Here is a 72,089-nt window from a genome sequence, read left to right as displayed (position 1 = left end):
CTTTTACCTTAAACTGTGTCTATTAATGCAGATTGACTTTCATGCTTACTACTTTGAATAAAAGCTAAAGGATGGATAAAAATTTGTTTTACAAACATGTATGTTACATCAGTCATTCATGTTAGTGCCGGGCTTACGTATGCACCATTATTGATACAGTTCCCACATGTGCATTGCAATAGAGTATACACATCAGTTTCTTTATAGACATACACTTGTTAATGCTAATGGTGAGGAATTACAGATACAATGTCTCATATTGTACCTCAAAATGAGTAGCGGGTGGAATAACTAGTTTTTTTCATCATCGGACTCACGCTCAGATTGATATGGTAAAATGAATGTCATTGTTAATGTCTTAACAGTGTGAACAATTGCTGAGGACTGAGGAAGCTTCCTCTTCCTTGCTTCCTTTAGCTCAGTTATGGTAATGACTGTTTGGCACATAACAGTTAGTCTAAAATAAGTAAGGCCTATATTTAATTATATTAATTTATTGTATTAATATATTGTATGTAACATTACATGAATTATACATTTTGGTGTAGTTAACAACAAAATGTCTTTATAATGGGTTTCATTAATAATAATATCCTCCTCTATAGCTGGTCTGTACTTACTGTAATAAGAAAAGACCAGCAGTACTTAAAAGCATTCATGTTTTTACATGACATAATAATTTTGGTTTTTAATCCATCCCTTTTGAAAAGTGATTCCAATTTGGGTTTTGAGGAGGCATCCTCATCTTACCACTGGTTGTGGTTTTATCCCTGAAAGTTAGTGTAGGCCTATATGCCTTCTATCTGTGGGTGAAGGTTCACTTTTCTATAAAATCATTAGATTTAGTATTGACATTTGGTTACGCATCAGAGGTCATACAATGAAATTGCTACAGTGTTATATTTGGAATTATTAGACATTTCTGTTTGCATAACTGTCTGAAATAGGAAGTATATTCATATACATGCTTTATTTATAGGGACCAATATTTGATATCATGGATAGGAAAGAGAATTTTCCTACAAATGAAATGGCCTAAAGGGATAGTTCACCCCAAAATAAAAATGTTATGTTCATCTGCTTACCCCCAGGGCATCCAAGGTGTAGGTGTGTTTTTTTTCTTCAGTAGAACAAAAATTAAGATTTTTAACTCCAACTCCAAACGTTGCTCATATAATGCATGTCAATGGGTATTTCTATGACAGTCACTATGAGAGTAAAAAAACACATAGATATAAAAACCGAACAGTATGTGTGTTATTTTTTTTACCTCATATTAGACGAATCTCATTTAGTATTCCCAATGCCATTACTTCCGTCAAGTAAGGTCAAAAACCTGGCATGAGCATAGATATATGCAGTGAGAACGGAAAATATACCGACCCCTTTACATTTTTCACTCTGTTATATTGCAGTCATTTGCTAAAATCATTTAAGTAATTTTCTAAAATGTATCATTCATGTACACACAGCACCCCATATTGACAGAAAATCACAGAATTGTTGACATTTTTGCTGATTTATTAAACAAGAAAAACTGAAATATCGATTCTAACCAGTCATCCTGTCCCCACAGCATGATGCTGCCACCACCATGCTTCAGTGTTGGGACTGTATTGGACAGGTGATGTGCGGTGGCTGGTTTTCTCCACACATACAGCTTAGAATTAAGGCCAAAAAGTTCTATCTTGGTCTCATCAGACCAGAGAATCTTATTTCTCAATAAGTCCTTCAGGTGTTTTTTTTTTTTTTTTTTAACAAACTCCATGCAGGCTTTCATCTCATCTCCAGACTGCATCTCTGGAGCTCAGCCACAGTGATCTTTGGGTTCTTCTTTACCTCTCTCACCAAGGCTCTTCTCCCTCGATAGCTCGGTTTGGCTGGACGTCCAGCTCTAAGGGTTCTGGTCATCCCAAACGTCTTGCATTTAAGGATTATGGAGGCCACTGTGCTCTTAGGAACCTTAAGTGCAGCGGAATTATTTTGTAACCTTGGACAGATCTGTGCCTTGCCACAATTCTGTCTCTGAGCTCTTCAGGTTCCTTTGACCACATGATTCTCATTTGCTCTGACATGCACTGTGAGCTGTAAGGTCTTATATAGACAGGTGTGTGGCTTTCCTAATCAAGTCCAATCAATATAATCAAGACGACGCATATCCCTGCATCATGTCTTAAAGGGGCAGTAGCCTTTACTGCTGTCTGTTTAATGGCAAACAAAAGACAAGGACATCACTTACTGCTCTTGACTGAAAAGCTTTTGTAAGTTTAATAAGGATTAAACGGTCAAATATGCAGTTATTTTTCATTTGATTACTTTATTCAATTTCTGTACCTTTCTGCAGGCCTGTACATTATTATTTAATGTACACATGAGTGAGGTCAAGTTAAACATTTTAGTTTGAATTTTATTTTATACGGTGCATTGTTGCAATGTGCTAAATAAATATTTGCATAATTTGTAATAGATTTATTATTTGAAACTTTAATATTAATTTATGCAATTACAGTGCCTTGATTTTTAGTAAAGTTGCACAGTCATAGCCATAAATGCATTAGTACTAATGATTGGCATTATTTCTTTTGGTGTTTCGGTTTTTGGCCTTGGTTTCTTCTTAGTTTCAGGCAATAATTTTTATTTCGGTGCATCCCTACTGACAACGTTGTGCTCGGTATGTCGTCAACACGCTTCAGAAGATGCCATAACTAATAGTTTCATTTTTGGGACTAAAAACCTAAAACTGGAAGCCATAAAAGACCACAAATCACCCAAATGCCACATCCAGGTGAAAAAGAGCGCACCGAGCACAGAGCCCTACTCATTTAATGAAATGTATATCAGTTCATGGTTTGTGTGTGTATAAGAGAGAAAAATAAATTTAGAGAGAAAAACAGTATTTCTGACTTGAGATTAAATAAACCGCTTAAGTAGGGGGTTAAGCAGATAGACATCAAATTTTCATTTTTGGGTGAACTATCCCTTTAATGAGTGTTCTGCCCAAGTCATTTTTAAATTGCAAAATAAAATGGAATATGTACCATATCCAATTTACTCTCTATCCAAAATATTCTTTTGCTGTTTTGTTTGTTGTGGTTTCCATTCTTTCTCTTCCCATACATGTGTTCCAGTCAGTTTCTTAGTATGTCATGGATTGATATTCCTATTACAACATTTGTATTAGGCTACATAATTGCATAAGTTGGCATAAGCAAACAAAATGTAGTAGGTGGGCTATTTGGAGAGAGTCATCTTACAGCGGCATTTTATTGCCATTGTTTTCATTCAACCATCATTTATGTAACCAGACAAGCACTTAAACTGTTTGGTTTGTTGTCCAACTCCTGAATAGCTCTTTATTCTTTTCAATTTTCATTCCAAATGTGGTAAATATTGTTGGATGTCTGTATTCGCACAAAACTTGAGTATCTCTAATTACGTTTCGTATTATCCTTCCCTCAAAAACAATAACTTCAGTCGTGAGAAATTAGTCATGGTCAATAGAATATGTGGAAAAAGTGTCACTAAGGGTGATGAATACAGAAAAGCAAAGAGTTAATATGTACATTTAAGTCCAAGTACATTTTGCGCTTAAAGAATAAAACCTCCAAAAAAAAAAAAAAAAAAAAAAAAACATGTTTAATTGTTCGTTTACAATTAACCCTTAATTCAAAACTATGAATAATTTTGTCTGCTGTTTCTACGGATCCCCGATAACAACAGCAGCAAGCAGTTCCATTTTATTATGCTTGGCATTTCTCAAAGTGTTTGTTCTGGTTTCTCAACATAAAAATTATTGAACTGTGGCTTTTTTTGGCTGGCAGACTCTTGCGAAAACAATTATTGCTTTGTAAAATACAACAAAGAGCACAGTGTATCAATTACTAAACAGGAAAAGGGAGAGAAAGAGAAAAAGAGATGGAGCATTTAGAATCATTGGAGAGAGTATTTAGCCCTAATATTGTGCAGGGTAATTGTGACAGGGAATCCTGCAGTTGGCCACGTGCTGCTGATGACTGTGGAGAAAGACAGAGACTGAGTGGAACCCTTCACTATTACCTTGGTTGTTTGCGGTGGTCCCTTTGGCATCTCGCTTTTCCACAAACAGATGGTAATCTCTATCGCCTGCCAACTATTTAGTGAAAGGAGGAGCCACAATATGCTCCCTGCACCAATATTTTAGCATCAATCTCTTGTACAGACACCACGGCATCACTAACAATCCACATTGATGCCGAAGATGCCGTGGTGTCTGTACAAGAGATTGATGCTAGATTGATTGCTTTCACTTTATTTTAATGGTCCCTTAAAGGGGACATTTTATGCTAAATGTACTTTTATTAGGTGTTTGAACAGCCTATAATGGTAAAAATCCATCCAATATTTTTTTTAAAAATATATTTATAATCCACATCAGTCATAATCAATCTCTTGTAGAAAGCTGTTCCAGATCCACCCTACTGCTACGTAAAAGTAGGGAAACCCTGTTTAAATCAAATGACTGTTAATGATCTTCCCTTTGAGCATATACACACCCCTGAGTGATAAGCACAGAGCCCATCATTTCTGTTTACTCGGTGTTATCTGCTAGCTAGAGTATTCCAATGTCTGCGCCCAAAAACATACAAATATTCGGTTGTTAGATCTACCAACGAGTATCCATAGACTCCTGGCATCCGGGCCACTGAGGATGCAATGGTTAAATTTCATTTTATGAAATGTAATAAATATTTATGCAAATCATTTCACACATGACTGCTCCCCCAAGAGGGTCAATGCCAATGCTTCATGCTCTAACTTCATATCCAGAACAAGTAAGATTTCCAAATTTCCTTTCTGAATGAGCTGTATGGCTATTGTTACCATACTCTCTGACTGTTTTCACAGAGACTAGAGCTATGTTGTTAGTTTTATCCCAAAAACGCTCACCACCTGCGTATTTCATAAACCCACATTTACTATGCATTGCATTGTCAGGTGACAAACATGTTACATTCCCACATGAGCACCTATACAACAATTAATAGATTGAAATGACGGTACATGCTAGTTGAATCAATGTCAACAACATCTAAAGTTACATAAATGTATCCATTAACCATTCACAAACATCCAGGTGCAGTCTACGGATGTGTTCACACTTGTCATGTTTGATTCGATTAAAACGAACCCAGGGACTACTGCTCGTTTAGTGCGGTTCATTTGAACATATGTGAACGCTGCCACCCTGGTGCGCACCAAACGAGCGGACCGATACCGCTAAAAAGATGGGTCTCAGTCCACTTCCAAACGAAGTCTGGTGCGGTTCGATTGATATATGAACGCAACACGGACCAAAGACATGTAAACGAACCAAAAACTGGACGTAATGTCATAAGATGCGACGCACAGTCAGCCGATTTGACTACGCGGAAAAATCGGTGTATCCAAAATGAATAACGTTAACGTTAGAGGGCAAACGTAGAGCAACGAAGTGCCTCATCAATATTTGGTCTGACGAGCATGTTTCGAAAATGCTAGAAAAAAACGCACAAAAAGCATACCTGTTTCTTCTCATCAAAGGACCTGTTGCCCATTTGACGGTACAGACGACAGAAATCTGTCTCTTTTCTGCAAACAACGGAGAAAATCCTGGTGCTGTTTTGGATGTTTTGAACATTTTATAAGCTCTTCATGAGCTCTCAGCAGGTAAAAATAATGCCATATGTACACGCATAAAATGATCGCGTTTAATCCAGCACACAGCATTGTTTTGAATGTTCGGTAAGCAAGCTCCTACGTCATATAAGCAGACCAATCAGGTTGTGACCGTCTCCCTATGCCTTTGATTCGGTAACTTTAGGTTGGCTGTTAAAGATGCCAGTGTGAACGCCATGTTTTGTCTTTGTTTTTTGGTTTGGACCAAACAAACCAAACTAACCGATCTGAGATTCGTTTTGTTGTTTATGTTGTATCCAAAGCTTACATAAAGAAGCCAATGGAAGGGGGGCAGGGAGCAGCATCTCATTTGCATTTAAAGGGACACACAAAAACAGCATATTTTTTTCTCATACCTAAATATGGGCAAATTTGACAAGCCATAATAAATTATCTGGGGGGTATTTTTAGCTAAAACTTCAGACACATTCTGGGGACATCAGAGCTTTATATTAGTAGGTTGGAAACTGTATGTATGTATTAATTAATTGAAAGAGGGCGGGAAAGGACACCCTTGTAGAATTGTGTATTATTCATAAATTTAGGTGCCTTCAAAATTAATTTATTGATGGTTAAATTCCCTTTTACCTTTGTTGTGGGTGAAGAAAATGTGTTGCTGTTATTATTGTCTCCTGTAGAGGGCATTTAATGCTACTGAATTAAGGTACTGCACTGGGTGATTCAGAGTTAATTAAACTTTGCTGGAGCTTGCAGCCAGTACTCCGGTCTCACAGTGTTTCTTTTATTATTCTACAGTGCCGGCAATAGTTGTTCATTTAACTTACCCATTGAGGCTTCACAGCCCTGATGCAAGTACCATCCCCGAGGAAAGTTCCTGAGGTGGAAATGCAGCTACAGTCAGTATATGTCTATTGGGGTACTATCAACAGTTAGCAGATATTAAAGGTGTTGTTTAAGGACAGCTAATGGTTGAAATTGGTACTGCAGTCCAAAGGAAAAATATAGTTTGCTATGCTGTATGAAAGTTTTTGACTGTACTATAGCATACAAATATATTTTTGCATATATTTAGGAAACATGCAGAGTTCACATGCTCATTTCCCTGAAAAATATAATTTTTATTTTAAATGTGCGGTCCTTGTCGGAATGTATGTTTTTGCTGACCCAGTCTGACCTAGTTTGTTTGCTGGCTTCCATGGTAGCAATGCACTGTGTTTTCCGCCACCTGGCAACATGTTGTGTGGAAATACTATTGGTAAACTGGCAGCATGCAGTACTGCACAGACCAAAACAAAAACAGACATTCCGACACGAAATGCACATTTTCAAAATAAAATAATTGGCTTTAGCTTTGTTTTTCAGAGAAACAAGTATGTGAACTCAGCATGTTTCCTAATTATCTGCAAACATAAGATGGTATGTTTATGCTTTAATTCAGTCAAAAAACTTACAAACAGCACCTTTAAGCAGACATTCCACTACTTCTCTAATGAGAGTTGGTTGACATGTATTTGCAAAGGGCACATGGCTATTAACTAATTCAGAATTAATTCAATAACCACAATTACATATTACTTAATAAGTTAGTTAATAGTCATGTGCCCCAACAAGTAGTCATAACAAAATGATACCTTTATAAATCATTAGCTAACGATTAATTAAAGCAGACAACCAGAAGTTGAAATGCATGGCTTTGACCCCTTGAGGTAATTAACACATTAATTTACAATATTAGTTAATATAATAAGTTATTAAGGAATTAATAGATTATGACATGTTTGACTAATAACTATTTAATGATTACTTAATCTGTTAATCATGTAGAATCTTCATTAGTTGCTGATGCAGTAATCATTAAAAAAATGGGTTAGTTCACCATTAGTAATACATTAACTCATGATTATCTGTGCATTAATTAAGCATGAATTAATGCATATTAGTGCACCCTTATTGTAAAGTGTTACCCTTTATTTTCTAAAGCACCTTGAAAGTTGCTTTTCAATGTTTCAATATTTCCTATAGCACATTAAAAGTTGCTTTTCAATGTGCTTTACAAGAATAAGTGAAGAAAAAATACAACCATATAAAAGAATTGCATTCATGAAGTAGTAAGTAATGAACAAGTAAATCAAAAGTACAGAATAAAACAATTACAAAGTAATCAAATAAAAACTACACTGAGTTTTATGGGAAGATTTAAAAACACTAAGAAATTGCGCTTGCCTAGTCCCAGAGGGCAGAGAGTCCCATAGTTTTGGAGCTACAATAAAGAGAATGCCCTATCACACAAAGATCTTAAACAAGTTGGCAGAACAGTTGAAAGGCCAGTCTCTGAGGAGCAGAGATCATGTGTTAGGGTGGAAGAGGTTAAAAGCTCTGACAAATATTGAAGAGCCAAACCATGAAAAGCCTTAGGTAAGCATGATAATTTTAAAATCAACACGAAACCTGACCGGGAGCCAGCAAGGATTTCAAGATAGAAGTGATGTGATCCCCCGTCCTGGTCCAAGTCAGGATTCTAGTGGCTGAATTTTGCACAAACTGTAATTTATTTAGGGTAACCTTTGAAACCCCAGCAAGTATTGCAATAAATCAATGTGGGGAAAAAACAAAAGTGTTAATCAACTTTTCAGAAAGACAACATGGGATGTAATCTGGCAATGTTTCTAAAAAGATTTTTTTTTTTTTTAAATAAATCGACAAGCTGATTCAAAAATGTGGGGTTGGTAAGAAGTCTCTTATGCTCACCAAGGCTACATTTATTTAATCAACAATGCAGTAAAACAGTGTGTGTGTGTGTGTGTGTGTGTGCGTGCGTGCGTGCGTGCGTGCTTGCGTGCGTGCGTGTTGGTAATCCCTTCACTGTAAATTTGTTTGATTGTTTTTGTCGGTTTAACTTAAAAAAGTAAGTAACCTGGTTACCTTAAAATTTTGAGTTTATTGAAATTAAAAATTTGAGTTGATACAATGAAGGAAATTTGTTTAATAAATAGAAACTCAAAATATTATTGTATCTGAACCACAATGTTTTTTTTTTTTGTTTTTTTTTTTTGAAAAATCATGAAAATAGCACTATTTGGCATGTTTCACTGCGTCATCAGAAAAAAAACACACACAATTACCCAATATGCTTACAATGTCACGCCCTCACAGCCATCAGACACTGCCACACCCACTCGTTCCCCATCAACGGCATTCTGATCACCTGTGCACCATCACCAGTCATCACTACTTAAGCACTCCTCACCTTCATACTCACTGACTGGTCTTGCACAGATCCACCCGTGACTACCTGTCCTTCATCGAAGCCTTCACCTGTAACATCTTCGTCTTCATCATCATCGTCCTCTTTGTCATCTTCGTCTTCCCCACCATCCTTGTCTTCACCTCCATCGTCCTTCGTCTGAGTGTCACCATCCATCTAAGTATCACCTGTGTCCATTACTTCTGATAATAAACTTTGCACTTGCACTAATTCATCTGTGTCCTCGTCTGTTTCTGACAGAAGACCAGACCAAATGTCTGGACAGTCATTATGGGAAGAGAATGCCCCAGTCATCCACTCAACCATCACCTTCTGCACTCATCTAAAAGAGGTATTTGGTCAACAAACTGCCGAATTATCTGTCCATGATCAACTGTTTTCTATTCGCCAAGGCAAAAGAGAGGCAATAAGTTCCTATGCATTGCATTTCCGCACGCTGGCCTGTATGAGCGGATGGAATGAATCAGCCCTCATCACTGCCTTTCGCCACAGCTTCCTCGCTGACGTCAAGCAAATTATTGTGGTCTACGAGGACCTGTCGCACCTCCAGCACCTGAACCCATGCAGATCGACTCATACCATCTCACCACCAACGCCAACGCAGGATATCACAACATCTGTGCCTGTATTGTGGGGGAGATGGACATGGCATTACGACCTGCCCCGTGCGACCCACTCGGCCAGCGGTGAGTACCATCCAATTACCTCCTTTAACGGCAAGCCTTACCAAGACGCCAGTATTCGTTTGTAATTCTCACTCATCTGTTGCAGCACAAGCCCTCATCGACTCTTCATCAGTCAGCAAACCCTTGAAAAGTTAACCGCCCAACGTCAATGTTGTCCCGTCGACATTTCTCCCCCACACTTACACTACGCGTTGGTCATCTGCATGAGGAAACAATTACGTTCATGGTGCTGGAGGAGTCAACCACGAACATCATCCTGGGACGCCCCTGGCTTATCTTACATCAGCCGCATATCCACTGGTCCACCGGAGAGATCCTGCAATGGGGTGAGAACTGCTTTGATCGTTGCATTCATCGTCCTCGCCGAAAAGGTCCATCATCATCGTCAGTTTCTTCATCATTACCTGTCCAGTCCACCTCAGTAGAGAGTCCCGAAACTCAAGTCAACGTGGCCATTCCTCCAGCTTACCGGGCGTTCCAGGATGTCTTCAGTAAGCGGTTGGCGACCAAACTACCACCCCATCGGCCATGGGACTGCGCCATCGACCTCCTGCCTGGGGGTACCTCTTCCCAAGGACCGCGTCTACCCTCTGATCATCCCGGAACAGAAGGCCATGGAGGAGTACGTGCACGAAGTGCTACAACAAGGGTTCATTCGTCCATCGAGCTTCAAGCTCCTGCACCTTCAAGCTTTTTCTTCGTGGCCAAGAAGGACGGAGGCTTGCGGCCGTGTATCGACTACCGTCACCTTAAATCTCAGACTTTCAAGTTTAGTTATCCTCTTCCTCTGGTCCCATCCGCCGTAGAACAGCTCCGTGGGGCCACCATCTTCTCTAAACTCGATCTCAGAAGTCCCTACAACCTCATTCGCATTTGCAAGGGAGACGAGTGGAAGACAACCTTCATCACTCTCTCAGGTCACTAAGAATATCGGGTGATGCCGTATGGGCTGGCAAACTAACCCTCAGTCTTCCAAAATTACATGAATGAGGATTTCGTGAATTCTTAAACAAGTTTGTCATCATCTATATCGACGATATCTTCATCTATTCTAGTGACCTGAGGGAGCATGAAGAGCATGTCTGTCAAGTCCTGCAGAAGCTCCGAGACCATCATCTTTATCTCAAGCTCGAGAAGTGTGAGTTCCACGTCTCCACTGTCCAGTTTCTCTGGTTTCTTGGGTACATCATAGACAACCATGGAGTCAAGATGGACCAGAGGAAGGTGGACACCATCACCCATTGGCCTTAGCCCACCACCATCAAAGAGCTGCAGCACATCTGGGATTCGCCAACTTATACCGCCGCTTCATAAAGAATTACAGCCCGCTCCGCTCATCACTCACCTCCCTGCTCCAGAACCGGCCTAAGTCTCTGTCCTGGACTCCATCGGACACTGCCACACCCACTCGTTCCCCTTTCACCGCCATTCTGATCACCTGTGCACCATCACCAGTCATCACTACTTAAGCACTCCTCACCTTCACACTCACTGTTGGTCTTGCACTGATCCACCCGTGACTACCTGTCCTTCATCGAAGCCTTCACCTGTACCATCTTCATCCTCTTCGTCTTCACCATCATCCTCGTCTTCACCTCCATCGTCTTTCGTCTGAGTGTCACCATCCATCTAAGTATCACCTGTGTCCGTTACCTCTGATAATATACTTTGCATTTGTACTAATCCATCTGTGTCCTCGTCTGTATCTGACATACAAAATCTTTGATTATAATTGTAATAAAGGTTGTCGACTCTCAAAAAATGTTCATTGTATTAACTTAAAATTTTAATTTCAATGAACTCAAAATTTTAAGGCAAACAGGTAACTTTTTTCTAAATATTTTTTTACTGTGTACGTTATGGGACATGGCACATGTTCTGCTTGTGTGGGATAAGAGAGGGAAGGGAAGTGGAGGTAAAGCAGAACGACTGATTCTTGCGTCTGTTAAATCAGTGTTATGAAAGGGGGGGGAGAGAGAGAGAGAGAGAGAGAGAGAGAGAGAGAGAGAGAGAGAGAGAGAGAGAGAGAGAGAGAGAGAGAGAGAGAGAGAGAGAGAGAGAGAGAGAGAGAGATTTAGTGCAAGAATAGCACATTCCAGGCACATGCTTTGGAATTTTTTTTTTTTAAATCCACTGGGATGCATTTCAAACATAAGCTAGTTGGCACAGAAACAGTTGTTTAGATGGGATTACATGACAGCAATGGGACTCTGTGACAAATATGGGATATCCACAATATCACAACGGGCCACATCAAACAGTTCAATCTCTGACCATGGCTCACGCTGAAAGAACGTGTTTGTCAACATGAACCGACCGTGAACTGTTTATGTAAAAGTCATCATGGTTCAACTGTCACCCTGATCCTTGTATGCCTTACAGATGTGCTTGACAATCCGTCATTGTGAGCAGAATCAAACAAAGACACGAGGGCGAGAGGGTGCTGAGGCCATTCAGATCATATCACTGGGGTTTTGAAGATTTCCATGCTTCCCAATTATTATTTTTTAAATTAGCAGTGGCTAGTTACCTCCAGTTGTGTGCAGAATCTAAATGTCTTCCATGAGGAAAACTAAACAGCCTACTGGTAAATCAAACCATGCGTGTCCACAAATCATTCCGGCACATGTGGATGTCATAAATAACGCTGTTGTTGGGTTGAGAGCAGAGAAGACACTGAAGGGAAAAAAAGAAGAAAAGGAAAAAATGTTGAAGTGTAATAAAATTATACCAGTGGCCTCTTCGTTTTCTAAGAGAGGTAACCACCACTTTAATAAACTGTATGAGGTTATATACAACAAGGATGTTACAATCCCCAAACCTCCATCCAAATGACATCCTTTCTTCACCACAAGGGGCAAGAGAATTTGTTCCAGATAATTTCGTTTTTATTATGATTGGGTTTTTTATTATTAACTGAGACATGACATAATATTACCAAAAGAATGTGTCAGGACAAGTTTGTTTGTGTGTGTATAAATGAATATGCAAGTGACAGCCAGTAGGATTTCAGAACAATAAGTATTGGTTTGTTTTATTCTCCATATCTTTTTAGATAACTGGTATCAAACACAGGTTTGTTAAATAGTTTGCCAGGTCTACTTGGGTAAATGGTAACCCTGCTTACAGAGGTTGTACCACATTACAAATCACAGTTCTCATACAATATGGAGAGGAAGAAAGATCTTTCTGAAGATGAAAAGAATACAATGGTCAAATTTATACAAAAGGCATGAAAACAACTAATATTCTGTGAAAAATGAATGGAGATTTTCAAACTTTAATAAGATTTGTGAGTAATTTACACACTGTAAACCTAAATAAGTAGGCAATTTTATAATTAGTATAGTGCAGCAATATAAACCATTTAACATACTTGCTCTTAAAGGGTTAGTTCACCCAAAATCGAAAATTTGCCCATGATTTACTCACCCTCAAGTCATCCTAGGTGTATATGACATTCTTCCTTCAGATGAATACAATCAGAGATATTTAAAAATTCCTGGCTAATATAATGGCAGGGATTGTTGCTCTGTTTTTGAAGTCCATATGCACTATATTTGCATATATCTGTCAAATATAGTGCTCCACATGGCTCTGAGAGGTTAAAAAGGCCTTCTGAACCAAATAGTTGAGTTTGTGAAAAAAAAAAAAAAATCCATATTTAAAACTTTTTTATTAAAGTTCCGGCTGATCACCTTCCATAGAAAAGTGTTGAAAGTGCCTTCTCAGAGTTCAAGATGCGTATGCAACTTCTGACAAGTGTACCTGGTAGCATAAGCCTTTGAACCGCAGAGGCACTTTCAACACTTTTTCCATAATCTAAATACGGATAGATGTATTTTTATGGACTTCAAAAACAGAGCAACAGTCCCTGCCATTATAAAGCTTGGATTAGCCAGGACTTATTTAATATAACTCAACTTTTATTCGTCTGAAAGCAGAATGTCATATCCACCTAGGTTGACTTGAGGGTGAATAAATCATAGGCTAATTTTCATTTTTTGGGTGAACTAAAACTCTCCAAAAACCCACTTAAACAGAAACTCTTCAACATTAGCATAACAAAACATTATTAACTGCTAAATCTCCCAATTAACATAAAACAACTAACACTTAATTTTAGAATGTACTCCCCATTTTGAGTGCCATGGAAAAAGCAGTTAAGCTTAAATTAATCTAAGTTAAAAGAAATCATTTCATAACACTCAAAACAACGAAACAGTTCAGATTGCTTAAAATACTCAGTTCTGTGAACTTGAGAGAAAATAAAAGTGCTAAATACTCATAAAAGTAAATTTGACTGAACTAATTTGTTTCATTTAAGTTTGTCCTACTCAAACCAATTGAGTATTTTGAGTGTTAGGGTCTACACTGTAAAAAGTAATTCAGGGTGTTGTCTGTAGGAATTTATTTTAAAAAGTATATTTATTCCAATAAATTGATTTTCTTTTCTTTTTGAATTAATTTAAGTTTTACATAAGTAAAAAGTGTGAATGTTTTTGCAACTTATTATTACCTATCAAAAAAATGATTTCCCTGACCTTCACAATAAATTGTTTCTACAAAACTCTATTTAAGTGTTTATATCTGAAGTAAAACGTCACGACACGCCCACATGCTGCAGCAGAACAACGAACGAGATCGTTGCGCGTTGTCACCTGGCTGTACCGGACCAGTTTCGGGTTTCTGTGGAGTTTTTGAGGATCTTACAACGTACAACCGATGTAAGTATAGCTATTTACATTGCAAGTTAGGTTTTAGCCGAATGAGCACGCATTTTTTAACTAAAATGTAAAAGCGTCGCCTGTTTCAGACAGCATTAAGTTTGTCAGTTTTGCTGGCGCCGCATGAGGCCTACCGAAGGTCGTGAAATTAACAATAAAAGTTACGTTAACTGTTAGGTTTGTAGTTACTGTTATCCCCGCATGGCTGAAAAATATGAGGACATGACATAATATATTCCTGGTGTCTCTCTGCAACGTGGTATCATGAAAATTCGTAAATGTGTTGTTGTGTTGCAAAGCAGCTGTTTATGGACCTAACGTTAGTCCGCTTCAACATTGTTTAATCAGTTTTTAAATGCTTTAACTTAATCTGTTGATATATTTGTCTGAAATATTTTGAAACCATTTGATCTAGTAAAAAGATTATATATTTATTTTGCGTTGCATTAACATCAATGATCCTGATATTTTCCTAAATAAACTTTTGTTTCATCTGTGTTGCTTCTTTAGAAGACCATCAAATCTATTGGGAGGAAAAGTTCATGGAGTAGGTAAGCTTTTTAGTAGGTTGAATTGAGATAAATGTTTCAGAGGTTTATTGTTATCTGTCATTTAAAGGAATTAAGGTAACCAAAAGTCAGTTATTGAGTGTCAGGAAAAAAGGAACGGAAAAAAAAGTATCATCCCTTTCTGATTTTTGGATTGCATTAAAATGAAAGGTTGTCAATTCTTGTGTTCCAAATAACAGTTAAACAATTGATGTATTACAGGTAAATGAAGAATTCCGAAGGTGTGCTGCAGTTCCACTAGAATCAGTGTTTATGTCCCAGCTGGACAAGTACTCCAAAACTTCTCGACCTGTTTAGTGCGAAGGGTGGAGCGGTTGGTCAACGCATCAATAACTTGTTAATGGAACTGATACAGGTGAGGCGAAAGTGGTAACAATGTTGCAGGGGCATATTCATACAATACGTACTTTATTCTCTTGTCTTGCCTATAGATGAATATTGCAAAAAACATTTTTGTTTACAGCTGCTAATTAATTTTAAATATAAAAGAAAGAAATATGCCGGTAAGCTCTGTTAAATAGGTAGTACAGACCCACACTGATAATTGCATTGTAGTCATATTGCCTGCAAGATTCAGTTTTTCATTATTCATTTGCCAACTATAGGATCCAAGTACCTCTGTGGTGAATGAGAGACTCTGAGATGTGAAAACATGGGAGAGAGTGGGCAAGAGCTCATCTCTGACTACTATGTAAGTATTGTTTAAAAAGCATAGTTTTAATTTTTTTTGGGGGGGAAGCATTTATTCCTCAGATATCAATCTTATGTCTGTCTGAGTTTAATACGGAGCTGGAGTTGAGGATTGGTTAGCTTGTCTAAGAACAAATACTATAATTGGGTGGAAATGGCTTGTCTGATGGCTCAGTCAAAAGTTCAAAAACACACCTACAAACAACCAAATGTCTGCACAGGAACCAGTTATCAAAATTAATCTTTTGGTCTTCCAGTGGCTAGTAAACTTGATTTAAAATATACTGTCATATTTTTCAACTGCAGCTTCACAGAAGTAAAATCCTTGTTTACATGAATGCAGGAGTCATTATTTATCTGCTGATATAACTGTAAGAGTGGCATTTTCAGATACTTTTACTTAACCACACCTATGTGTTACCAGCTGAACCCCTCTCCCCTTTAAGGATTTAGGCCTTGGAGGTGACTTGTGTATGTGATTTAGTCTCGCAGGTTTGTTGTGTCAAGTGAGACTGTACTGAAAGTTGTACTATGAAGCCAGTTCAACAGGCCAGGCTTACTGTGCAGGAGCTGGCTCGTCCAAACTTAAAACCTTTTGTGAACTTTTAATGTGTGATTTTATTGAAGGCTTTTGAAGATTGTTCTCTGTTGCCATTTATTGTTCTGTTTATGTCTCATACAGGGAAAAACAGAGAGCAGTGTGCACAAGGACTTGCGCAATATGCAGATATATGTCTGTCGTGAACCAGATGCAGTGGGCATCATCGTTGAGGGAATCCTAGGGCATGTTGCCTGCTTCTGGGTATGACATATGCTCTGAACCTGCAGTATCCACCACAACTCTGCAAAACATCTGAGATGTTCCAAAGACTTTTTGTGGGACTTGACACACTGCGCCCAAAACCTTCCTCTTGATTCATTACATTAAAAAACAAACTTCTGATTTAGTTGGTCAAATGCCAGCCTCACACTCATAAATGGCAATCTTGTGTTTTTCAGAAGATTGTTCTGAATGTTTAATTGTTAATTGGCTAGTAGAATATGGCACAGATTGTACTTAAAATGTGTTCTTGTATTAATTTATTATGTTTTAATAAATATGAAAAGGTAATGTACTGTACATTTTATGTATCGCTCAGGTGAAGAGTCACTGTATTTTAATGTCAGTGTTAAGAGTACACAGATTGAACTTTGAAGGTGTTCAATGCTGCACTTAAAGATGAGGTCAGAAGTTTCTGTAATTTTTTATGTTACAAATGTTTACATTACCATTATTGTTACATTAAAATTGATTACAGAAAATGTACCCAATTGTTTATGACAGCTGTTATAGAGCAATAAACGTTGGAAACGAATACATCGCTTTCCTTATTTATTAAAGTTATGGCAATGGTAACTAATTATTTAAAGTGGATTAAGAAATAATTTGTCTAAATTAATAATAATAATAATAAATTAATTAATTTGAGTAAATTAATTAATTAAAATAAAAACAATTTTTATTTTAAATTTTACTTATTTTAACTAAGTATGATTTGGTAAATTAATTAATTAAAATAAAAACAATTTTTATTTTAAATTTTACTTATTTTAACTAAGTATGATTTGGTCGATATGCTGCTCATTAACACAATGGTTAAACTCAAATGTTTTACTTTATCTTGTAGACTCTACTTAATTTTTTAGCATACAGTAAAATAGATAATACTGATTTTTACCAACTCAAAAAACCAAGAAGTTCACTAAACTTACAAAAAGTAGTTGGAAAATGTTGCCTTAATTTTTTTGAGTTTTATTTAAGTAACAGTTTTTACAGTGTACAGTGCAGCACAAGATAACTCGGTTAGATAAAGGCTAGTTAAGGAAAGTTTGTCAAAATAAAAATGTGTTAAAAAGATAAACAGGCATTTCGTGCTGCAGGTTCCTCTGGAGTCTCAAGAAACTCTCCAGGCTGGCAGTTGTGCATAGAGTTGGATTTCAGCCATGTCTAAACAAAGCTCACAAAGAGAAACAACGTCACGACTATACAAGTCAAACATACTAGATCTTGTTCAGAAATGCTTATATCAACCCAGTTTTAAAACAAATTCATTTTCCAGGACTGCCAAAACACTGACCCCTTGTAGCTGAACATATGGCTATACACTGGTATGCAAAAATGTATATACGCAAACGTCTTGTTATAATGTTCACCGGTTATAATGGTCACCATGCCTTCAAATTCAATGCTTTCAAATCATGTAAATCACACTGCTAAATCACAGCTAATGTGTGGGGGCATGAGTGTGTGCACATGTGCCATACACGGAGACAGCTAGACGTAGACTTGTGTTGTTCACAAGATATCCAAACCAAGAAAAGGAAGTGTCAGCATCAAAGGAGGGAAATGTAGTGAAATTCCTTTCACCTCCAATAGCTGCCATTATGAATTCTACCTGGCACATGTCTAAGACTCCTTTGTCCTTGAGCTGAAAGGCATCATTGTTTTGTAAGAAGAAATGAGGAGCAGAGTGAAATGCTTGTGAAGAAGTTAGTGCGAGAACAGAGCTGGTGTTTTCTGAAACTCAACACGAACATCTTCTCATATCAACTCAACGTGCCTCAACCTGAACGCTATTCACAAAACTAAGAGGGTCTCAGTTTTTCTTGCAAAGGCGGATATCTAGTTCCTGTTTGTCGATTACATGCACTGTGTGAGATTTATAGAGTGACTTTCACGGAGGTAGCCTTTTTAAAAGCGTTTTTGTGTAGGAATTTTTACTACGCAGTCTCTTCAGCAAACGCCATCTAAACAATTTTCCGAACAGAACATTTAAACTATTGTTGCTATGTTATCACCTCAAGCGAATGCAAAGCTTTTTCACAATTATGTATGTATGACTAAATGAGCTGTCACAATAGCAGGCAAAAAAAGTAAGAATCAAGAATCACTGCTCATACTGATGCAAAGTCCCTTTAAAGCAAGTCATTTCACTCGGCGGCCATCTTTGTCAGTCATGCAAGTACAGCTCTCTGAATAGAGAAACATCAAATTCTCCAAAGCTGTTCACTAAACTTATGATTAAATTTCATATTTGAAATCATCAATGAAATATATATTTTTAATATATATTATATATATTTATTTTCACCTGTGCAGTCACAAGCACACAACTCAGTTACACTGGTGCTGCATCACAATTTGCCTATACATTATGAAGAAAAAGTACATATTTATAGAAAGCAAGTTTTGGGATATACTACTTTGTCAGGTTTAACAGAGAGCTCTGGTTCTTAGTTACATGCATCCTGTCATCGTTTAAAGTGTCCTGTCAATCATCTTGTCACAGATAAAAATCCTCCACATTCAATTTAATTTAATTTCCTATACCGCATCAGAGAGAAATGTAGTAGTATGTTAATCGTGGGTCTTTCATGCGGAGAACTCTCATGTGTTTGCAATTTGAATATGATGCATTTAAAAGTCAATGGCCAACGTATCATTAAAAAAGTTCACACTGCTGTTGCAGATGAAATATAATGTGGATAACATTGAAAAATATATTTTGTCTGGTAAGATACTAATTATTAATCGCTCAAACCCCTCACCTAAACCTCTCTACTTAACCATCCACCGTTTGAAGTTTGTGCTAATCCAATCCTCATCTAACTCAGGCCCCCGTCCACACGGAGACGCATTTAGCTGTATACGTATAAATTTTGTACCATATCAGCTTTTCGTCCACACGGATCCGGCGTTTTAGAAGCATGCATCCAATATTTTTCGAAACCGGGTCCCAAAGCGGATAAATCTGAAAACGATCATCTTCCGTTTTCGTGTGTACAGCGAATCCGTATATTTTCTGAAACGGAGATGTCATCACACTACGTCCAGCACGGTGAAAGAGTTAAGGGATACAACTACGGGCACTGGGCATGCGCACATCAATATCGCGTCATTTAACTACCGTATCTGCATACCTGTAAGGGTATGTTTTGGGTTGGGGTAGGTGTAGGCATTAATAAAACACATCTGTTAAGTAGCAAATGTATTTATTGTTATTTAATCATGAGATTTTGCCTCACCTCCGACCACTGCTATACCCCTGCTAGCCACAACTCTTCTTCTCCGTTTTTAGTGTATTTCTGTGGCAGAATTACAGCGCCACACACTGGCCTGGCATGCAAACTACATCGTTTTAGTCCGTTTTAGTAATCTCGTGTGGACGCAGATATTTCTTGAAACGAGGGGGGAAAAAAGATCGGATTGGGAAAGCGCTGGCTTCGTGTGGACAGGGCCTCAGAATGGGTTATGGGCAATATAGCCATTAAAGAGTTAGTTCACCCAAAAATGAAATTGATATCATTAATGACTCACCCTTATGTTGTTCCTCACCCGTAAGACCTCCGTTCATCTTCGGAGGTCATCAAGATATTTTATATTTAGTCCGAGAGTGTATTCAAGTGTATGCACACTGTACTGTCCATGTTCAGAAAATGAATAAAAGCATCATCAAAGCAGTCCATATGTGACATCAGTTGGTTGATTAGAATCTCTTGAAGCATCGAAAATACATTTTGGTCCAAAAATATCAAAAACTACGACTTTATTCAGCACTGTTAGATCGCGTGTCAAATTGCCAAACTGCTGAAATCACGTGACATTGGCGATCCGAATCATTGATCGATTCACTGATTCATGACCGTTTTAATTTTTGATTTCAGGAAACCGGAAGAGAAGACAATGCTGAATAAACTTTTTGTTATTTTTGGACCAAAATGTATTTTCAATGCGTCAAGAGATTCTAATCAACCAACTGATGTCACATATGGACTACTTCGAAATTTTGATGATGCTTTTATTAGCTTTCTGGACATGAACAGAACAGTGTGCATAGACTGCATTTGCTCTGGGACTAAAATACAAAAATATCTTAAACTGTGTTCCAAAGATGAACGAAGATCTTAGGGGTGTGTAACGACATTAGGGTGAGTCATTAATGAAATCTATTTATTTTGGGTGAACTAACCCTTTAAGGTGGTGAAACACTGGGCAACTTTTTGAGCAATGTTGCCATCAACAGGCAACCAGGTGAGACACAGGGCTCATCACCGATCTAAAATATCCAGAAAGAAATTTGTTGCCTATTCTAAATGGGTAAGTGACCAAGCAATCTCGCTCAAAAAAGTTGTCCACTGCATGCACCTTTAGAGTGTGCACGGATCTAAGGCCCAATATACTTACACCAAAGTTCTTTTTCGTTGTTCATTTAGGGAGAAAATGAAGTTTGAAATGCTTGACCAGTGATATATTGCGATATAACTTCCGACACCCCCTCAGTTTGCTGAGAGTAGATTTAGATGAATAAGTAAATATGTGCTGCATGCTGTCCTTTCAAAAACAAAACAAACAAACATCAAAATTGAGAAAACAAAAATCATTTTAAAGCGGTGATGAATTGAGAAATCAACTTTCCCTTGAGCTTTTGATTTATAAAAGGTCATGATAATATAAGAATATCCTGTAAGTTTCAGAGCTGAAAACGTCCTTGTTAGTCAAAGAAAAGCTTTTAGACACCAGGCCCAGAAAACGATCATGTGCGCATCAGTACGTCATTGCGCGACGAAACACGCAGAATAATAAGCACGTGTAATTCAGTAGCCCCGCCCACCGACTCATGGAGCTGTTCATATTGCGCTAGCCAGCAGCAATAAACGTGGAGAGGATATCAGGATATTACGCTATTCCTGGTTGTGAAAGAACACAGTCACAGTATAAGCTTCCTTCGGATCCTAATATTAGGAATGTGTGATACGTCATTTATTTTTAATGAAGTTCCACCTCACGTGGGGAAGACAATGTTCACGTGTTCGCTTTATTTCACTGCGGAATTGTTTGTAAACAAGTCTCAGATGCTGGATTTGCAGACATATTGAGATTAAAACACAATACTGTACACAAAATAGCCAGTGAATTTCAAATAGTGAAATAATATTCCTTTCTTGATCTGTGCTGATCACTCTCTCTTGACTTGACATTTGAAGGGCGCGCACACACGTGCTTATATCCACCGATCGCGTGGGCCATGTAATACAAAAATAATATTTCAATCAATCAGGATGAGAAATGAATCATTGTGTTTGTTTGATGAAGACATTTACAGGCCCTGTGGTCGAGAGAATCATTCTGGTTGCTGCTTTCAAGACAATCCCTCATGTGAACTGAACTGGGGAGCTGAAGCTCATTAAATATGCAAATCTTATCCAATCCTAGCCGTGGGCGTTTACTTCTAAGTCTCCACTGAGGGATGCCCATCAAAACCCAGCGTTCAGGCGAAAGCCTCAAAAACAGTGTAGAAAATAGCCTATTACTTATTGGTTATGATGTTTTTGAATGTAAAACACACACAAGCATCATTTGTTGACCTCAGACAACAGTATAAAAAATAAAAAAGCCAGTTTATGACACCTTTAAAGGTTGGTTCCGTGTTTTTTCTTTCTTTCTAGGCTTGGTTGTGTTTATGCACCGCAGTATAACATGTCTTAATACTTCTTTTTTTTTTTTAAACACTGTATTTTTCTTATATTTGACCTTTATTCCACATGGCTGTCTCCACTGTCCTTTGAACAACTTGTTTGCTTCCTGCTTCTATGAAGCCCATCCCTCCGAAAAATGCAATGGTCTTCGATTGGCTAGATGGCCAAATGTAGTTTCATGTATTTTTATTGGCTGAAGTGCCAAGCACAGATTGTCCAGAAACGCCATGCCCCTTACCATTACGGGCAGAAGTCACATCTGCGGTGACTAGCAAGGTTTTAGGATGTCACCAACCCGGGAAGAAGCTTGTTGTAGTCCAAACGGGATGTTTTTGTAGGCAATAAACTGCTGTAACTTTAAAAGACAATATCTCCGTTTGCATTGCGCTTTAACTGTGCAGATACTGTGTATGCTCAAGCAACAACATTACACACTAACTAATGTTAAAAAAGTGAAATCGCATGCAACCACCCCTTTAATAGAGCATACAAAAATGCATCTGATCATAATGATGTGGATGTTTGCACAAGCTCTACGGCACTCCAATAAAGTCATGTTTTCAAAGTCAGTGTTCATGTTTTCACTCACAGACGTCTGAACTCAACCGACTGAACGGGCCAAATGAAGGTAAAAAAGGCTGAGCCTCCGTGCACATCTACCTATAACGTAATCACCACAGACCAATAGTAATAGGATGGTGTATAGCAGCCAGAGCTTTTCCGGAAAGTTCACTTTGGCAAGCTGTTTCTAACTCCCAAAACTAACTCCAAACGAACTTCATTTCAGCCTGATATCATTTGAAATGTTGTCACAACAGTTCGTTCTTCAAATTCGCTTCAAGTATATCTGAGCCTTAACTGGAAAAAGTAGATAATTCAGGTATCTTTGGAATACTTTGAACATACTATAATTTGGGATGCTCTAATACTAATTTTGAATACTATTTTGGATGGATAATAGGTGAATTGGGACACAGCAGGACTGTTTTTAAAGCAATTGGAGCTTTTAAAGGCAGCTGCAGAGACAATGATTTCACCAACTGGTGAATGGCTTTAATTTAAATTGCGGGACTTATTATGCCATATTACATGTTGTACTTTCTTCCATTTTCTCTTATTGCCTTGGACGACATTAATATTACGAAATATCTGACTTCTGAATGCCATGAATCAAGCATTTCTTAGCGCAATGCAGTAATTAAAACCTGAATATGTGGCATACTTTTTAAGATACCCTTTATAACCCTCCAGATCCCTTGATTAGGGGCATCAGATGCCTCAAATCCCCTATTAATTTACACTCTGCAATTCTTCAGTAGCTTTTTAATTGGCTGCAAGGCCTCGCATGGGATGAGACACTTGCATCTGAGCCAATAGATCATTTACTAAGAGGGCTGATGTCTCAAAGCACCAGATCTGACAGGAACAAAATGTCTGAAAATTGGTATTCGAAATTTGGAGCCTTTCCGTCCCCGTCCTATAATTTGACACGTCCCATGTGCTGTGACATACTGCAGGACTTGTTATGACAGCACAGATAGAAAAAGAGCATGAAGGCAACCCATTCCTTCAGCTGAATGCAAGCAACTTGCTTCAGAAGTACAGTGGGAAAAAAAGAGATCATGCATAATTTACAACTTCTGAGGTAAAACTGTGTTGTAAAAACTGACAGATCTGGCAGAATGTATAAGACGGGCTTTGTACACGAGGTGGAGGAATAAACCTCATGTTACACATTGAATGTAAATATTGCTAAGCACTTTGATTTCTCTGCATATGTCTGTGGTAGACTCTGGCTTGTAGAACACATCGTAGAATTTTATTTCCATCACATTATAACTATATTATTTCTTTTCGAGGCAAAACCACTGTGTTAAATCTGCCAATTGTTAGGGAAAGCATTTCACTTTGGGCTAATAGGTTTTATGAATATAAACAATAAGATTAGCATTGGCTCTGCTAAACGGCATATATTTATCTAAATTTCCCATTTCAAATGTGTTCTTACATTGAAATACTACAATTTGAACCGCCTTGCTTCACCGATACTAACTGAAAAAATGTTTCTTTGAAACTTGATTTAGCGATGCATTATGTCCTGCAGAAAGACTAAAACGACAAAAGCAAATAATCTTTGGCGAAAGTGGATTTGAGACTTGCATTTTGATAAACTAGATGGTGTATTTATATAAAGCTGGCATTTGAAAAGCAACAAGTATGTGTCTGTTTTCACCAGAGCGAAAAAACTGCCTTTTGCGATACTCATTCAAAATCAATAATGACTGAAAATAACAATTTTACCCGGTAGTCAATATGCTCTGTCATTGCATTAATGCTTGGACAGTTCAGTAGATGAAGGGTACATTCAAAATACAACCTTTTGCTGAGAAAAAAAGAGAGAGAGAAAAAAACATGGGCCTGTTTTTCATGGCTAGCCCTGTACTTGAAGGGTCATTAAATACAAAAACACATTGTTCCTGGAAATTGCGCATTTTACTTTAAACAACACAAGCATCCAAAAGACAGATATCAGAGAGGTTCAGTGAGTCCATACATTAAGTTCCTATGCATTAAGAAATTGGCCAGATAGCAAAGCATACTATTTTATAAGCATTTGAAACGCAATAATATTTGATTGTACATAATCACACTTATAGACCTTACTGCCTCCAATTTTTGTCATCAATATGTTTTCAAATGAAAACATGCTTTTGATCTGCAGCTTTATAAAGCTCATGAAAGTCTTTTGATGGATGCTGACATCTTGCTGTCTATGTGGAGAGTTTCCATGTCGGATATCAAAGAACCTAGTGGATTCACTCCAGCTAGAGAGAAAGAAAGGACTGAGGCCCAAAGGAACTGCTGTGGTCTGAGAATATCCTCTTGTCTATATTTATTTACTTGTTTTTTGTTTTTGTTTTTTTGTAGTGGAAATATACTTGCATATCCAAAATATGTATGTATGTATGTACAGTAGTGTTCAAAATAATAGCAGTACAATGTGACTAACCAGAATAATCAAGGTTTTTCGTATATTTTTTTATTGCGTCGTGGCAAACAAGTTACCAGTAGGTTCAGTAGATTCTCAGAAAACAAATGAGACCCAGCATTCATGATATGCACGCTCTTAAGGCTGTGCAATTGGGCAATTAGTTGAATTAGTTGAAAGGGGTGTGTTCAAAAAAATAGCAGTGTGGCATTCAATCACTGAGGTCATCAATTTTGTGAAGAAACAGGTGTGAATCAGGTGGCCCCTATTTAAGGATGAAGCCAACACTTGTTGAACATGCATTTGAAAGCTGAGGAAAATGGGTCGTTCAAGACATTGTTCAGAAGAACAGCGTACTTTGATTAAAAAGTTGATTAGAGAGGGGAAAACCTATAAAGAGGTGCAAAAAATGATAGGCTGTTCAGCTAAATTGATCTCCAATGCCTTAAAATGGAGAGCAAAACCAGAGAGACGTGGAAGAAAACGGAAGACAACCATCAAAATGGATAGAAGAATAACCAGAATGGCAAAGGCTCAGCCAATGATCACCTCCAGGATGATCAGACAGTCTGGAGTTACCTGTAAGTACTGTGACAGTTAGAAGACGTCTGTGTGAAGCTAATCTATTTTCAAGAATCCCCCGCAAAGTCCCTCTGTTAAAAAAAAGGCATGTGCAGAAGAGGTTACAATTTGCCAAAGAACACATCAACTGGCCTAAAGAGAAATTGAGGAACATTTTGTGGACTGATGAGAGTAAAATTGTTCTTTTTGGGTCCAAGGGCCACAGGCAGTTTGTGAGACGACCCCCAAACTCTGAATTCAAGCCACAGTACACAGTGAAGACAGTGAAGCATGGAGGTGCAAGCATCATGATATGGGCATGTTTCTCCTACTATGGTGTTGGGCCTATTTATCGCATACCAGGGATCATGGATCAGTTTGCATATGTTAAAATACTTGAAGAGGTCATGTTGCCCTATGCTGAAGAGGACATGCCCTTGAAATGGTTGTTTCAACAAGACAATGACCCAAAACACACTAGTAAACGGGCAAAGTCTTGGTTCCAAACCAACAAAATTAATGTTATGGAGTGGCCAGCCCAATCTCCAGACCTTAATCCAATTGAAAACTTGTGGGGTGATATCAAAAATGCTGTTTCTGAAGCAAAACCAAGAAATGTGAATGAATTGTGGAATGTTGTTAAAGAATCATGGAGTGGAATAACAGCTGAGAGGTGCCACAAGTTGGTTGACTCCATGCCACACAGATGTCAAGCAGTTTTAAAAAACTGTGGTCATACAACTAAATATTAGTTTAGTGATTTACAGGATTGCTAAATCCCAGAAAAAAAAATGTTTGTACAAAATAGTGTTGAGTTTGTACAGTCAAAGGTAGACACTGCTATTTTTTTGAACACACCCCTTTCAACTAATTGCCCAATTGCACAGCCTTAAGAGCGTGCATATCATGAATGCTGGGTCTTGTTTGTTTTCTGACAATCTACTGAACCTACTGGTAACTTGTTTGCCACGTAGCAATAAAAAATATACTAAAAACCTTGATTATTCTGGTTAGTCACATTGTACTGCTATTATTTTGAACAATACATATATGTGTATATGTATATGTAGATGTATATATTCTGTCATGAAAAAATCTCTGCAAGTTGCAAGTATGGGACTTGCAACTGCCAAATAAATACACAACACACTCCTGTGACCAAGTAAGAAATGCTGCTACTCCACAATAAACATGAATTACCCATAGCAGATCTATACAGGTGGAGCTGGGGAAGGTGGAGGGTTTCTAAAAGGCACTGCAATTGATAGGGCAAATGCTGAACAAATATTTGAGGGTACAGCACAAACAGCTGGAGAGAACACCGTCGACATTTCTCTCCGTTTTATCGGCAATTATCCAAAAAAAAAAAAAACAAAGTTCAACAACGCCCTCAGATTGGTTAAGTCCCATTATCTAAAGTCTACCTTAAGTATTATTGTTATTGTTATTTAGTATCCAATAAATAAAAAGCAGGACTCTAATATACGTTAATATACGCTTCGCGTCAGGGTCCTGATCACTCTGTCTGGGATTATTCTGCGACAACTATCGGCTGGGTGTACGTTAGCCCTTAAATATTTCTTCTTCAAAAATTTGATCAATAAAAAAAGGAATAATTAAATAATAGTAATCAGAACTAAAATGTTAAATTGAAAAAATGTTCCCAATCCTACACAATTCACAAACACCAATTTGGTTCCTCAATGATTTATTATATTCCCAGAAATGAAACTGATGACACACCTCACTTTGGAGCAAAATATTGTTTCTTCAGTGCATGGTGCACGGTGACGTGACTAGGGTTAACGTGTCTCATTCATCTTCAGTCCTCCCAGCCACATCCCTAAGCCAGAGAGAGACAGATGTGCCACGGGGGAAGCCCCCTTCTTCAATTCAATTCTCTTGCCAATTCCAGCCACCCTGGGAATTCTATGGGGAACCATGGGGAGACTCCCTCTTTCCTCACCTTCTTAGGCTCTCTCTGATCATTGCGTTCCTTCACGAAAAATTGCACAGAGAGAAGTCACTTTCTACACATGGAGATTTATCTCCATTCATCGTCTTTGGTGCCGAGTGTATGGATTAGAGATGATTAATACCTTCACTGACTCATCACCTGGGGAGTATCCACAGGGGCTTAAGTGTGTAATTCGCAGCAGACATCCAAGTGTCTCCTACCCGCCTCGATCCATCCTCATTTCACGTGCATTACCATGGAAGCCTGTTTCCGCCTCAGAGGAAAAAATGAAAAGGTTTTGTAGCAGTCACACTGTAAGATATAAAGTGACTTTTTTATCATTATTGATTTGTATCTTACAAATTCACATTTTAATTGTCAGATATTAAAGGTAGGGTAGGTAAGAATTGGATACAAATTTTTTTTTCAAAATTTGTTTAAACTTTCTTTATATATCAATACATAATTAAAATGTAAGTACTCTGAAAAAGAAAGTATAAAAAAATGAGTAGACTGTTTTAAAGACAGCTCATTATTTCCATTCACTCCATCTTCTCCCTTCTGGGCTCTTTCCAAAGCCACGCCCCCAAAATACATGAACCCTACGCCGACCGCTCAGCTGGAAGACATGTAGTGACATCATGTCAGAATCACATGTAATAAAAAAAAAAATCACACTTTTTTTAGTATGAATATAAACAAATAAGAGGTCCTTTAGTACTCACTACCAAGATAGAATACCGATACTGGTAAAGTTTAAAATATATTTTAGCTTGATTCGGTATCGAGCTAGTTATATTTATAAGGCAAAGCTAAAAACGGGTAGCATTGATACATGTTTTTCCAATAACATCAGTTATACTGTGATGAAGATGTATTTCGTGTAAGATTCATAACATATACGGTGTTTTGCATGTAAGAGTTTCCATGATGAATATAAAAACAAACCAAAGGCGGAAATAAACGTGCAGGTAAAGTTCCCGGTGAACATGGTGTTTAACATTGTAACTTTATGCTAAGTAATGTTATGTTAGCTCTATTAGGCAGCTAGGTGTGCTAGTGATACACGCTTCACGAAAACTTAAACCAAGAAAAAATGTATAATCAAAGTGAAAGGTTACCTGTCCAGCAGAAATACAGCCATCAAGGAGTCGCTTTTCAGCCCCTTGAGGTCCCTCAGTTCTCAACATCGTTGGAAAGCCACGCTGATATTTACTTGCGTTTGATTTCTTTGTTTATCCAAAATATTTTGTGCATTGGTTTTTCTTGTACTGTCTTCCTTTTTTTGCATTGCTTGCCTTCGCTGACTGCAAAACCCGGCACTGTGAATTTTGAATGCTCTTTCTCTGCCATTATTTTCCCTAGGTTTCTTGCCTCTTAAACAACTCAAATCAAACGGTGCGCGTGTGGGCGGATCCTGTAGCGAAAGCGGTGGTCGCCATGGTAGCGAGAGAGCGACAGTGGCCCAAGACAATCACTTGTTTCGTCCCGGATGAAAATAATGACAGTCACTCGATTTTTATACTTTCTTTTTTAGAGTACTTAAATTTTAATTATGTATTGACATATAAAGAAAGTTTAAACAAATTTGGACAAAAGTGTTTCAGATAATTCTTACCTATGCCCTACCTTTAGAGATAGTTCACCTAAAAATTCTGTCATTGACTACTGTATTAAATATCCTCATGTCGTTCCAAACCTGTAAGACTTCCGTTCATCTTCAGAAGACAAATACATTTATTTTTGATGAAATCTGAAAGATTTAGACAGCTACACAACTACCATTTTGACGCTTCAAAAAGTTCATAGAGATCGTAAAACTGACCCATATGAATTGAGCGGTTTAGTCCACATTTTCTAAAGACTCAATCGCTTTACATGATGAACAGATTTATATCACATTATGAGATTGCAGTCACATTGTGCAATCAAAATTATGAGACAAAACGTTTACTTGCGAGATGCAATTATGAGGAAATAAAGTTGCAAATATGCGACAGTCAAACTGTAACATGTCTTATTAAGAAATGGAATTTCACAACTATGAAAAATTGCAAATAATCAAAGTCAACCGTGAGAGTCATGTTGCAAAATATCTGCATTTATGAGATGTATGCAATATTAAGTTGCATCATGAGATTGCAAAATAAGTCACATTGTGAGATCCCAATTGAGACAAAACGTCAATTGCGAGATTATAAAATATAACAATTATGAGGAAATAAAGTTGCAAATATGCGACAAACTGCAAGATGTCTCATTGTGAAACGGAATAAATCACAAATATGAACAATTGCAAGATAAAGTAACAAATACGAGAATCAGTCAACTGCGAGACTTATTTTCATTTATGAGAATAAGGTTCAAAATGCAATATCGTCATTTATGAGAATAAGGTTCATAATGCAAGATATAAAGTCATGAGATTGCAAAATGTCACAGTTGTGATAGTTACATTGTGAAATGTAAACTCAATTGTAAGACAATCTTACTTTAATTTTTTTTAGAAAAGGCTTCCATATATTACAGATCAATGGACCAATTCACAAGCTTGCTGTCCAGGTGTGCGTCTAAGGTTGACCTATCGGAATTACAAACAACATGGACAACTAATCCACAGTGTTTTGTCTTTGACCTCAATGGCATTGCATTTAAATGCTCCAGCTGTTGGACCTTTCTGGCATGAATGAGAGCCTGGTTCAGTTGATTTTCCATCTTCCTAAAAGGCACCACAGAATTGATTACGAGAGCTGTGATTACTGGAACACTAAATCAGATGCAGCCGTTTTTGCTCTGTTTCCGTGTTGATGATGAACGACACTGTATATATACAAATTCCCATAAATTACATTAGCTTCTACCTGTACAAGCGTTGCATGTTAAATTAGCATGTCTCATGTGAGCACTGGAGCACAAATGTTAGATCGATGACTCTTCCAACTTCTTTCTAACAACTTCTTACTTGTCATGGCTAAACTTAGGGAAAAAAAGCACTAAAAAAAGAGGACAGAAAAGCACCCTCCTGACTACAGATGGCACTATTGCGTTAAGTTGAAGGCCATGCACATCACTAACACATCAAAGTGATTGACATGTTCTTTTACAGACCACTTACAAGACTTTAATGACCTTTACAAGAGAGGGCATTAACTTATTCCATTCCTAGTTGTCTGGGAGACAAGGATCCACATGTAAATGATATTCTCTCTCAAATGAACCATCCTTGATGGTTCCTCAAAAAGCTACACTTCAATGCAGCGGTTCCTGTAAAAATAACCGCTCTGTCAGTCTCCCTCCGCGGTCCCCAGGCTTTCGCCGGTTCTGAGAGCTTGGAATGCGAAATCAAACGCAGACACATCCACTGACCAAAGTATTAAAACTGATGAGTAAATGACTTTCACCGCTCCCACTCCAGGCTTTCAAGCCCCTTAACAAGTCAGTCGGTCCATGAGGGGAAAAAAAAGGAGAGGCAATAAAGTCAACGCTCAACTTTTCCACGGGACTGCATGTGAAATTATGAGACAATTGCCACGACTTAATAAACAAAAGAGATGGAAGTAGCAGCTGACCCGGCACGGGTGAGTGAGAAAATAACGCTCATTTAGAAAGCGGTGTGATCGTTACAAATGAGTACAGTAGGAAACCAGACCTCTTTTTCACAACATCTCTCAATCTTTCCCTCTCTCCCACTTGAGAAAAACCCAGATTTATGCATCGAAAGTGCTTTTGTTTTAATTACCGATGGAGCTTTCCTGACGGCCTTGCTGTAATTGAGGGGCACGAGTCCCAGTTGGATCGTTGGGAGTGAGACTGCCTGCTGCTCAGCCTCCTTTTAATGGGAATTTCTGTTACTCCTAAGTATTTCAGCAGATCCCGCAACCGCTCATGGGGTAGCGTGAAACTGGGGCTCTATCGGTTCGAAGTCTTCTGAGGGCACATTATATGACCATAGTAATGGTGATTATTATCCTCTTTATTGCCATTATCATTCAGTGGTCCAAGGGTGGTCTGAAAGGGGTTCTAACTGCTCATTATCTTATAGAAGCTAGGTGAGCAGCTGATCTTCACTTCGATTGGTGATTGAAAACAACTAGCCGAAGCATTTCTCGAAAACCGGTTTGAGACCGAACAAATGATCCTTGGATATAATTGCACGAAACAGATAAATGACCAATGAAGACCTACCAAAACATTGATATAGTTAGTCAAACATTCATTCCTTTATTGTGCTAAGAAAGAAACAGAATCTTTAATGATCTTCCTGCTGGGAATTGAAAACAACTAGCCAAAAAATTCCTAGAAAAGGGCAAGACAGAAGAAATTACCCTTGAATATCAATGCATGAAACAGAAAATGAATGATCAATAAAAACCTACCAAAACATTGCTAGGTTAGTAAAAATGCAGTCCTTTATTTTTCTAAGAAAGAAACCGGTCAGTCATGACATCAGTTTCTCGCACATACAGTAAGCAGTTTACTCTCTAATCACACGCTTAAACCTACCAGAACTGACCGAACTAGAAACATTACACAGATTTTTCTTTTTACGCTCACTTCCGTTGCAGACACATTTGATTCCACCACGCGTCCCAATGATAATCTCTTAATAATAAATAAAGGAGTGCAGACGGTTGAATCAAGAAACGTTGAATGGTTTGGGGTGTCTGAAGCCTACCCGGAGACCTCAAAACAATACAAAGATGGATGAACTGATATAGAGGAGGTTGGGTTGGGTGGTCTGGTCTGGTCTGTGGGTGGTGATGGTGGTGGAGTACTCTAGTGAGCAGGGAGAGCTGCCATGGTGTTGTGGTGACAGAGGTTGTGGGAAGAGGGGGGGGACAGAGCTGAGGTTTAAGACATGGTGATCTGCATGGACTCCAACATTTCCTCCACCGCCTTCACTGAGCATTTGTTCTCCTTCTTCCCACGGCCTGCCATCTAGGAGAAACAGAGAGAGGGGTTGATGAAAGGACATCATTCCATTTACAATGTTTTTGGACGTATTACGTTTTAACACAAACACTGTAGAGCGTCAGACTCCATAACATGCTAACGCTAAAAGACAAGTATTTGTGTTCAAATTCCCATATCTTGCAGGGGCTGCATTCATAAAACACTTCAGAGTCAGACTGTTTCTAAGAGGGTGAAGAGTATGTAAAAACCATTGTTACAAATATCTGAACCTTAAGGCTCTATCCACGTCTGCATAAATTTGATTTTTTTAGGGGTTCCAGTGATAGTAACCTAGATCGAATTAATCAAATTAATATAACCGGTAACACTATATTACAGCATCCTTTTAACATATGTTAATTAATACTACTCGTTGAGTAGTTAGATATGCTGATACCGAAGCTTCACAAAGCAGTGTTTTGAAATCGGCGATCACTATACAAGTAATTATTTAGTGTTTTTTTGTTGTTGTTTTTTCGCACAAAACCTATTCTCGTCGCATCATAAAGTTATTGTAGAACCACTGTAGTGAGATGGCCTTAGTCATGTCTTTATCTTTATGGGTCTTGAGAGAGGAAATGTCATTGTTGTCAATGGAAGCCTTTCTGAGCCATCGGATTAACTAAAATATCTTAATTTGTGTTCCGAAGAGGAGGTCTTACGGGTGTCAAATGACATGAGGGCAAGTAATTAATTCCAGAATTTTAATTTTTGGGTGAACTTACCCTTTAAAGCGGTGGTTGATTATGATTCAACTTTAACTTTAGTAAGTGTGTAATGTTTTTGTTCGAGCATAAACTACATTTACAATTTACAACACTCAAAGGTTAAAGCAAACAGAGATATTTACTTAAAATAAATATTTTTTAAGAACTACATCAAACTCTGGGAACATGCAAAAAGGGGAGAGGCCATGTTGGGCTACTTTAGAGAAGAGGAAGAGTTTTTGTTGTAGAGCACATTTGGGATTTATTGCTATACAGTACGTAACACAAATGCAATAGCATGTCATAAAAGCAAGATGACAATATAAGTTATAACCGTAATTAAACTGAACAATACATGTTCTATCTTCATATGCAGCCTATATTCTCAGGCTCTGTAGGCATTTTACAAGAGCTCCCACATGAGCGATTACAGATTATCACAATTCAGAACATGCTAGTCATGAGTTGAAGCTAGTTAACTTCACATCAGCTGCAAAAATACATCAACTAACCATTCAGAAACATTCTGTTGCATTCTACATTTTCTCACTTCTTTAGTCTCTCCATCACTGTCCGACTCCAGTTTAAATATAAAAGGCTGATCAGTTTTCTGTGTTTTTGCACACCCTCAAAAAAAAAAGTGATAAATTTAACATGCTATTAAAATAAAAAAAAATCGGTGGGGTATTTTGAAATAAACTTCACATACACACTCATGGGACATCAGAGACGTATTTTACACCTTGTAAAAAGGACCATTAGAGGACCCCCTTAAAACTTTCACTTTCAAAGATACAAATTTTGACTTGAAAAATAGTTTGCTGCCCTCACTAGCAGAGTAATTGAGATGCTGCCGCAGGTCTCTCTTCCTCTCTCCTTGTTCGCCCTATGAGAGTAAAAGGATTTGAGGGATACTACAGCCTAATGAGTCACCAACTTACACGCTCACTCACAAAGACCCATTAGTCGACAGACCCCATGGCCAAGCATACTTACTCACATGCTCTTGCCACATCCGCTGTGACTCATCTGCTAAGAGTCCCTCTGCCTTGCTCAAACTGGACAAATTGAGCATATCGGCCAAAGCTCACTTCTCTGTCCTCTCCTCCAGCAATTGACATAATAAACCAATCCACTATCCATTAAAGGCTGTGCTCGCTGGTTCTCCTCATTAGTCACGTCTGACATCTGCAACATATCCCGATCACCACAACAGCTCCAGCAGAGGAACCAATGCAAGGTGTTTAAGAGGTCAAGGTTTGTCTGGTTAGCCCCATTGACCCTAGTTAGTAGATGCTGAAACTACACCAAAAATGAGCATCATGATGAGCATCACTGACAAGAAATTTTGAAGAAATGTTTTTAAAAAATCCAATCATTGTCAGTAATGTCAGTAACTCATCAGTTGCATGAGCTGAAGATGAACACTGACACTGGTAAACTAAAGCACTTTACTAGCAGGTTAAACAAATTGTATACATATGAGATTGATCAAATATAAAAAGAAAATGTATTCCTGTGATGGCAAACCTGAATTTTCATCAGCTATTACTCATCTTAAGTATCACATGATCCATTAGAAATCATTCTTATATGCTGATTTGATGCTCAAGAAAGATTTCTTATTATCAGTGTTGATGTAACACTAGGATATTGTGTATAGGATGTACAGGTCCTTCTAAAAAAAATAGCATATTGTGATAAAGTTCATTCATTTCCATAATGTAATGATGATAATTAAACTTTCATATATTTTAGATTCATTGCACACCAACTTAAATATTTCAGGTCTTTTATTGTTTTAATACTGATGATTTTGACATACAGCTCTCAAAAAATTAGCATATCATGAAAAGGTTCTCTAAACGAGCTATTAACTTAATCATCTGAATCAACTAATTTACTCTAAACACCTGCAAAAGATTCCTGAGGCTTTTAAAAACTCCCAGCCTGGTTCATTACTCAAAACCGCAATCATGGGTAAGACTGCCGAGCTGACTGCTGTCCAGAAGGCCATCATTGACACCCTCAAGCGAGAGGGTAAGACACAGAAAGAAATTTCTGAACGAATAGGCTGTTCCCAGAGTGCTGTATCAAGGCACCTCAGTGGGAAGTCTGTGGGAAGGAAAAAGTGTGGCAAAAAACACTGCACAACGAGAAGAGGTGACCGGACCCTGAGGAAGATTGTGGAGAAGGACCGATTCCAGACCTTGGGGGACCTGCGGAAGCAGTGGACTGAGTCTGGAGTAGAAACATCCAGAGCCACCGTGCACAGGCGTGTGCAGGAAATAGGCTGCAGGTGCGGCATTCCCCAGGTCAAGCCACTTTTGGGCTACAGAGAAGCAGCACTGGACTGTTGCTCAGTGGTCAAAAGTACTTTTTTCAGATGAAAGCAAATTTTGAATGTCATTCGGAAATCAAGGTGCCAGAGTCTGGAGGAAGACTAGGAAGAAGGAAATGCCAAAATGCCTGAAGTCCAGTGTCAAGTACCCACAGTCAGTGATGGTCTGGGGTGCCATGTCAGCTGCTGGTGTTGGTCTACTGTGTTTTATCAAGGGCAGGGTCAATGCAGATAGCTATCAGGAGATTTTGGAGCACTTCATGCTTCCATCTGCTGAAAAGCTTTATGGAGATGAAGATTTGGTTTTTCAGCACGACCTGGCACCTGCTCACAGTGCCAAAACCACTGGTAAATGGTTTACGGACCATGGTATTACTGTGTTCAATTGGCCTGCCAATTCTCCTGACCTGAACCCCATAGAGAATCTGTGGGATATTGTGAAGAGAAAATTGAGAGACGCAAGACCCAACACTCTGGATGAGCTTAAGGCCGCTATCGAAGCATCTTGGGACTCCATAACACCTCAGCAGTGCCACAGGCTGATTGCCTCCATGCCACGCTGCATTGAAGCAGTCATTTCTGCAAAAGGATTCCCGACCAAGTACTGAGTGCATAAATTAACATAATTATTTAAAGGTTGACTTTTTTTGTATTAAAAACACTTTTCTTTGAATGGTTGGATGAAATATGCTAATTCTTTGAGATAGGAATTTGGGGTTTTCATGAGCTGTATGCCAAAATCATCAGTATTAAAACAATAAAAGACCTGAAATATTTCAGTTGGTGTGCAATGAATCTAAAATATATGAAAGTTTACTTTTTATCATTACATTATGGAAAATAATTAACTATCACAATATGCAAATTTTTTGAGAAGGACCTGTATATGATGCTATGATGCCTAACTATGTGCCTTTTCTCCACTGACGTTCTAAGTTTTTCAAAGCATTCCTAAGGATGCTGATTTTTAGAAGGCAGCTGTCTGGCTCTTTGCGAACAGGAACATTGTTTATGTAACATTAGCAATACACTATTAGCTGTTTGATAACATAGTCAAGCAAAAGGCTAATCATATTAATTACTGTTATGTGTCTGACGTTTTAGAGAGTGATACATAAAACACATTCTGATATATCAACTAGTAGACGAGCCTGTATAAGTGAGTGGAGGTGGAGCTAATTTGCATATTCATGGGTCTGCAAATACCAGAGGTGGGGTAAGTCACACGTGCAAGTCCGAAGCAAGTCTCAAGTCTTAACCTTCAAGTCTCAAGCAAGATTAGATAGATAGATAGATAGATAGATAGATAGATAGATAGATAGATAGATAGATAGATAGATAGATAGATAGATAGATAGATAGATAGATAGATAGATAGATAGATAGATAGATAGAGGATAGAATGGATAGCTAGACATGCCTCTAAACCGTCATGAGATATAATTATTTGTGTAAAAGTATACTATGTCAAATAATTATATTACAATAAGTTAGGCTCTATTGCGTAACAAGCAAATTAAAATACACATTTACTATTCACAATATAAAAAGACGAAATAAAACACAATTTGTTAAGAGCATGACTCAACACTAATGCCATTAATGGGCTTATATTATCCTTCCAATAGTGGCGATTTTTTGTTGTTGGCCCATGGCCAAATATACTTGCAGACCCCTGGTGTAGTTACATTTAAGCTATTTTAAAGTGTGAATAAACTTTTCACATGAAATGTTTTAAATCATGTAATTTTGATGATCATAGATGAGTTTTACTAGCCTGATGTGGTCATACTCAATTCTAGTCAGAATATGGGTCTAAAACAATTGGATAGACCTACAACCAATCAGAGCAACGGAGCGACGCATGTCAAATGTCAACAGAACTCAACTGCACTGTGTGGCCAAGTCTCCAGGTTGAAGCAACCTCAATTGTGTGATATATAGACTCAGGAATGCAAATTTTAGCAGGCAACCGTGAAAAAAATATCACTTTACCCCCCAAACGCCATTTTTTTCTCCAGAGAACCCACCTGAGAAGCTATTGTTTTGGGCTAGTAGTTGGTGGGGTTTGTTGTAAAACTTGGCAACCCTGTCTGCACGCACGCTGGAATAAACGATCTTTGCCGGTGTTTTAAAAAAAGAATTTAAGGATACACAGTTACTAACATGATCATCATTTCTGAGAGAAATTGTGAAGGTGAATCCATGTACAATCAAGTTCTCTGTTTGGAAGAGGGTTCACCTTTGGTTTCACTTTTGAAGTCCAGACCGAACTGCCTGAGTTCAAATGTTGTTGGCGGGGCTGAGTTCGGCTGGCATCCAGGCTAGAGTTTCACAGGATGCAATTATTGAGTACAAGGGACCTTTAAAAGGACTTAAATTTTAAGGATTTTCTAAAACTATGATTTAAAATAGGCCCAGGTGATTAGCTTGGGTGGTTAACACAAAAAAAAAAATATTTCAAATTGCGCCAGTCGAACAACTGCCATTGAGACAAATGGGAATGCTAACAGACGGCTTTCTCCAGGTATTCTAGACCTCCTTGGAGGAAACATCTGCATCGTAATGGGCTGTGGGTGCGTTTGTAGAAAGAAGGAGCCAGCAATCCCAGTGAACTCATTGGGTAAACAGAAAAAAAGCACACAAAAGCATGGCCGAGAGAGCATGGCAGTGCCGTTTCTGGGCTTGGCAGTGCATATCTGTGTCCTTGCAAGTAATTCATGGGTCCCGCTGGACATGTACACATACAGAGAGACAAATGTTATTTTCTTACTGGGAAACATCGCTAGATTAACAGAGCTGATATGTGGTCTAAGTGCCAGGCTGCCATTCCCAGCCTTCTCACAAAATCCCCACATTATTGTGCAAGTGAGCTGTGTGGTTTCTTCTGAACGATGGATTCCATCACGTTTTAGACGAGTGAAAAGTCAAGGGCATCTAGTAACGGCACAGAAGACTACTCAATCTTCAGCAGCCCATGCATATCATGCATTTCAAGGCAATTAGACAGGTACACATGCTGACTCAATGCCAATGTTTGCATTGATCGTGGCTGACACGCGACCAGGTAATTGCAATTACTCACTCATGAAATTAAGCGATAGGCGTGTGCATTTGGTTTCTGAGTGTTAGATAATGGACTGACCCTGTCATATCACTCAATCTGCTGTGAGTGAGGGCTATGGCATTACGCATCAAAAGCCCTGTTGCACCCTAATCCATCAGCGAGGTGAGTCATCCGTCTGTATGACTATTATGAAACGTGGACTGACTCAGGACTTGACAGCCGCTGTGGCTGAGTGATATCAGCAATGAATTATTATCTTTATATTGAGAGAGAGGATAAATGTAATGTATTTATGCTCAAAGTCAAAGACAGAAAGCACTAAGAGGAAAAAGGAGTGAGTTGAGTACAGAATGCACCATCAAATTCATTTCGAACAGTTGTCCGAGGACATCAACCGTGGCCAGAAAGTGACTTGCCTCTACTATCAAATGAAGGTATGCTAACCACCAGAGGTTGGAGGCACCATTAACCTCCAGAAGACCTCATCAATCAAAGCTACTCTGCTAAAGGGTGACTAAACTTCTCTTTGAAAGACCTCAGAAGTACTTCAAAGCAAGGAGTACAACAGGTTATGTTGACCTCTCAATACAACTAAGGTGCTTTCAGGTATAGTGAACAAGGTTAAGGATAAATGTCTTATTCTGAACAGCCTTGGGTAAATTCTTACCTGCATATTCAAAGCCCCTTCAACATATCCATGTCATTAGAGGACACACATGATTCTCACAGTATTTCAAGTTCTCTCTACACCAGCTACATGAAAACTGACATCAAAGTCTCCGACTCACTTTATATATAAAAAAATTAATAATATCATTTGTAATACCTCCCAAGAACCAAGTGTCATCAGCAGATATCTTTGTTTTGACAAAACATTGTACAACACCTTGTCTGAAAGGGATAGTTTACAAAAAAATATTAAGTGATGTCATCATTCTCTCATGTTGTGCCAGACATGTTTGACTTCTGTGGAAGATATTTTGAAAAAAGATTTTGGCCATACAGTGAAAGTCAATGAGGACCAAAACAACACTGGACCTAATTAAATTGCATAGAAAATATATGCATATTTTCTTTTGTTACATATCAAAAGTCATACATATTTGGAAAAACATGACAGTGAGTAAATGACTACAGACATTTTATTTTTGGGTTATCTATAACCTATAAGACATGCGTTATGTTGAGTGTCATAGGATTTTTCCCTCCTCACTGAAGGTGAAATGTTGCACAAAGTGACTATCAATCGGAACGTATTGTATCTGTAAAATAAAACAACAAGGAGCATACTTTCTGGCCTATGAGATTTAACTGTGGGAGGGACTACTGGGTGTAAAGCGACAAAAATAGGAGCCAAGTACCGTCACAAAGCCTTGACGCACAATGCTGCTGAAGCTACGGTTAGGACACTGTCAGAAAGACAGCCATCCATAAGCAATGACGTTCTGTGAGTAAAGTCTCTCCTGAGGCGTACGAATCAGTCAATGGAGGAGAAAGATACAGAAGATGACTGCGTAAAAAAAGACAGGAATGAAAGGAACATTAATACCCATTTATTGGGTGGTCTGGAAATTCCAACAGAAAACCAGCCAAGTTTTAATACACCCTCAGGGTTGGAGACCACAAGGTCGATGCGTTACTTCTGAAAGTGGATAACAGTCCTTAAATATTTTATTCTATAAAAGAAAATGTAAAAAGTTAACAATGCACATTTTATAGGTCCCTTTAGTTAGTGTTGTAGACAAGACCACCAAATCCGAGACCAAGACCAATGTATGTTGAGACAGGACCAAGACTTTGAGGGGTTTAGCCCAAGACCAAGGCAGGACGAGACCAAGTCAAGACCAGCACCACATTAACACCTGAGAAATTACTTAATGTTCATCAATAAATATTACTAGAATAATACACTATATAGAGCTATTACCAATCAAATGAAATTACACAATTACATTAATGATGTTAATAAATAAATCAGACAGTGCAATTTACTAATATCCCAGCAGTTGTGGTCTTGACATGTCTTGAAACAAAATCCAGAGTCCTCTAAGTCTAAGACCGAGACAAGACCGAATACAAATGTGGTCGAAACCGAGGCAAGACCAAAACCTTCAAAAAATGGTCTTAAGACCAGTCTCAAGTATTACAACACTACCTTTAGTATTAAAGGTATAATTGACGCAACAATGAAATTTGTCATTTTACTCACCCAGTAAAATGTACTCATGTCCAAACCTATTTATTCACACAATGAAATCTAGTTGTTTTTGTCCCCATTTTCATTCATTGAATGGAGTTCAAATATGTTTTTTTGTATTCTACAGACGAAAGAATGTTATACAGGTCTGTGACGACATGAGGGTGAGTAATGACAGTTTTAATTTTTGAGTGAATTCACTCTTTAACTCTTTCCCCACCAGTACTTTTGATAATTTTCACAAAAAAATGTTATGTCCTCCAGAATATTTTTTTTCTGAATGACTATCTGAACGTGCAATATATAAAAATAAAGAACGGACTCTTAAAAACAAGTGTCATGAACTCTTTTTTTTAAATCAACACTGATTATGGGTACATTTAATGAAAAAAGGCAACATTTTGCGCAAAAAGCTGAAAAAAATTGCATTTGTGTAAGACTGTACCTGGATCAGATTAAGAACAATGATCAAAATGGTCTAAGTCAAGTACATCAACAACCCTAATGCTTGCAGTTCTGTAGCACATCCTGGGTCGACATTTCATTTAGTAACATTAGGCAGTTTTGATGTATATGTTGTTTAATGTTGGTGATTACATTATTTTACAAATTATTTTGCAATGATTACATGAAATGTATTTTCTGCAACTTCTTCACGTTTGCTTCGATCGAAAGATGCAGTACTCTTTCAGAAGATGTGTCATATCACCCCCAAGCATATGACAGTGAAAACACAGAAAGACAGAACATTTTGTGTTTGGCAGGGAAAGTGTTAATAGCAAGATCCAGTTCATTCTGGTCAGACTTTGGTCTTGTGGTGTACATCTAAAAAGCCCCTCTTTGGAACTGAGATGCCCACCAACAAGTCTAAGTTAAGGGGGCTCGATCTAGAGTGTGACAAGAGCCCTCCAACCGCACAGGAAACACTCCAAGGGTACGCTTGTGTGTATGTGTGTGTGGCCCCAATTGCTGACTAAGGACCCCTTTATTACACTTTTAACTGTCAATCCTTAAATAAGCAATGTATACCACTCTGATGGCAGTTAAGATTTCTAATAAATCTAAAATATTTACATTGTGTACCATGGCAACAGTATAAACCGTTTTAGTGATACCATGCGCGCTGCACTTCACTTTTTCCTCTCTTCTGCTATCATTATTGCTTCTCTTTGCAGCCGTGGTGTGCACACTGCATATTTTCCCCTTGCTAACTCCTGAGGCCTGTGTTTGGCACCAGCTGTTATGCTTCATAGGGATAGTGGCGCTTTAACATGCAGACATAGAAAACAGCTGCGTAACACAATGCCAGGCCCTGTGGGCTTAAGTCAACACATTAGCTGCGCTCTGCCCAGGCACGCGTGTTCAGCACAGACCCAGCGTGAAGGCATGGCATACGCTCACTGTCTGGGGATGTGCTGTACTGTCTGTATATAAGATTGTGCCCTGCAAAAGAGAAAAAGCAAAAACCCAGGCCGCCAAACAGCATTGCCAGAAACTAGGGCTGGGCAGTATGACTAGGTAGAGATTCTGCTAGACCACAGTACATCTTTGGTAAGATTGAAAAGATCCAACAACAAACAGAAAACAGAAATAAGTGTTCTGATTCAAACATAAAAAAGTGTGATAAATACACTACCATTCTAAAGTTGAGTCAGTAATAAAGCTCATCAATTTTGCATTTATTTGATCAAAAGTACAGAAAAAATACAATGAAATACTTTTCTATTTTAATGTATTTTAACATGATCTATCATCAATCATTCTAATATGCTGATATGGTGCTTAAGTAAAAAAAAAAAAAAAAATCAGTGTTAAAAAATTGTGCTGCTTAATATTTTTGTAGAAGCATGATCTTTTTTTTCTATCTTTTGAACAGTAGTTTAAATATTTAATTTTACACAATTACACCAGCTAAAACAGCCTAACCCGTCGAGGAATGGACTCTGTGGTATCTGGCACTAAGATGTTCGCAGCAGTTCCTTTAAGTCCCGTAAGTTGCGAGGTGGGGCTTCTATGGACCGGACATGTTTGTTCAGCACATGCTCGATTGGACTGAGATCTGAGTAATTTGGAGGCTAAGTCAAAACCTCAAACCTCACCTCGTTGTTGTACTCCCCAAACCATTCCTGAACCATGAACAATGGATAGATGGCGGTGGACAGGGGTGAGCATGGGCACCCTGACTGGTCTGCGGCTATGCAGCCCCATACGCAACAAACCACACAGCCTTCGCTCCCCACTTGCATCAATGATTTTTGGCCACAAATGACCCTGTTGCCGGTTCACCACTGTTCCTTCCTTTGACCACTTTTGATAGATACTGACCACTGCAGAGTGGGAACACCCCACAAGAGCTGCAGTTTTGGAAAATTTCTTCATAAATATATTTAATTTCCTAAATGTTTTCACACCGAATTGGCATTACCACTGTTATGTAAAAAAAAAAAAAAAAAAAAAAATCGGGAGATATTCAGGTGACACTGCCAATTAACTCACGCACACCTCTCACCTGATAGGCTCTGCTAATCTGAGAGGTGGCCCATGCGGCGTACTTCACATTGTCCTTCTTCACCTTTGCACTAACTTTTGGGCTGGCTGCGATGTGACTCGCTGACTGCGGGAGAAGAGACAAAAAAGAGACAACAAACAAGAGTGAGATGGACCACAGCATTGGGGGAAACACATAAAGATAAGACTATCACCATTCCTGGAAAGCGTCAATAAAGATCCATGAGATAAAACCCATCGGCTCCCACTTAAAGCCCACATAATGGAAGGGTGGCTAAACCCTGATGGCAATGGAGGGTATTTTTAAAGGGTGGAAAATGTGAGGCTTTTGAGCCTGGTTGAGTAGTGAAAAAAAAAAAATTAGGCGGTGTGTTAACGCATCAGAGATAGGAAAGGCGGTGCTGACAGGCCTGGGAGTGTCAGGGAGGCGGCGTGTGAACAGCATAGCGCAACGTGAATCATGCTCTCCAGCCACTACAAGATCTTTGTTCCACAACCACAAATCCTCCATCTTTCCCTCGTTATTGCTATTAGACCCGCTCAACAGAGATTGCAGGACTGTCGGCTAGCATGAAAGCCCTTCCTTATGGATGTGCTGAAACTTTAACTGCACACCAATCAAACTCATCTCCGTTTCTGGCAGCAAATCCCTCACAATCTGTGTTCATTTAGTTTTTTTGGTCAGTCTTATGATAAAAATATCCTTAAAATGTAGTCAATATTTTGTCATTTATTAATACATTTTACAAATTAAAGCAGATATTCAAAAATTGTATATATTTAAATATGTATCAACCAGCTTTTTTTCTAGTATTATTTGTATACTATAATGGTATTTAAAGGAACTGTATGTAAACAATGTATTTCAATTAACCATAAAATGGCCCTGATATGTCACTAAATATTAAGAAATCATGTTAATGTCAAATACTTATATCACTGACAACAGTAGTCCAGCCAGGATATTGTCATTTAAAAGTTGTTGTTGCAGCCCTCAACTGATGTCGATGTTGACATGATGTTGTGTTTTGGCCTGAAGCGCCACCCTCCAACTATTGACCAATCACAAAGTCAGTAGTGTTTCGGCATCCGGGTTGCCAGCTGCAACTACAAACATTCCTGCTGGATCCTGCAGCCTATCTGGCAACCTCGAGTCAGAGGGGGAATGGGAGAGGGGATAGGTACAAGTTTTGGCCACAGTCTTGCATACACTTCCTAATAATTAATAATTGCATACACTTCCTAATAATTAATAATACTTTGAATTAGCTAAAGTTAAGTTGAATTTTAAGTTTTAGTTGTCTTATGTCCTCCTGTCATTGTTAGTTTGGGGATTACATTTTTATTATTTTATTTCTACTTAATTGATTTATAAATTTATTTTTTAGCATTTTTAGCACCTTAACGTAAACATTTGATTCCAGCTAGGTGCCAAAGCAACATTTTTAATTTTAAGTTTTTCCTTTAATATTTATTTGAGCTTCATTTCAATTATCAAAAATATTATAATATTTATTAATAGCTTTTTGTTAACAATAAAAATATATGAAAACTGTCCATTCACTGTCGTGAAAACCTGTTCAAGTTAAATTTCACTTGTGCATTTGAATTTTGTGATAGTAGTAGTTTTAAAATAGTTGACATCACAATGCAATTTTTTTTTCCGTTCGTCTCCTTTTTCATTAATACAGTTTATTAAAAGTAAAAAAGATTGGTCACAATATCTCATGTTTCATATGTTTTTTGTTTTTTTTTTGCTGGGGGCTGCACTTTTCTCTACATATGACCGGGAAACAGGCAATTGGTTTTGTTGTGCTGACCAACATCCTTCTGTTGAGGGTCTTGTCACACGTGCAAATCGCACATCAAAGAGCACTGATGACTGTCATGGTTCTGTGTTTGAACTACTGAAGCGCGCGCGCATGTGTGTGTGTGTGTGTGTGTGTGTGTATGTGTGTGTATGTTTGAACAGTGGGCCCCTAGCTGGCTGTTTGTGTTCATATGTCAGGAGTCACTTACAAATGATGCATTGGTGTTAATGGACAACTTCCTGTTTAAATAAATACAGATGAAAGGCTTGTTCAGCACACATATTGCCTGAACCTATCCAGCAGAGCCACGTGTGACGGAGAGGTTGCCTATTCTCTACCATTCTTTTACTTTTCAAAGGTTTGTTTATCTCTGGAATAAACATAGAAATGCCCTACAAATGGCTGGTGGGTTACGTTACAGAAAAAAAATTACAAGTCCGAGATTTTCCTACACAAGGACTGGAAAAAACTGCCCCTGTGTGAACTGATCACTGCCTCTGCAACCATTCACGTCCATAAAAAAGCAAAAGAGAAGGTTTCTGTTTTCTGAACAACCTACCATGTAAAGGCCGAACAAGGCCCTCATGTTTCTGTTGTTAAGCTTCAGTGCCTGCGCAAAATACTTCCTGGCCAGCTCGAGGTTTTCCAGACCTCCTTGGGTGTACTTTACCTGGGGGAGATGGCAGAGGAAACAGAAAGGTGATGTTGTGTTATAGGCACCCTTAAAGCTGACATGAGAGCTAAATAAACAGAACATGATCTAAATAAACAGGAATTATCCTATACAAGCATACAACATGATGGATTTAGCAAGTCAGAGTGCAAAGTTGGCAAAAGATTTCTCTGCTACAAAAGCGACAAAAATCAAACCTGCTTGAATATACTGAATGTTAAACAAAACAAAAAAATCACAACAAAAAATGGACAAGCAATAAAAAATAAAAAATACAAAATCATACCCAAAAATACAACAGTATGCAATCTTAAAGGGTTAGTTCACCCAAAAACAAGTAATCATTAATTACTTACCCTAATGTCGTTTGACACCCGTAAGACCTCCGTTCATCTTTGAAACACAAATTACAGTATTTTTGTTGAAATTTGATGGCTCAGAAAGGCCTTCATTGACACCAATGTCATTTCCTCTCTAAAGACCCATAAAAGGCACTGAAATGTCGTTACAAAGCCCATCTCACCCTACAGTGGCTCTACAATAATTTTATGAAGAACAAGAATAGTTTTTGAGAATAGTGTAATAAATAAATAACGACTTGTATAGTGATGGGCCGATTTCAAAACACAGATTTGAACGGTTATGAATCAGCATATCGATTCAGGATTCGCCAATGTCACGTGATTTCAGCAGTGTCGAATCATGAATCAATATGCTGATTCATAATGGTTCAAATCTTTGTTTTGAAATTGGCTCATCACTATATAAGTCGTTATTTTGGGGTTTTTTGCACACAAAAATTATCATCATTGCTTCATAAAATTATTGTACAACCACTTTAGTGAGATGGACTTTGTAACAACTTTTATGGGTCTTGAGAGAGGAAATGACATTGGTGTCAATGAAGGCCTTTCTGAGCCATCGGATTTCAACAATATCTTCTTTTGTGTTCCGAAGATGAACGGAGGTCTTAAGGGTGTCGAACGATATTAGGGTAAGTAATGAATGACAATTTTCACTTTTGGGTGAACTAACTCTTTAAGTTAATAGTTTGTGTACATTTTTAAATGTATATTTATTGTATATTTAAACATTTCTATTTAATTTTTTCTATGCGTCACTCTTAGTTAATGATGGCATGATTATATCTCAACCATTTAAAATGTATTGCTTTGGATGGCTTTTTAAATCACTTTAATTAAACTGAAAATAACATTTGTTGCAGGCAGAAATAAATTGTACCTCGGCATACTGTTCACAGTACAGGTGATTGTGTGGGTTTGTCATCATCAGCTCTTCAAGACAAAAAGCTGCTTTGGCATAACTGTGGGAGTGAAAAATATGAGAGTGAGGGGGAAAAATGATCAAGATCACACATACACATATAAAACATCTCTCAGTTGCTCTGTGGCTGATTATGCAAACTGATGCTCAGACTTGTTGACAATATGGGACTGAACAATTTGAGGTTTCTCTTTCATCAACTTTTATGAGGGTTAATGGAAATCTGTGTATGAACATCCATATGGTCAAATGATGAATGGAGCTTTGCAACAGAGGTGGCATTTCTGCCCTAGATTGAAAGATGAATGACAATCTAGTCTGACAATCTGTCCCTGGGTGCTTCATTGACATCTCTACGCTGTCCTGAGGTCATTCTCAAAAGCTGTCCCCACATGAGATCCCTGCTGAGCCACTGACCTCACACTAATTTACAGTTTCATGTATCAGATACTCTCTCCCTTATTAAGTATACAACATGGGCCTGCACAATTCCCCATTGCACCCACCAAAAAACCAAACAATTTTTAAAATAACTGCAGGACTATTACGACAAAGCCGCAAGACACAAAAATGAGCCAAATGTATCAAAAAGCTGTGGAAGGGGTTGAAAGCCTCGTTACCGCCTCAAGTCCTCGAAACCGCACAGATTTTTTAGCTACCGTTAGACAAGATTTCTGTCTCATTCCGTGCTAGGTTCACACAGAGCCCCGCAATGTACGTGCTCGCGCACACATATCAAGATATCGCAACACATCAGATCTTAAAACAGAGCTGGAGCACGTCCAATCGGGTTGTGGATGCTAATCTTATGGCTGACAACTGGTGGGAAAAAATGTGTTGACGCAAACAAGACTTTTTTTGGTGGAAAAAGGGCATTGCCATTGTTGACTCGCAAACAGATGATGAGCTAGCCGCTTAGAAATTTTCAAGGGACTTTAAAAAACCAAGAGAGGAGAGATTGAGAGTGAGAGAAGTCAAAGAGGTTGGAGGAGTGAGCCAGTGAGATCAGGCCACTCAGAAGGTTGAATGCTGCTTGCAATTACCATTTCCTCTCCATAAAGACTTTCAGATGTGCCTCTGCTATGGCGTAAACTGTGGCGGAGCAATGCAAAGAGTGAGTGAGAGAGTATGTATATATCTATACCTGTATAACTTGTTGCATGTTTAATGCTTTGGCAACATTGTACTATCCAACAGTCATGCCAATAAAGCTGAATTGAATTGAATTGAATTGAGAGAGAGTGAGAGTGAGAGTGAGAGTGAGATGAAGACACCAATAATGCGAGGCAGGAATCAAAACACACATCACTCCTAAACTTAAAGGGTTAGTTGACCCAAAAATGAAAATTCTCTCATTCATTACTTACCCTAATGTCGTTCGACACCCATAAGACCTCCGTTCATCTTCGGAAGACAAATGAAGATATTTTTGTTGAAATCATTGACACCAATGTCATTTCCTCTCTCAAGACCCATAAAAGGCACTAAAGATGTTGTCACAAAGCTGTCTTGATGTCGTTAAAAACATCTGACTACAGTGGTTCTATAATAATTTTATGAAGAAACGAAAATAGTTTTTGTGAGCAAAAAAACGAAATAACGACTTCTATAGTAATGGGCCAAATTCAAAACAATGTTTCAAACTGTTATGAATCAGCGTATTGATTCATGATTCGGATTGCCAATGTCACGTGATTTCAGCAGTTTGACATGCGATCCGAATCACGAATCATTTTTGGGTGAACTAACCCTTTAACAACCACTATACATGAACATTCAACATATACTGCCAACTCTACCAGTGCTCCATTTATGGGTGGCTGTTTCTGCCTCAGAGTACAAAAAAAATAATTAACTGCCTGTATGTGTCAAAATGTGACTTTAATTGTGAGAAAAAGTTTAAAATAAATAAATAAATAAATAAATAAATAAATAAATAAATAAATAAATAAATAAATAAATAAATAAATAATAATAATAATAATAATAATAATAATAATTGAAAGATGTAGTCACACTTGGAGATAAAAAGTCAAATTGGGAGGTCACATTGTGAGAGCAAGTAAAATTGTAAGTTTTAAAGCCACATTGTGAGATTTTAACATGTCACACTGTGAGAAAATCTAATTATGGAAGTATCACACTTGGAGATCTTAAAATTGTACAATATAATGTCAGTCAGATTTTGATATTTAGAGTCAAATTAGTCAACAAATTCAAACTGTGAGAATTTTTTTATATAATAAGTCAAATTGTGAGATGTAAGGTCACATTGGTATTTTAAGTCACATTGTGAGCAAGTCAAATTGGGGCAAAATCACATTTTCACATCTGTTTTTTGTTGTAAGATACACTACCTGGACAAAAAAAAGAGCCACTGTTGGGAGTTAAATAGGCAAATGTTTAAGAGTCATTAGCCATATGCAAAGACAATTTTTGGTCAAGATCAAGCACATCCTAAAGACTTTCAATGATTTTAAGATCTGGACGAGGTGCCAATTCATGTGTGAAAATGATTCTCCATGCTCCCTCTCAACCATTCTTTCAGTTTGAGCTTGATGAATCAAGACATTAACATCCTGGAATATGGCGATAATGTATCTTTCTACATGGTTGTTTAAGAAATGAAAAGCTACACTCTCCATCAATTAGGGTTAGAACTGAAGAACTGTTGCCAAACGTATAACATGCTAGAAACATAATCACTGCAATATATTATCCAATCACAGGCTTTTAAGCACTTGCCAATTTAAATGCAAACAGCGATTTATTTATTTTTGGCTGGACAGTGTATATTTTGAGAGAAAGTCACCTTGTGAGAATCAAAATTAGGAGACAAACTCAAATTGAGAGATATATAGTTACATTTTAAAATATTAAGTAAAATTGTGAGCTATAAAAAGTGTTCCACTGTAAGATATTGAGTCAATTGATAGCTTATTTTTAAGCTATCAATTGACCCTGAGACAAAAAATACAGCCTTCCACGTCCATCTCTTCATGAACCTACAAACCTAAAACTCTGTTAGGATGACCAACTAGCCAATTAGTGATGTTGACTAGTGAGTTTATCAAGACTGCTTTCTATTGAGCTCCATCCAGCTGATTTTGAAAGGATCAAATCGTGTGTTTGGTTATTTATCAGTCATTATCAGTCAAAGTAATAATGCTTCTTTAAGAGCCACTAGTTTACTTTAGACAACCAACTGATTCATTCAATTTGTAGTTTTGGACATCTCTACCTAAAAAGAGCATATAAGTCTCCCAAGAAACCATTTTGGCATATTTATTTACCAGTATTTAACTCTCATTGAAAAGCATGATCTACTAGTGGTCCATCTGTACTACAGACTGTGAAGTGTAGATAGCCGTCCATCATAGCTGTGTAATCAGCAGTTTGGGTGGCGGTTGTTTCTCTTCATCTTGTTTTGACTGGTTGGGAGAATGGGTGCCACCTCATTCTCTTGGGAATTTATCTTTTTCCCTTTTCTCCCATTCTTTCACAGCGTGGAAGAGAGATGTGATAATGCAGGCTTTGCCGGAAGAGGAGGGGAAGGGGAAAAAGTGAGTCTGTGACCTAAAATAATGAATAGAAAGAGAAAGGGGAAGAAAGAAAAAGAGTGACACTGACACGCCTATAGATAAGGGGTTGTCAAAGAATGGTGTGATATTAGAAAAGTTGGGCTAAGCGGGCAGATAATCCTCTCACCCCTGGATTTCCTCTGTCCTACCACAGCAATAAAGCCCTTTACACAAAACCGTGAGGTATCTAATAAGTGGTGCTCTCACCAAGCGCCTGCATTCCTACGGCCATTGGCCTTCGACCGGGACAACCAACTTTTTCTCTCACACACACATACTAACACCCTGTAGCCTCCTCATAGACAATAAGACCAAAACAATTAAAGGAGGATGGAGGAGAGGAGACACAGACACAGACTTATAGTTTCCTACAATCCTGATGCCTGGCAGAAAGTAACCCCTGGCAAAAGAGATATCAGCAGGGGAGCACAGTCTTATCCCAGGAGTTGCAGAGGGGGCTCAAGGAACAAATCCTATTATGGCCCTACTCCATGGGACAAACAGACACTGAGCTTTAAGCAGGGCCCCTGGCTGAGACTGGCATTTCACTGTCTTTTACTCCAGAGGGTCCCACAACCCAAGAAACAACAACAAGAAACCGTCGCACGTCAAATAAAGGTCCTGAGAATGACCTGCGAGATGGTGCTGAATGTGACCTCATAACCCTTGTAAGCATTGCATTCCGTATGGACAATTTCTAGACATCTTACTGACAACATTGCTGATTGTTAAATCGATTTTAGCTGATTTAATTATCTTACATGAGTTTTTCCCGACCTACACTAAAAAAATCCTGTCTGCATTGTGTAAGAATACAATAAAGAGACACTCTGAAAACATCATGATTTTTCTACTGCTCGGTTTTATATAAAATAAAATAAAAAGTAGGGATGCACTGATATTTTCAAATGATAGCTTATTCCCGATAACCTGATCATTATTATCGAATGGCAACCAATAAATGGCAGACAGTACTATTTAATCTTAATAAATTCAAAAAGCATACAAATACATACAAGTGAAAGTAATAAACAATATAATGTACAGTATGAAAAACGAATATTCACCTTTGAATTTGCTAAAGATTAAATTTAACCGCATTATTAAATTAGTCTTAAATTTGTCCAAAAAAAAAAAAAAAAAGGTGTGCATTAGATGATGGCAAAGTAATCTAAATGTTAAAATATGAGAAAAGGAGCGAACAAAATTAAATATGCAATACTGATTGATATGAATAATTAAAAAAACTATAGTGGTGATAAGAGCATTAACACTGCCATTCTGATAGAATTTACTATTGTTTTTTATGTTTGTTACTTACTGTTTTTACACACAATGATGTATGTGTTAAAACTAATCTCTTATTTCCACAAATTTTTTTAATAATTTTAATCGGTGCAAACCAAAACCCAGAAGGCAGCTGTTATTAAAGCCGTTCCCCAGTTTTGCCATAAAATATGACAAAACAGGGGTGATATGTTTTAGTTATGTTGTTTCTGTATGAGGGTCAATTTGACCCCAGCCAATTTAATTAACCCACATGTTCCATCAACTTCTTGCAAGTATATATTTAAAAAAGAAAATAAATCAACAAAAGAAATCATTACTCATGCTCATTGATGTAGAGTTCTGACAGCTCATGCCATGCTTCCTGGTCTCCCACAAACCTGCAAGACAGAGTAGTGGTAGTTAACTCATCAGAAAGGCCACTGTGGACAAAAGGGGGGTAAGGGAAAGGCTTGGGGGGCCAACTCAATCAAATGCAAAACCCCTTTTAATTAAAAAGTGGAGATGGGGGGGGGGGGGGGGGTAAATCCTCTTGTAAAACACTCACTGCTCCAGATATTCGTTGAGCTCGCGAATGGCCTCACTGCTTTTGCCCTGCGCTCGGAGAATGGAGATCTTGCGTTTCCTCGCTGCCTGTTGGGTTGACATCAACAAAGGATTAGGCCTTTATAGTTTCAAGTGTTTGCTAGCAACAGAAAAGAGCAAAGAGTGAAAGAAAGAGGGATGTGTAAATGATCATAGTATTGTGAAAGGTGAAGGAATCTCCACAATCCCCTGGGGTTCTGGTGATCAGACTGTGAAGACAACAGGGATGGCAGAGGCACCAGAGTCTAAGAGTTGGATTCCATCTCAATCTTATGAGTTTCGATCAGATAAATACTGATTTTGAGAGTTTTACAAGTAACAAACTGATTTCGATATATACATGGGTTTCATCAAACATTGACAGACAGTCACCAAATAACTTTACGGATTGCACATTTGGGGTTCTGGCGGTCAATTTAGCTACACAAAACATTCTATAGTTCAGTTTCAGAAATATCTGACCTAGTGTTGCATAGCCAGACATCTGAATTCCTCATGTGTGCTTATTTGAACTGAAATAACTACATCACAATACATTTACATACAGTAAAACGTACAAAATTCAAATCTTTTAAATATGAGAGGATAAGACAAATGTATAGAAAACACTATAAAAATTAAATAAATAAAAAACCCTGACCAGGATTGTGGATATTATATGGCAAGCTTTAAAAGTGTCTTACAACATAATTTTTTTATGAATTCTGAAACAGGACGTCATAGATGGGAATTAAATGCTGTCAGTTACAGTTACAGGGAAGGAAGTGTACGTGCAGTTCTTTTTCCTCCCCTGAGGCAGTGTTATAATAAACAGCCTAGCACATTCAGATCGTCCAATATGACGTTTCCTTGAAAGCATATTATTACTGAGTTCAAGTCGAAAGTAATATAGCAGCAGATACCGAAAAGTAATGTCTTTATCAGATTACAAAGCTTGTGGATTCTGGCACACAAGCATCAGCAAGGATGCTGCTCACATTTGGAAGAGCAAGTAAAGACCCATTTCAAGTGGTGAAAATAACACATTGCCAAAGAGCCGTGGGCCATATGCATTCACATAAACTTACACAGCCCAGCTCACATCAGCCACAAATAACGTCCGCCTTGTTCCGATGCAGAAGTGACCTTCAGGTGGATTAGAATCTCATCAATCTGAATCAGAAAGTATTACGCCAAGTCTGGCGACTTTTCCAGCAGCGGCTCTTTTTTTCCCCCCCTCCGCTGGTGAAAGGAGAGCAAAGAGCAGAAGCTTTACCGTTAAAAGTGCCCCAGATATTATTTATGAACTGGCACTTGATAGAGTGGGTCTTCCCTACTACCACAGTATGGACCAAACTCCATCAAGGCGGGCATGAGTCACGTCTGAAAGGCCATAAATCTGGAACTGCTATGATACTACCGCCACTCCAAATCCACTTATCCATCAAACAGGCGGCCAGGCGAACCTGCTTCACTGGCTGCTCGAGCTAAAGAGTTGATGAACTGCCAAACCCCTACTGTACGCAAGTCTGATAGTACTTACTGGATCAGCGGAAGACATGGTTTCACATTACCAGGCGGCAGATGACAGGTGAAATAAGGCTATAGCTACAACTTCAAGCTGTTTGGGTATCGCTACATAACGTTATCCTCCAAAGGTATTTAAAGAAACTAGCAAACAGCAATTCCAAATAGTTTAAACTATCATATTTTATTGTTAATGTTCAGCTTCTGCCAACAAACTGATTTCTTTGTACTCTGTACTAAAAAAGGCGGAAGACTGTTTGCGACCGCAGGTTATTTACTCTGCCCCAATATCTGTCTTTCGTTTCCTCTTAGCGCACTTGGCACCGACAGAAACATACGGAGGCTGGTAGACCAGAGAGACTTACGAAACTTTATTAAACAATGAGCTATTCCAAACCATTTCAGTCTCTTTATGTCTTTCTCTCCCTCTCCCTTCTCTTTTGACATGATCCAGGAAAGGCCAGCATCTCGTTTTCATTCTCTTCGTGATTCTTTCTTCTGAAGCATTTCTGAGTGGCTCTCACCGTGAAGGACCTGGCTGCTTCCATCAACCCCTGGCTCCACTTTCAGACTGCCGTTGAGAGCCCACCTCCAGGGATTTCAAAGGCAACTGTCGTTCCCACAGGGTGAAGAGGAGTTGATTCTCAGCACTGTGGTGTACCGACATGACCCCACTTCAAATTCATCCTTAAATAAGAGAATTACTTGCTATTGGTTTCAAGATATCCAGACCAAATCTACAGTCTCAGCAACAGCTTAAGATAAAAAAAATATCAGTAACTGTCATCGTTTACTCATCATCATGTAACATTATTTTGAAGAAAGTTTCAACTGTTTGTTTACACAATGAAGGTCAGATGTGTAAAAAGAAATGCTGGACACTATTGACTTTCATCGGATGGGGAAAAAAGCAGAGCCGTTCTTCAAAATGTCGGTTTAAAAAAACGATGAAAAAAATGTCACTGGACTGAAATATAGTGTCAGTTTAGAAAAAAAATATGTTTGACCTTTACAAACTACATCTTGTTCTGCACTGTAATTGCATGTAATTCAAGAGGTCAACCTCAGGAGAATTCTCATTGACCTCAATTGCTTTCACAAGCACGACCATGTTTATCCTGCTGGATTACAGGCAGAGTAAGAGTGCTGAAATTCTGTGGATCGAGTAAGCCTACTGGGTTAATCAGTGTTAAAATAAACAGCTTGTTAACATTAATTTTCACTGTTCAGAAATAGGTACTGTGTTAAGTGAGCAAAGGAAGGCCAATTCAAAGATTAGATAGATAGATAGATAGATAGATAGATAGATAGATAGATAGATAGATAGATAGATAGATAGATAGATAGATAGATAGATAGATAGATAGATAGATAGATAGATAGATAGATAGATAGATAGATAGATAGATAGATAGATAGATAGATAGATAGATAGATAGATAGATAGATAGATAGATAGAACTAATGACAATAAGTAGACAAGACAGATGATAGAATGAACAACAGATGGATAGATAGAAAAATAGACAAATGGAACAAATGGCAGACAGATGAACAGATGAAACAATAGACATACAGATATACATACAAATGACAGATAGAGATGATAGAACAAATAGAAGAAAGTGTTAACGACAGATGGAACAGATGATATATGGAACAGATATATGGAACATAGATGGAACGGATGATATATGGAACAGATAGATGGAACATAGATGGAACGGATATATGGAATAGACAGATAGACAGACAGTTAGATAGACAGATTGATAGACAGACAGATAAACAGACAGCTAGATAGACATACAGATGAACAGACCAATATATAGACAGACAGATATGAGCCAGGAAGAATTTCTCCAAATCATTGCTGTAGGTATTGGACCATAATGAGCAATGGAAGGGCTAGGAGTTCGAACATTTTTGGACACCGCCATGGCAGAAAAACCTTGAGCAATTTTTGTTGATTCAACAATTTTGGTTAATGGGTACCACATCTATTCCACAGCCTATAATTACAACAGTTCAGTTTCCAATCTCAGCTCCGCATGCTGGGATGCCTCACAAGTCCTCACTGTAGTTGCCAATTTTCCGCCATTTTCTTGGATCATGCCCTCATCCCATTCCACTGAACATGTTAAAAAACACAGCGTTTAGATAAGCCTTGCATTTACAGACAGGTGACCTAGATGAGGTCATCCCTCCCATACCACAACCTCTTGTCACCCCGCCTGCTATACCCAGCCAAAGGGGATTGGATTGTGGGAAAATACAGTCTAGCTGCCACTGCACAACGGCTCCATTTTCTTCCATTACCCTCCACAAAATGTACAGGATTTGACAGGAGGTGACTTGCGTTTGGAGACCAGGAAACGGGTAAATCCTTTTTGGGGCCATCAGAAATATCTGGGCTGAACCTAATTGTGTCAGGGTGGTTCACATGGTTCTTAGCCTACGCCCTTTCCACAAGTGGGTGCATCCATGTCCCGTCAAGGAGCATTCAACGTGAAGATAAGACATGGAAATGTAATGGTTTTCACAGAGAAAATGTACCCTTGATGGCTACACGGATGGCCTGTTTGGTCTTTTGACACAGAGAGCCACCTAATCAAGTTGCTAAATCCTGAAAGAGCAAAATCCCACTGCATTTCACAGAGCGATCAAGCAAAGCTTTAAGAATCTGTCAGCCCATTTCACTTCATTTCCCAGACTTCCTGGTGCAAGAAAAAAAAAAAAGACGGCTGTCTGAGTGATCATTCACAAATGCACATTTCCTTTTAGGAGATGATGGCTGCAGCCGGTTTCTGCGAGATACTGATGAGGTAATGAGACGTGGTTGGACAGTATTTTCCAGTGATATTTCTGCTGAACAGTGGGTAAAAGGACCATTTCATTATATTGATGATGACAATTCAAATTTGGGTTAAATGACAGTTCATAAATTAAAAGCCCAGTTTAACCATTTTAAGCTTTAAAAAAGGTTTACCCAGTGGATTTCTCAAAAGGTATTTGCTTCTGCATTGAATTGCTTGCAAATTACTAGATTTCACAAATGATCTCTACCTGCCTGTGTTTAGTAACAAGATATTAAACTTCTCCTTGTGGTTTTCATTACTACAGCAGCTAAAGTTCAGATAAAACGCAACACTTTGATGGGGACATTTGCAATAATCAAGTTATTGCCACGCTTTACCTCCCCCCCCCAAGCGTGTTTGGCTTGGATAACACTAGGACACAGGGAAACATATTTCCCAGAGGGGAAATTTGTTTCATATCTTTTGGATGTTAACAGAGGGGCAAAGCGATATGATTACTAGATTGTGAAGAATAATGTAACCGCACTGGTTTGATGATATCCATTTTGCGCCGATCTTCTCAACTTCCCATTTACACGCCATTAAATGTGCTTGCAATTTAACCTTGATCATGGGAATAGGGAGAGTGCCTCGGTTGAAATGCACAAAAAAACAAACAGAACAGACCTCTCGTTTTCAGAGGGAGAAAGACGGATGGGAGCGGTTCAGTCCAACAGAAACAGATAGTTAAATAAATATCAAATGGTAATGATTTAACAAATGCAGGGATGAGAGGATGGAGGACAGGCCATTTTTTGCCTGCAAGATGAAGACGGTGATAGCTTAAGCATTGGTTTAAAATGAAAACCCATTATTTACTCATCGATTCCAAACCCACTTGACTTTTTTGGTGGGACACAAAAACTGAATTTTTGAATAATATTCTGGCCACTTATCAATGTAACACAACATAAAGTAGACTGGGCCTGCCAAGATCCCAAAAATTATACAAAAGCAATGTAAAGTGGCCCATAGTTCTTGCTCTCCTTGACAGGTTTAGTTCATAAGAGAAGTAGCGATGTCCGATATGTGAATGTGTGACGGATTCATTGAAATTAACTGAAAATCGGACAAATTAATTTAAGAATCCGACTGATCTGGTTCACAATGATCCAGTCATAATGCTTAAAGGGTTAGTTCACCCAAAAATGAAAAATCTTTTGTATTCAACTTATAGAAAAAGTGTAATGCCTCTCGCAATTCAAAATTCTTACGCTACGTCTGACGACATTGCACACCAGTTACACTCGTCAGTTAGGGTTTAACTTTTCCTTTAAGCTGAATACAGAAGATGATCCGGCAAAAGTTACAAATATTACTTCATAATGTTTTAAAAATAGAACGTTGGCCTCTTTTCCTTACACAAACCCATCAATTCGCTTCAGAAGGGATTTATTAACCCCTGGAGCCGTGTGGAGCAGTTATGATGGATATAGATGCACTTTTATACTTCAAAAGCAGAGCAACATTCACCGCCATTACTGCCAAGCCCACTGCTTGGAACAGCCAGGACATTTTATATTTAATTTAACTCTGGGTTTGTCTGAAAGAAGAATGTCATATAAACCTAGGATGGCTTGAGTAAATCATGGGCTAATTAAAACTTTTGGGTCAACTAACCCTTTAGGTTAAGTTAAGTTAGGTTACTTTATTAATACCTGCAGGTATTTGTTTTACAGTATGATGACATGATGAGTAAAAGAACATCCATATCACACAAAAAAAAACAGCCCAATGAAGGAGTAGATTGTCAGTGAATAACACCTTAAAGATGACCTAATATGCCCTTTTTACAAGATGTAATACAAGTCTCTGGTGTCCTCAGAATGTCCCTGAAGTTTCAGCTCAAAATACCCCCCATGTAAATGTATTATAGCTTGTCAAATTTGCCCCTTAAAAACGTTTTTATGTGTCCCTTTAAATGCAAATGAGCTGCTTTTCAAAAGAGGGCGGTGCCTTTACAGCTCATGCATCGGATACTCCGGCAACAACAATGGCATGCAGCCAAAGTGCCAGAAATTGTCAGTTGCTGTGTTCAGCCTTACACGTTCGAGTTGTACACAGATGGAGACTCAGGAAGAAATTACAACTTTTAGAATGCAACTGAATGTTTCTGAATGGTTAGTGAATACATTTATGTAGTTGTTGTGAGGTTAAGTTTATTTAACTCATTGCATGTATTGTCATGTTAATCAGGGTGGGATCTATGCTAATAGGGCATACCGTTACCAGTCATGGGCAGGGCTTCTCCTTTCTCTTAACTAAGATTAGGGGAAATCTGGAACCACTAATTTGGAGGAACGTATGATTTCCAAGGATTAAAAAAATAGGAGAGGATGGCTTTTTACCTTATGAGGCTGGTTGTTTACACACACACTGTGGACACACATCTGTGTTCAAATTGAATTTTGCATAATATGTCCTTTAAATCTATCATATGACTTAAGAATATTTTGAAAATGATGGACAAACCGAATGGACAACGTTTTGCTTTTACCTTCTTTTTTAAAAAACTTAAAAGGTCCTCATTCATTGTAATTGCAAGCAAAAGAGTGCATGCAAGAGAACATTATTAAAAGTTTCCTGTGTTCCATGGAAGAATGAGAGTCACACAGGTTGGGGACAAAATAAGGGAAAGTAAATGATGGCAATCTTAATTATGGGTGAACTAACCCTTTAACGGAGAAAGCAAGCAGAGAGAGGGAAATAAGGGGAAGGTCCTGTCGGTGCACACATGACAGTTTATTGACTTTGCCAGCAAAGTCTCCATGTGCTCCTAACAGACAGACGGTGAGGTGTGGAATCCATGCATGATGTCCAAAGAACAAAAGTATCTGCTTCATCATGCACACTTTGCCAGCCCTGAGAAAATGTTTAAAACGTCTAAGCAAGTCCATGTGTAGAGACAGTGCAAAAAAAAAATTGTATTGCAATCTACAGAGAAGGGCCAAAACAAATAAGGTTATGAAAATACTTTAAAACATTTATTTTCTTGCATGGCCACACAGTCCTTATGCAAGAGTGAAGGACAGGTACAATATGTTGTGAGGTGATGGTGGAAATATATCGGAAAAACATGGAGCACACTTGGATACTGTAAACCACTTCACTCAATAAATAATCAGTGAATAAAAAACAGGCTTCATGTGTTTTACGCCAAGACCAGACAAATCAATAGTGAACTGTGTATTTGGGCTTTTAATACCTAAGTGATCTTTAAATAATAAATAAGTTAAGACTGAACTGGATAATTCATCCAAAAATGAAATTTCTGAACTTCACGTGAACGACTTTCTTCCATGGAAAATAAAGTAATATTCATATGCATGTATAGGTTTATATTTTAAAGAAATTAATGCTTTTATTCAGCAAGGATACATTTAATAGCTCAAAAAAGGGAGAATTTAATTTGTTATTCACTGATCGTCACCTTGTTAAATGGATTATTGTATGAGTTGGACCCAATCAGCCAATTTTTGGACGAATCGTTAAGACGTTGATCACTGTGAACTAACTCCCTTTAAAAAGAACATCTGACTCAAAAAACTAGGGATGTTTTATATTAAATTATAGTCCAAAACCAAAACTTCAGGATGCACTTGGACTGAAAACTGATGATCGGTTTACATGCACTTGATCCGGGATGCTGCTTAAAAGGTGCAGTGTGTATTATTTATGAAGATCTTTTGACAGATATGCAATAACATATGCATAACTATATTTTTAGTGGAGTATAAAGACCTTACATAATGAACTTATGTTTTTATTACCTTAGAATGAGCCATTTCTTTCTACATACACCGCGGGTCCCCTTACAGTAAAGTCGCCATGTTCCAACGCCATGTTTCTACAGTAGCCCTAAACAGACAAACTACTCTACAGAGCACTACAATTATGACACACAATAAGGGACAGATCTGTGGACTCATATATGGATACAATCATATTCCATGACAATGATAAATTGTAATAGAAAAACTAATGAAAATACACTGATTCCTACTGTATACCAACCTATTCTGCAATGAGGCAACGCAGAGCTTGGCACACGACTCCCTCTCGTGACGTAATATGACATGATGTTGAAAAAAAACTTAACTAATAAATGTGTGCTCTTATGTCTTTTAAAAACATTTTAATCCTGCATTACCTTTTCATATGGCATTTTCATACAAGGTATGAAATATATTCATCTAAAAAAAATGTAGCCTGCAATATGCTCTTTAATATATTTACTAGATGCGCTGTCTGACATCCAGCTTTCTGTGCGCTCAGTTTAGACTGATATGGCTTTAAAACATGCAGATAATAAACTTTCTTAGTGATGAAGAACTGCAATGTCACGTGAGTGTGGTCGCCAGAGATGATAATCAAAATGGGGCAGAAGCTGTAAAAGCTCCGCTCTCTTCTGGAAAGTGGGGTGGGGAACAGCAGCTCCCCTTTAAACTGAGGCGGATACCAGGTCCGTGCAACAAAAGTAGCCTAATGGCCAGTCAAAATTAATGCAAAAACAGACTCATGTGATTTTCTCTACCAAATTCTACACTGAATGAGTATGTCAGGGGGATATCTTGGGGGGGGGAGCACTAAAATCGTATTTACGCTGGTGGAAATCAACTTGTAACCCCCCCCCCAAAAAAAATAAACAATTTAGCCACAACAACAATTTAAAAGTAGCCCAATTCTACATACTTGACAACACTGGCAGATACAGTGATCGGTCGTGCCATATTAAAGAGTGCCAAAAAGACATTTATTGTTTAAATCTCATAACAAAAATCGACAGAAATTTTTAGTTGAGACATTGCTTTACAAAAAAAGTAACAAAGAACAAACCTTTCGCGATTATTTGATGGAAGTTGTGCTACAACACAGCACCACGGACAAAAAAATCTATATGATTAAAGAAAACATATCTTTACAGATTAAAACGTTGGTCACTGATTTTGGCCCCAAACTGAAAATAGCTGTCTTGGCCAAAAAATATTCTTCAGCCCGAAAGTTCAATACATCCCTACCAAAAATGTACCTATAAGGTTGTTGGATGTAAAAAAAAAACAATAAGGTTTTCTTGAAGAAATAAAACCTCATGTATTTGGAGTAACGTGTGATTAAATGATGACCGAATTTTTCTTTCTGGTTAAACTATTCCTGTAGGTTATCTAAAGGTTCAAGTTAAAAAAAACAAAAACAAAATTGTCACCCCTGAGACCTCTCTATGGAGTCTTAGAAAAACCGATAAATCCCCATCTTCTAAGGACAAGCCATTTATTTTTGCTGAGGTTGACTCGGCTGTGTTTAATGCAACTGAAGTCCATAAATCAATGGTCTTTGTTACCTCGCACTCTTGTGTGGACTGTGTGTGTGTGTGTGACTTCAGTGGCTAAGGTCACTGAGGGGAGAACATTAACTTTTTAGACAGCAAAACAAGTTTCAACCACATTTTTTTTCCTTACCGTATTTGTCGGGTCATCTTGTAGTATTGAGTCGTACAGCTTATTGGCATCCTCATACCTTCAACAGAGAGATCATGTTTAAGGAAAATCAACAGGAACACCGGTCATGTGAAATTAGGTGGTAGAGCTATCAAATAAAGTTCACAGTAACCAACTTGTTGTATACAGAACAGCTTGTTTCTATAGTGACAGAGGCTACGTATCCAAGCGGCAGAAATAAACACTACCGTAGCTGCTCAAATAGCCAGCGTTGTGCGAGGTTTACTAGCTCCACAAAGAGTGTAATCCACAAACATGATTGCCTGCACTTTGATTTACCTCTAAACAAATCAGCCTGAACTTCCACCACAAATCAGGCATCGTTTTGAAGCGCATTTCGCTTAAAAGGCTTTCCGAAGCAAGACGTATATGAGTTACAGATGCAAAAAAATAAATAAATACACTCTACGGGCCCTTCAACCTGAACTGAGGGTTGGACAGCACCGCGTGTTTGAAAAGATGTTATGAATTACGATGCTGCACTCATAAAGTGTTTTCTGAAGAATGGGAGGACAATGCCACAAGCACTTCACTTGTCATGTCGAATGAAGGATGAAAGTTTTTGTTGTTTTTTTTACGAGGGACAACCTGCGCAGTTAACGCTCGCACAGCCAAAGCAGCCAGCCTTATGATCAAAACCTGTTTCAGCCCACAACCAACAACAGAAGCAGCTCTGGTTCCTATTATCATTGAGCTCCAACGCCGCTCCTCTTCTCACATCCACATTAGAGTTCAATCACTCTCTGGCACATCTCAAATGGCACCAGCCACTCTGACTTGCTCTATTTATGTAGGATTCAGCCATGTGGGAGTCGAGGGGAGAGTTACATTTAAGCCAAGCGTCTGATGGCAATTAGACTCAAATTTGCAGTTTATTTAATCTGACCGTGCAGGCGCAATTACTCACAATTATGGAACAACCCCTGGCATAACTGATAAACACGTCGACGATATGGTGACCAGACCGAAACCTGAAATTCTATACATTAACTTCACTTTACGGCCTTCTTAATTGTTTGCTCAAACACTGAAAGAGGGTGAATTATTCGGGGAGAGGAAACGCAGACCATAGGTACTATGTTTACAGGTCTGGCAGGCCTTGTTTTCGCAACCAGGCAGGCAAGAAAAGAGGGGAGGGGGGACCACAGAGGGACCCCCAGAATAATAGCAGGGAGACCACCACTTCCGTCTTTGGAATTCCTCGCTCAGGCGAAAGAGCCACAGGACTATTGAGGGCTGAACTATTCTCTCGCTTTTCCACTTAAGAGAAGGAACGGTGGCTTGCAAAATAAACAGCCTCCCTTCCCACGCATCCTGCCACTTACATCCCAGAACCCACCCATACCCCCAACCCTCTACAATACGAGTAAATCTTCACTCTGTGGAACTAAATAATATCTATCATTAGCCACTGGCTAATAAATGCTTTGATTTTACTCTCCAGTGTGTGCGTGTTAGAGGCAAAGAATATGTTTTGCATAGATATATTTTCACTCCCTGAACACTCCATCAAGAGATCTGTCTATTTCTGTCCAGCTGAACGGATGCGTTACTGTATTTGATGTGCCGTAAACTAGCATGAAGGAGACGCTCGCCGTCAATTTGCCTAGAGTGTTATGTTTCACACACGCACGCAAGACAGCCTTAAAAAATCATGCAGAATCGATGCGCTACATGTAAATCATATACTTTGTTGTATTTTCCTGACAATTTTCCTGAGTTCATTTGGAATTTTTCAACTTTTAAAGGGTTACTTCAGCTATTAGTATATGGCTTTGAATGAGTAGAAACCCTGCAGTATATTGAAATGATCAAAAATACATTTTCTGTCTTTTCTCAGTCAAGAAGTCACCAAATTCAAAAATAATTTCACATTTCTACTACATTGATGACCCAGTTTAAATACAGATTAATTTTCCCAGCACTGACGTACCGCTTTAAGAACAAGCAAAAGATATGCGGTTTCTCTGGTAGTGTGCAGGACTAAAGTGCAAACGGCAATCTCATTGGCTGGTGCTCATCTATTACATTCACTGTTTTGATTTCAGCATATCCGTTCATGTGAACGCAGACAACGTAATTAATATTCATGAACCCAGCAACTCATTATTCCTTTAGTTTTGTTCCTTTATTGTTTATTGTTTTCTTATTAATAATTACTATTACTATTGCCATGGTGTGCATGGATGGTTAACCCCCCAGACCCCAACCATCCTTGCAGCTAATCCAAGGCTGTGGTGTTAAGATGGTGCAGCGGTGTATCTTACCTCTCCAGAGCCTCCAGCCGCATCCCTGCTAATCGCTTCACTCTGTGACTGTCTGGAAACTGTCTTTTCAGCTCCTGTAGGCAACTCTACGCAAAGAACAAAAACAGTGGATTTTTCAAAACAAGACTCCACAAACAGGTTTTCCAAATGTTCACCATGTATGTCATTGGTTTGTCATACAAAAGTCCTGTTCTTGACTCATGCTATTGGTTGAGCCAATCTAAGTATTAGCCAAAAACAGCTTAGTATTTTCTGCACTATAAGATAAAATATTAATAATATACTTGTACATTTCAAAATGACTACCATTCCAAAAATCCATAAGGTTTTTAAAATGTTTTATTCTCAACAAGGCGGAATTTATTTGATCAACAATACAGTACAAACTGTAATATTGTGAAATATTTATATATTAATTATAGTTTTCTTCATTGTCACATAATCCTTCAGAAATCCTTCTAATAATATCCTTATTCAAATGAGACATCCTAACTCAAGAGACATTTCAAGGTAGAAAACATTCATGCTGCTTAACATTTTTGTAGAATCTTGATTTTTTTCTTAGATGAATAGAAATTTCCAAAGAACCGCATTTATTTATGTATATATTTGAAACAATGTAATATTCTTTAGTCACTTTTAATCAATTTAATGCATCTTAGATGAATAAATGAATAATTTATTTAATAAAATACTGACATCAAACGTTATATTATTTTATTATTCATACAAACCTGTTTTCAACTATTGTTTTGACAAGTTTTTTTTTTTTTTACAAAAATAATTAAATCAGCAGAAATAATTCCAAGATTGGTATTTCAGGTGTTGTGATAAATAAAGTAACCCTGATGCAAAAATAATAAAGAGCAATTACATTTAAAAAAAAAAAAAAAAAAAAAAAAAAAAAAAAAGATATTAGACATGTTACATATATTGCATACATGCATATATTTTCTAGACATTTTTTTGTTTTACTATCATTTCATATTTCAGACTGTACAGGGTTAACATCAACAAAATACTGACATGACCTTACACATCAGGCATGGTTATTTGCCCAAAGAATAAATTCATATATTTTTTACACCACAGCTTGAGTGACTATGCAAAGCCTGCTGGATTACAGAGCACTTGAAAATTATACTACAACTCTCAAGGAGTGACGAAATGTGGGCTTCATACATTTTTTTCCTCCACAGCATTTATAACTTTATAGATCTACTCTAAAAAGTGTGATGTGACTAGTTTGACAAGACAATATTACAGTGAAGGTTTCTTCTAACCATAAAATGAAACAGTAACTTTCCTGTCCGTGGGTGCCATGATAAACAGGTTGGCCATACAGCTGTGAGGGAAGACGTGAAAAATTGCAAGTGACGTGGGTGAGAATTCAGAACACTGCACAGCGGGATCCCACAATTCCACAATGGCTACTATAAAAAGCAAAACAGGATGCTACTTTTACCAGTTCTTTCCCACTGAGATGAACAGGACCCTGATTTTTTTTTTCCTTTTTCTTCACACACTCATGACTTGGTGAGGAATGGTTACTGTCAAATCCAATGTTTTCCTGGTTAGGATGGAAAGTTTGCTCTGTGGCTTAGCCCGGCTGACCCATCATGCACACAGACGGTTTTTCCCGCTGTTTTCCTAGCTGCTGGTAAGAACCTCAGAAACGGACTACTGTAAGTGTCTCAAGTCAACAAGGATCCCTGATTCCTGATTGCTGAAAATCACACCTGATTTAAATCTCTGTTTTTCCAAAAGCAACTGGGAAAACGTTTCAACGGGCAAGAAAGTTACTTAAAGAAAACTCACCCAGGCCAGATCGTCACGACTGCAGTCCAGCGCTGCGATCATCACCTGCTCGTAAATTATCCAAACTGAGCACAGGAGACACACATAAAATGGCACCATATTAATAAGTCTATTTTTCAACTTGGTAGCAAAGATGACGAATGGACATCTAACCCGTGTGAACTCCTTTCGAGCAAACTGTGACTTTCTTCTCTGTATCATTAGAAAAGACAATCTTTACGTCCGTCAGCGACACAGTTTGTCTTCGTAAACTCCGAATGTGGACGAGCTGGCAGGTCTCATGGAAACGGTCAGGAAACCGACGCCAAACAAAACGAAGTCGCTGAATGTTGACAAGAAAACCTTAGCGTATTCATCAGTTTTATGTATGGGTTCAGTCAAACACCGCAAAGGGTGAGCGGACTTCACCCTCTATTCGTCATGATATGCGTTACGTGCTGAAATTGCGTCGCCTCGGCCTAAAAAGTGCGCCGTTACTTTGACAGATTACAGGAATTTTTAATTCCTGCCATTAAATGCTGACGTCATTTCCAAGACGGCAATGTTTGACGTTCAACTGGCAACCGTAACAAAGCGAGTGGCTTTAGCTGCTCTATTCGCAATAAAGAAAACTGATTGTGGGCGTGGCTAATGGATCCAATTAATGAAATTAATGCTCTATGACAGACAAGTGTGTTTTGACAAGCATGCCCGAGTTTATCGGCTGAATGATTTCAAACATGCTAATTGAGGAAGAACAATAAAATCCCACCGAACAAGAAAAAAAAAAACTGATATGCCAAAGCAAACAAACGCCTCATGTTTTTTGAGCTTTTTTTATGATTCCAAGTCTTGCTTATATAATTGCCATCTTGTTTCACAGCCAATTTAAGACCTGGTTTCAATAAAAACAAGCTGTGTAAAGTATTTACCCAGCTCTGTAAAGACAGTATGAATCATAATCACACACACACACACACACACACACACACACAAATAAGTTTTAGTAAAAAGTCGTTATCATGCATCAATAAAACAATTCATAGCATGGCAGAGACGTCCACTCATCTGTTGCTTCATTCTTTCCATAAATTAGATAACAGGCCCATCTAGAAATCTGAAAAGCTTCCACCACGAAAACCATTGTTTTGTTTTTTTGTTTGCTTGTATGAGCACGTATTGCAGTAAATGGGTAGCTTTGCAGTAAATGGGCTGATGGGTAACTTTGGCTCTTTCATTGTTTTTTGCTAATATTCCTCAAACAGCAGCATTGTTACCAGCCAAAATACATTTAATAATAGTTATTTGAGATTACATGTGGTTTAAAAATAATAGCATGGATAAAGCAAAAACTGCCTAAACCTGATTTAAGTAGAAAAGAGCCCGTTTTCGCCAATTGGGAATGGGAAACCAAAAATTGTCTTCTATAGGAGTGAGTTTTAGAGCCAGTATGAAGGATTGGATCACCTCTGAGATAATGATTTTAGCTGAAGAAAGTCTTGGCTTTAGCGGCTATGTTTGACAACACGATTGCAGGACTTGTCTAGCTTGTCTGGCTTAGAAACCCATAACTGACCAAAGCAAATAAATATTAAGCCATCTGAAATGATTCTGCTGTTTCCACTTTACCTCATTTTAATGTCAAAAGAAAAGCTGAAAAGTCTTTTTGTTATCAGATCTTTAAAGATAAATCAAGACAGAGAAAGAAAAAAAGAATTGGCACTTTTTCCCACCTTCTGTAATAGTCATATTCAACAGTTGAATCCTCGACTCAAAGACAATACTTTTAAAATAATTCTTGATATACTGTGTTTGTTTGTTTTTGGCCAAATAGCTGTTTTTGAGAGAACTAGATATATATTTTGCGAATTAGTGGATCCAAATACTTAAGCAAGAGCACTGACATTTAATGTTAATTTGCAATAAACTGCGTATTTCCAAATGATTATGCAGCTATATTTCCACCACTGAACTTTTGTTACTCAGGCTGTGCTAAAGACCACAAAACCATGTCTAGTCACTAAACTGAGGTTTATCTATTTTTTTTATTTTTAAAAAACAGTTTTATCTCGCATTTTAAATAGTAAACCCTTTCCAAGAAGTTTCACTTTAAATTCATCCTCTTTAAATCACTGCCGCAACTGCCAACAAAGCATAACTTTTGTAACTTTAATAAATTTCAAGACAATTACTGTCAAACTTCAAATCGCCTGCTGTGGGAAATGTTCCTATTAACTGTCTAATGGGAATATAACCTCAATGTTTTGTTAGGACTATGATGGTTCCATGCAATAAAAAGTTATAGTTATTCAGCATATTTATTTGTTAAATATCCATCAGTTGTCCTATTGAGTGCCGCGCTTGGAGTCCATATGTGCATAAGAAACATGTCTGATTGTTAGCCAGACATCACCCTAAAATGGTCCAATTACAAAACCATTAACTTTAAGAACACTACCATGCTATAGAGACTGAAAATTCTTTGTTATTTATTACTTCTTATAAGTATGCTTTTGTTTACTGTAATTGTACTTACTGTCATCTCCGAGTTTAGACGCATGCTCATTAATCAGCTCTTCACCAACATCCACTATCTGCTCACTGTTCCTGTAATTCTCTTCTCTCCACTTACGGAGTTTGTCACGCATCTCTGAAATGCAATATGGGAACACATTAGCCGTTGGCTTAAACTTTATGACATATTTGTTTTCATCATCCATCAATTGTTTACTGGGAGTACAACTGTTACTTCCTTCAAGTTCAAGTTCAAGAGTTTTATTTGTCACATACACAGTTATACAGAATACAACCGGCAGTGAAATGTAAACAGGTCCGCTCCATGGACAGCAAATAACAATTAACAAAAAAAGCACAATAAATTATAAAATAGAGATAGGATAAAATAGGAATAGGATAAGGTGCTATATATATATACATATGTAGAATTATGAATAAATCAAGTAAAAGAAATAAGAGATGTGGAATAAAATAAGTGAGATAAAGTAAACTGGAGACTATAAAAATAAAAATAAATCTGTGGATAACAGAAGTGCAGGAGTGTAATGTGCAAACAGCATTATAATGTGCAAACAGCATTATAATTCATCTTACTTATTTAAAAAGAAAAAAAATACCCATAATGCTCCATTATTGTTTATACACGTTTCCTGACTACTATACTTTGTGTAACTAAAATTAATCAACACAACCCTTTTAAGAACACTATGTAAGAATAAAATAATGATGTTAAGATTATTTGTGTAAAAAGGCACTTAATAAAATTAAGCTTTTTTATTAAAAGCACAAAGTACATACAGTCTGAGACAGTATGCATAAAGTGTACATAGTCTGAGAACACTAATGATTAATATATATGTGTGTGTGTGTGTGTGTGTGTGTGTGTGTGTGTGTGTGTGTGTGTGTGTGTGTGTGTGTGTGTGTGTGTGTGTGTGTGTGTGTGTGTGTGTGTGTGTATTCTTCTCCCCATTAGAAATCAAATAATCAGTAAAAACACACAAGTGAAAAGTTGAATAGAAAAAAAAACAGTCTTAATATTTGATATCAACTAGAATTTATTTGTAGCTTAGTTGTGGGACATGTTTTCTCTCATCTCTAAAGTTTCAGACTTACATAATACCATTGTTCATAATGTCAATCTGCATTAGACTATTGCACTAACTAAGTTGTCAGAACAACGGCAACAAAAGATTGACATTATAAAAACAACAAGAGATGATGCCAATCTTAAGATAACTGAATCATTCTTTATTGTCTGACTGTAGACCAATATGATATGCAGTTTTTTTTTTCCCCCAAGACATAAAAAAACAAGACTCCGCTTATATTTCAACATGAACATTTCCACAAAAGCACAATATGATAGTTAAATACAGACTGCAACATAAACACCGCAGTCCATTGTGTGAACATAAAATAATGTCTTTGTAGAATACAGATTATTGTGTTACTAAGCTGTAGGTTAACGTCAGAGAAGCTAACTGGCTACCTAGAACGCCTCTTGTTGTCTTTAATGAAATACACAAAAATAATGCATTTAGTTCGGAAACCTTTACAAAATGTATGACTTGTGTAACGGTTGAATGACTACAGATAAATATTGAATCAACTAATAGCCACTGTTAACGAAAACAAAGTCATTTACCTTCCCAAGTGACATCGTACAGCTCCGATATAGACGACATGTTTTTCAAGCTCCGCCTCCTGTGAGCTGATTGGTGGACGATAATGACGTAGAGAGTTAGCGCTGTGAGAAGGATCATAAGAGGGCAAAGGCCAAATCCAGCATTTATTTTTTATTTTTTATTATTCAACATTACAACCACGGACCTTACATTTTTTCCTTACATTAGAAAAAAAAAGAGAATCATCAATAACAAATAATAAATACAAATAAAAAGATATGAATTATTATTAAAATAAAGTTAATCTGAACAATAGACAGTTTGAAAGATATACATTATATATATATATATATATATATATATATATATATATATATATATATATATATATATATATATAATATATAAAATTATATATATATATATATATATATATATATATATATATATATATATATATATATATATATATATATATATATATATATATATATATATATATATATATATATATATATATAAAAGATATGTGGTAATGAAATCATTATTTATAATTTATTCATTATTTTAAATTATTCAAAATGTAATATTTGAATAATAAACAAAAAATATTAAGAATTGTCTTGTGTTCTCTGTTTTATAAACTAAATTGGATTTGGCAATAACAACTATCTATCTTTGGAGTAAATTCATAAGCTTTAGTCAATTGTATTACCATAAAGAGTCACATTTCTAAAGGTTATTGTGGTTTTATATGCTGTGTCTGTTTTCTCTCTCTGTGCTAAATTAATCTCTTAGGAGCTGTGGATCTGGCTCAGCGTGTGTGTTTACTCTGCAGTGTCTACCACACAGTGCACTCACCAAGTGGACTCAACACATGCTTGTTTATAGCAGCACAACCTAAACTTAATGTCGTTCCTATTGTGGCTGCTTGTGCATTGTCGAAGCTTTGCCAAGGTCTTTGTTTTCTAAAGGACACTGTTAGCATATAGAAGAGCAACTATATAGAAAATGTCACCTCTCTGCAATTTTTTAAATAAATAAATATATATATTTATTACACACATATATATATATATATATATATATATATATATATATATATATATATATATATATATATATATATATATATATATATATATATATATATATATATATATATATATATATATATATATATATATATATATTGTGTGGTTCATTGTGCTCTGAGCTCTGGCTATTTGAGGATTTATAATTTCCAGGTCGCCTGTATGGCAGTCACTTAAAATGTGGACATAGCTTGTTTCTGGAAAGCTAATAACCGCATTAAAACAAGCCATTGCTAACTGATAGTGCTTCTAACACAGCTTCTTGTCCAAGCCCTGGTAATTTCTAGACTATTGCAATGCGCTTCTGGCTGGACTTCCATT

General features: G+C 37.7%; 1 protein-coding gene and 2 long non-coding RNA genes across 3 annotated transcripts; 2 read left to right on the top strand and 1 right to left on the bottom strand.

Annotated features, from left to right (window-relative positions):
- Window positions 1-8,958: 8,958 nt before the first annotated feature.
- Window positions 8,959-10,340, top strand: LOC137083629 (uncharacterized). The gene is made up of 3 exons (XR_010906560.1): window positions 8,959-9,251; window positions 9,413-9,606; window positions 9,692-10,340. It is a non-coding gene; the product is annotated as an uncharacterized lncRNA (long non-coding RNA).
- Window positions 10,341-14,102: 3,762 nt separating this feature from the next.
- Window positions 14,103-16,949, top strand: LOC137083628 (uncharacterized). Its single transcript, XR_010906559.1, has 5 exons — window positions 14,103-14,333; window positions 14,844-14,884; window positions 15,104-15,257; window positions 15,508-15,593; window positions 16,275-16,949. It is a non-coding gene; the product is annotated as an uncharacterized lncRNA (long non-coding RNA).
- Window positions 16,950-31,811: 14,862 nt separating this feature from the next.
- On the bottom strand, window positions 31,812-70,796 carry emc2 (ER membrane protein complex subunit 2). The gene is made up of 11 exons (XM_067448273.1): window positions 70,695-70,796; window positions 69,069-69,182; window positions 66,554-66,618; window positions 64,736-64,821; window positions 62,430-62,487; window positions 52,572-52,657; window positions 52,345-52,404; window positions 47,115-47,196; window positions 45,759-45,869; window positions 43,390-43,494; window positions 31,812-32,553 (listed from the first exon to the last, which is right to left on the bottom strand). The coding sequence occupies exons 1-11, from the start codon at window positions 70,732-70,734 to the stop codon at window positions 32,467-32,469; spliced, it is 894 nt and encodes a 297-aa protein (XP_067304374.1). The 5' UTR covers window positions 70,735-70,796; the 3' UTR covers window positions 31,812-32,466.
- Between the last annotated feature and the right edge of the window lie 1,293 nt (window positions 70,797-72,089).

The sequence above is a fragment of the Pseudorasbora parva genome, chromosome 7 (genome assembly GCF_024679245.1).
Source record: "Pseudorasbora parva isolate DD20220531a chromosome 7, ASM2467924v1, whole genome shotgun sequence".
Lineage (NCBI taxonomy): Eukaryota > Metazoa > Chordata > Actinopteri > Cypriniformes > Gobionidae > Pseudorasbora > Pseudorasbora parva.
This window is presented reverse-complemented; position numbering and strand designations above follow the sequence as displayed.

Coding starts and splice junctions, on each gene's coding strand:
- emc2 (XM_067448273.1), bottom strand. CDS start 70,734: ATGTCGTCTATATCGGAGCTGTACGATGTCACTTGGGAAG. Junction 45,870..47,114: donor ACTGTGAACAGTATGCCGAG/GTACAATTTATT, acceptor CATCTCCCCCAG/GTAAAGTACACCCAAGGAGG. Junction 32,554..43,389: donor AGATTAGCAGAGCCTATCAG/GTGAGAGGTGTG, acceptor TGTTTCTCCTAG/ATGGCAGGCCGTGGGAAGAA.